At 39.7% G+C, this 72,089-nt stretch overlaps 2 protein-coding genes and 1 non-coding gene across 3 annotated transcripts; 2 read left to right on the top strand and 1 right to left on the bottom strand.

The window, feature by feature from the left end:
• Nucleotides 1-12,222: 12,222 nt before the first annotated feature.
• Nucleotides 12,223-12,293, bottom strand: trnag-ccc (transfer RNA glycine (anticodon CCC)). Its single transcript has one exon. It is a non-coding gene; the product is annotated as a tRNA-Gly (tRNA).
• A 2,557-nt stretch (nt 12,294-14,850) lies between these two features.
• Nucleotides 14,851-26,290, top strand: obi1 (ORC ubiquitin ligase 1). The gene is made up of 6 exons (XM_058630163.1): nt 14,851-15,025; nt 15,274-15,409; nt 20,420-20,511; nt 21,619-21,840; nt 23,169-23,257; nt 23,875-26,290. The coding sequence occupies exons 1-6, from the start codon at nt 14,954-14,956 to the stop codon at nt 25,268-25,270; spliced, it is 2,007 nt and encodes a 668-aa protein (XP_058486146.1). The 5' UTR covers nt 14,851-14,953; the 3' UTR covers nt 25,271-26,290.
• A 2,326-nt stretch (nt 26,291-28,616) lies between these two features.
• Nucleotides 28,617-31,416, top strand: pou4f1 (POU class 4 homeobox 1). The gene is made up of 2 exons (XM_058629634.1): nt 28,617-29,081; nt 29,425-31,416. The coding sequence occupies exons 1-2, from the start codon at nt 28,956-28,958 to the stop codon at nt 30,412-30,414; spliced, it is 1,116 nt and encodes a 371-aa protein (XP_058485617.1). The 5' UTR covers nt 28,617-28,955; the 3' UTR covers nt 30,415-31,416.
• Nucleotides 31,417-72,089: the final 40,673 nt, after the last annotated feature.

Below are 72,089 nucleotides of genomic sequence, written 5' to 3' on the forward strand. Positions count from 1 at the left end.
CTCTCACTATGTGGCCCCTCTTTCACTCTCATTGTATCCTTTCTACTCCTATGCCCCCCCCCCCCCCTCCTCCACCCTTCGCTCTCTCCCAGGGAACCAGCTGGGAAACTGGCCTTGGGATACAAGCTAGAAGGATACAACCATATGCTTGATATTTTCATGTAGCATGTGTGTGTGTGTGTGTGTGTGTGCAACACACAGAGGGAGGGGTTGGACTTTTTTTGTTGAAATCTACTAGTGTAAGAGCTAAGTAGGACATTTATCTGGCAGTGGTTTGTCTTCCCCTGTTGTGTTTGCGTGTGAGATCCTTCTCAATCCCACAGCTGAATGCCGTCAACGTGGAGACTTTCTGCTGCTTTCAAATGCACGCGCGCACGCACACACACACACACTGCAAACTGCACAGGCTGACTGCTGAGAGGGAGCAGCAGAAGACACAGACACAGCTTGCTCATTAGACAGCTTCTCCTTGGACTGAAGCCAAATATCTGCGGGTCATAAACTCACTGATGTAACAGGCAATGTAACTCACTGACACGGGGAAGTGTTTAAAAGCTGCACACATCTCTTTTTAGGACTGCCTCGTAACATCATTTACTATAATTGTGTCGCAATTTGACTATAATTATGAGAACATTTGTGAGCGGCCATGATGGAGCGATCGAAACAGAATCACCAGCATCGCTGTGGATGAGTAGACAGCTACACTATTTCTTCACCATTTTAACCCGCTAGAAGTGGTCAAATTGCACATTTTGAGGTTTCACACTGGTAGCTCATCGGAAAACTGCATTCAATTTTCACAGTCAACTCTTTGTGGACACGGAATGCCAAAAGTATTGAGGATGCAGTGTTGGGATGCCTTTGGATGTCCATACTGGGTCATTCAAATTTCATTCTTGTTTCCACTGAGTGGAACAGTTCAGTTTGGTACAGTATGGTCCATATTTTTTTTGCGTTTCCATAAGGAATAGTAACAAAATAACCAGCCCCCACTGTTCCATTTTTGGCATCCTTCCCTTGGGGTACGGTATGGTTCGCTAGAACTAGACGGGTTCCACCCTTGACAGTCAGCTGATTGGGCGACAGAAAAATGTAGCTCCCTTGTGACCGGTGTTTCATCAACGCCCGCAGTCTATTCAGACAAAACTTGACGTCTTGTTGAGACAAACAGCCAAAAAACGAGCCAGAAAAAAACAGCGCTGATGCTGCCATCAGGCACTGCCCACACCCATCGAAACGCAAGCCTGACCCAGGGCTTTACCGTTCCAAACCGCACCGCACCGTACAGTACCAAACCAAACTGTACCATAATGGAAACACAACACATGTACATATTATGGTACTGATGGACGTCCTTGCAAGCGTCCACCGCCCCTGTCAAAACAAGAGCGAGTCATCAGAGCTGTTTCTAGGGTCTGGCCTCATAGATATGCCATGTAGAATAGGCTCTTGACCTTCAGGTGGAATCCCAACGCCACGTAATTCACAACCGACCTTTGGAGTCGTTGCTGCGTGGCTGTATCTGTTGTCTATTGGGGGGCCCCCCTCGCAACTCGGGGCCCTAGGCAATTGCTTAGTTTGCCTACCCCGTTACAACGGCTCTGTGCATCCCCAACTGGACTGGTAAGTGTTGTGCAACAGGAAGCATGTGCAGCCTACACGGTCACACAATGTGGAGGTCCTCGGGTTCTCCTGCAAAAAGGTCCACGTATATGACCACGGATATGGACGGAGTGACATTTACACCGCGGGCGACGGTAGCTCAGTGGTGGGGCGCGTTGTCTTTCAACTGGAAGGTTGTGAGCTCCGCTAGCCTGTGACTCCCACGTTGCTCCTGTGCCTGTGACTGGGTATGAAAGATGTGTGATAGAAAACTGTGTGTGAGTGAATGACAAAACTGTAGCGTAAAGCACCTTTGAGTGGTGGTCAATACTAAAAAAGCGCTATATAAATACAGACTAAAGACGATGTGGAAAGTATGACACATGCCGTCACTTACAGTAGCATCGCTTACAGCTTAAAAAAGGCTGGCTGACACCTACTTCCTGTTTTAACTTTGGTTTTGTTTGAATTAAACAAACAAGAAAAAGCCTTAGAGGTGCTAGAACATGGATATTTTCTGGGTGTCCCCCCCCCCCCATTTGCACTAACCCTTGACATATATTAGCTCTATAGCCTTTAGCCTTATATTTAACTAATAATGCTTTCGGAAGTCATTTTTCTGGCATTTTAGGATGCGTGAATCATGAAGCCCACTCCACTCCAGCCCTTCACATATGCACACGTTTCTACCCCCTCAGGGTGAGAGCAAATGGACAGGCTCTGTCTCTCATTAACCTACTGGTTGGATAAATCAAAGTGCAGGCCAGAGAGGAGACCCTCAGCCGCGGCGGTTCAGATAAGAAGAGCACCAGCTCATAGCCTACAGCCCAGTGATATATGGATCTGCAGAGGCTAATAGCAAAGTATTGACAGGCAAATGGTGTGCTTATCCTGCTCCTGCATGCTGGGGAGAGGTCCCCAAAGCAGATGGGATACACTTTAGGGATAGAGAAGGAGGAGGAGGAGGGTAAAAGGATGAGGAAGAACCGTACTGGGACAAATTAGAGTCTTTATTGCTTTATTTCGCCTAATCTGTCTCTGAGTTTTTTTTAGTCCACAAGCAAAACAATAGGGTTCACTTTCAAACTACTGTTCTTTAGGCTATATTGAGCCTTTGCACTAACTTCTCCTTCTGAATTCAATGAGTTTTAGAGTGTAAGTTCATAAATATTATGTTCAAATAAGCCCAGCAGACAAAATGTGGACGGTTTTTAAAAATATCTTGTTTAAAAGTGACCTAAAAGTTGACTTAAAGGTCCAGTTTACAACATTTTGGAGTTTTTGTTTTGGCACAAGTAATCGGACTATGAATCACATTATCCAGGTATGTTAGTCCGACTAAGATGAACTCGATCTTAGTTCGACTAAGATCATACTTTTAACATGCATGTAAGCACACTGTGTGTGTGTGCCTGACAGTAACGTCACATTTGAAGCGTTATGAGACCAGAAGACCCTTTTAATCTCACTGCTAGTTTTCTAGTAATGTAGTTGTGAGCACATGTCTGCACTGACAAATACCAAAAATACAACACACAGGCTGCAGCCAGCAATACTGCTCTCTGACAGGTAACAATAGATCAAGACTTAGGCCATGCCTCCCATTGGTGGAGTCTTTAATGCTGGAGTCAGTAGGTTATCGCTGTGGGGCCTACACCTTGCTCTAAGTGTCAGCTTTATCAAGCACAACCAATTCTGCCTCCGATGCAGCTGCGGATGCAGGAGATGGGTCCTAATGGCAACACTTCATCAAGCTCAGAGAGGACGTAGAGAGAAACGGCAGTCTCTGATGTCAGATAAAGATGTTGATACTGTTCTCTTACTGGACCACCAGGCATAATCAGGGTAAAGCCTGCAGAGCTCCATTGCGTGGTTAGTATGAAGCATGCTACTGTTAGCTGACACTCCTTGATGCTAATAGCCAGTCTAACACCACATTATGACATTTTTCAGTCAATAAAATATACCAGAAGATAACTACAAACTGGGCTTATGTTACACATTTTACCAAATTCTACATTTAGATTAACCTTAACATTTCCAACAGTTATTTAAACTTCAAGAGTACCCTCTTTTGGCTCTTAAAGGCATTAGTGGGAGCATCTTTTTTCCTCTTGCAGCTTCCTGTGTGATTTCCAGTCTAAAGCCATGGCGTGCATTCATATTCCGTCCATTGGCATAACTGTGAACTATATTTGGATCAACATGCAGCACTGACAAGACAGGGCGGTGAGTCAGCTTCTCCGTAATCACCAGTGGTGCTGATGTTCTTTTCTTCTTCTTCTTCGTCTGACTCACACTGAGTTCACAGGTCACACAAGGGTGAAACAACCACTGGTAATGGGGAGTGGGGTTAATCACCTTTTCTTAAGCGGGTTCGCCCAGGTTAAAAAATCCTTGGTATATAACTACAAATATTAGGCTACCAGGGCAACAGTGAATGAATGAAATATCCACTCCAAAAAATGAAGAAACTCTCAGTACGTTTACCTACATTGTTAAGTAGCACAACTCAACTAGCCTTTTTTAATCTAACTACTGTTCTTGTTCCAAGATACAAGCATACCTTCTTTTGGCTTGTTAGTAGTAGGTATTCTTTGGTTGACCAAAGCTTTATCATGCACAGCACGTCTTGGCCAGTTTGGGTCCGGTTGAACATATACATACTGTACATGCAATAGTATTTCAACTGGGCCATACAGCAGAGTTGTGGCTAGCACTGTTGCGTTACAGCAAGAACGTCACCTGTTCAAATCCAGATTTGACCAGTGGCTTTTCTGTGTGGAGTTTGCCTGTTCTCCGGTTTCCCCCAACAGTCCAAAAACAGCACTTATTTGGGGCGGTGGTAGCTCAGTGGTAAAGTAAGTTGTCAACATGTTTCAATGTGAAGGTTGTGGGTTTGATTTCCGGCTACGCTAGTCTAAATGCTGATGAGTCCTAGGGCAAGAAGCCCCACGTTGCTCCTCATGGTTGTGTGAGCAGCGTATGAATGGGTATGATAGATAATGTGCTGTAGTATAAGGCAGCTTTTAGTGGTCATCAAGACTAGAAAAGTGCTATTTAAATACAGACCATTTATTCTCTCCGACGTCATGAGTCACTGTCAGTATCAAAGATCAAACACAGAGGGATGACTGCCTCTTCTACTTGTCATAACTTTGTTCCTGTAGTAGGGGGGAAAAAAATACCCACAGATGCTCCCAGCTCTATGAAATCTTGTCCTGAATTGAATCAGCATTTTTTTATATTCACAAGAGGATCCAGGAACACTGCTTACAAAATCTGATGCTGTCGTCAACTCTAGGAGTATAATGAGCGTGCATCTGCGTCAATGAGCACCAAGGGCAAAGACAATATACCACCGCGTCCATGCCAAACGCCTCTAAAGGAGACCACATACGACCGACTTTACATCTGGATGCCAAGCACTGTACTGGGGCCCGTCTATACCCACTTGACATCTTTATAGCTTGGTGGCAAGGCATCCTCTTCAGCAGAGCTGCAGCGAGAAGCGCAGAATGCCAAAGTGTCCCCACAGTGGTGGTGTGGGACATCAGAGTTTTGTGTCGAAATAATTAGCGTGCTTAGCTGCCATCTGGGCTCTGAGTGTGTGGCACGAGCCAGGTGTTTCATGGGTAATACCGAAGAGAGAGACACACAGCAGATGCTCATGTGTGGAGCCGAACCACCTTGGCATGGATCGGGAATCGGCTACACTAGTCTGGGGGTAAAACCTCAAGTGGGAATAGAGGCAGGACTGGTCTGAGGACCAGTAACTCATTTAAAGGGTTTGAAGCGATTATAGTAATTAGCAAAGACAAGTCTGCATGACACCGAAAAGTAAACTTTACGATACTGGTTCGAGAACAAGTCAGCAACTTTACAATCTAACCCGGCAGAAATCTATAAAACTGCATCCTGCTCATAATTGAATCTGTGATAACCCCCGGTTTCATTTGACATGAAACACAAGCCAAACAAAGCCGACAATCGACACTCTTATCTTTGAAAAGCAGGTGCCATTTAATTACCGCGCTGCCGGCGACGTATAGTTCAAAATCCGAGGTTTAAATATTGTTTTTGGGCAGTTCAGTCCACCGGTAACTTGATAAGGCCCCTGGATTTACTCGATGAGGTAGAAAGTTCCTGAGCAAGCAGCCGGCATGTGGTTGTTGTTCCCAGAGGGCTGGGAAACTGTATCTGCCCTGAAGGTGCATCCTCTTTGGTAAGCACTTCTTATCCAGGCCATCACTGCAGGCCGATAGCGGCCCGGGTAATATCCAGTAACTGCAGCTTTATGTGCGATCCAATACTTGGATCAATCCCTAGGACAGGAGGATTGCCATTAACCCCTGAGATCTCTCTTTCGCTCTCTTTCTCTCTTCCTTGTTCTCTGTCTTTGATACTGCAGCAAAAAAAAAGAAAATTATGAAACAATTTTCAAGAAAAAAAAAAATCCCATGGCTTTTTGTTCCGTTTTAAATTTCGCACAATCCTTTTTCACAACTGTGTTAGGTCAGTTAGTGCGTTGTCTGTGAATTCACGCATGAATTAAACATTTACTTCTGAGGGTCTTAAAAACAACACAGAGCTTGTTGAGGCGCGAACAGTGGACTTCCTTCTGTTTATATTGTGAGGTGAGACAGTGCAGCGGTTGATGTGTCTATTTTGTACAGTATAATCAAATGTGTGTGTGTGTGTATGCACAGGCTTGTTTGGAGTGTGTATGCGTAGCTACAGTGACAGGCATGAGCAGGGAAGAGATACAGTGGTGAGATACAGATTTTTTTTTTTGTTTGAAACTCCCAATACTTTGGGGAGCATCGCCCCATATATTGTCCCATGTGACTGAGAGGAAGAAACATAAAAACCTGAACATAAGATGAGTAGCTCTCGCATGACAGCATCTCCACTTCTCCCACAGAATATAAATGGAGGAAAAGGGAAAAAAAAAAAAAACAGTCACTGAAATAATTTTAAAATGCACTCCTGTTCCTGTATAAGAAAAAATTACAGGCTACAAAATGGCTGTTACTACCTGTTTATATTGTTCAGAAGTGACATTTTCACTCATCATATGACAAATGATCACAATAAAATGCTGCACTTTTTCATAATTTACTTTTTAAATCATGTTTCACTGGGTCATCGATATCAGATTGAAGTTTTACATTTAATAAAACCTCAAAATTATTCAGATTAATCTTAACTACAGGGAATAATTCACTTCATATCTGCCATGAAGTCCCATGCCAATTACCACAAGTTATCTAATAAATAACCTCACTAGAGAATCAGTTCATAATCACCATGACTTCTTTGTCATATTTTTTTGTTTTACATATTATTTGTTTTTCTCCTGAAGCAACAATAAATGTCTTTATTCTGTTAATTAAGGAACTAAAAGTCTTGATCCTGTGACCAAAATCAATTATTTATGCAGTTAAAAAATAGAAAAGATCACATGCAGCTGTTTCCAAACAGTAATTAGAAGTTTCACTTACCTTGAGTGTGTCATTTATTTTTTTTCAAACTTTGGTCAAGACCCCAAACTTGAAAGCAGGAAGGTTGAAAACATCTCTTTTCCACGCAAACGTCACGAGAGGCCACGAGGCAGCTTGCAGCTGCCGCTGCTCCCGCACCGGGGGCCACATCGCCGTGGAGGATACGGGGTTTTTGCCTGCGAGCCGTCCAGCCGGGCCGGCAGCCAGTGTGACGGAGGGTTGGTCACTCAGCTCGGCAGCAGAGACAAGGGGACACAGGCACACAGGGAGAAGAGCGGAGCCGGAGTGGGCTCTGCTGGAAGGCTTTTTCCGCCTTCCCTGAATGAAAGCAATCCCTGAGAGTGAATGGGTAATGAGAGACTGGCTCCTGAGATTTTAGCTTTCTTAATCATGTTCATAATTAATTCAAGAACATTGATAATTTCATTACATTCTTTTTGTCTTATCAATAAATGATGTGCCTGCACTTTTGGTCTTGTGTATACGGGAGAGAGGGAGTCGGAGAGGGAGAGAGGGGGACAAGAGAAGTAATACGGCACTAAAAGCACAGGAGATGGAAAATGATACAAACAGGGAAGTGGTAATTATAATCTTTGACCAAGCCACTGGTAGCACAATATGAAGTCAAGTGGCTACAAATAATTAATAAGGCCTCCTGGTGAGTGTGTGTGTGCAAGAGAGAGAGAGTATATGGTGTGTGTGAGGGGGGGGGAGTGAGTGCTGACAAATGTCTGTGTATTCCACCAGCCTCATTTTGGTTAAATATAAACACAACTGTGTTGTAACAACATGATAACATACCCCGGCTTCATCCTCACCTTTAAATGACATCTGTGGAGCATCCTTGTCTTAAAATGCCCTTCAGATCCAATAAGGACTCAGGTTTCAGGGACGTTAGTGCACTGAAGCAGTTTTCCAAAGACCACTCTCCTCCTTTCCTCCCTCCTCGCCTATTCACGTGCCCTCTGTCGGGTCAAGAGAGGAGAGGGGGGAAAAAAGGGTGAAATAAAAAGAAGAAAATCACTTTCTGTCTTGTGGCATATACGGTTTCCAGTTATTTGGCAGCAGGAATAATGAGATAATATGCATTTTTAATAGTTCATATTCAGAATATTCAATAACCTTCACCTCTGAGTGTGTGTGTGTGCCGTTATAGATTCTGTGCCTTATCAATCGAAACTTTCTGTTTAAAAACCGAGCTGGAAATAGACACAGGGCGGCGAAGGAGGGGGGGAAAAGGGAAAAAATAAGGACGTAATGGATATCGCTGTATCCTAAAAATACTGTGAGGATGAGGGAGGAGTGTGAGGAATCACAGCCTGAGCTCTGAAACGAGACAAGTGGACAGATTGACTTTGAGCCGCCTAATCTGACACTGAGTGACTGACTGCTCTGTCAGAGATCTAATCTGAAGCAGAAGAGTCAGACTCTCCTGATATACAATCATTCATCTGTTGCCAACCTGGTATATAAAGCAGCAGAGACAGGAATGTTATGGGAGTTTCTTACTGTTTTTTTTTTTTATCAATTACTATAAATGTGATATATATTATATATCATCTTGCATTTCATTTGTGTCTAAAAATAATCGGTTGGATTTCTTTTCTTTCTTTTTTGGTGCATGAAATCAGTGTAATTTAACTAAAAGAGTTTCACTATTGTGAGGCTATTTGATTTCTGTCACTTTCTAATGGATTTCCAGCTTGTGACACACTACAATATAGATTGGTAACGCTATATGAGGCATTAGAGATTCAAGTACTTTATGTCCTATTTATTCCTTATGTGCCATGGGCCTTCTGTCTTGAGCTATAACCAGCTCAACACAAGAAACCTTTAATAAAATAAAATAAGGGGGAAAAAAAGTAAAGAGGGGAAAATAGAGATTTACAGCTGGCCATTCTGACAGTAGACTTGATATAAGGTGTTCATAACAAGTTTTGCATTTTATTCCCGGTCCCCTCACACACATTTTAATCATATTTTATGTGATCTATGTATGCAGCACTCATCCTCGCTCTGTCACCCAACCTCTCCAAATGTGTCCCTCTTAAACAGATTGCTACAATACTTGTAATGATGGTCCTCCCCAGCTGTGCTGCAGGAGAGGGGAAGGGAGCAGCAGGCTATAGTATTACCATAATACCCACTCCCCTCCCTCCGCTGTCCCAAGGGCCCATGTGGGGCTGCATGGGGATGTGGGGTAACTCTGCTGTGGAAGGGGACTCAACTCGCTGCTGGTCCTGCAGGCTGCATGTGTGCGTGTGTGTGTGTGTGTGTGACAGGGCTGAACCTGCCTGTAGGCGATGTAATAAAAGCGCCACACACTGCTGGTAGCGATGGTGGCACCGCTGCTGTTGCAGCAGAGGAGAGGATAAATATAAACCAGGCCCCCGCATCAAGGAAACGGCCTCCAGTCAGAGCCTGACTTACATCCTAATAATTAGGCCTCTTTCCAATAAAACAGGGATTTGTGGCCATGCATCTATTTTGCCTTGTGTTTGCCACTGCGATGGGAGGGATGCATGAGCTGCTGGGTGAGGGTTAGACTGAGGATTTCATTTTCAGGAGATGTTGTGGTGGAGATCAGCCATTTACTTCTTGGTCTTCCAAAGTGTGAAGAAACATTTATTTATTCAACAGCATCTTGTGAATTTTAACAACCACCCAAGTCAATTTATAGTCTCCAATTAACCTCTGTATATTATTGAACGCTACACACAATGGCCCAAACTAGGATGCAAACTGGCAACCTTCTTGCTGCAAGGCAACAATACTAGCCACATGCTCCAACATGTGGCACAATTTCTATTAAAATATTATCAAATTTGTTCATTAAAGTTTGTCTGGGTCAGCAAACAACATATTTTAGTTAACAATTATGTCTATATGTTATTATATAACATGCATTTAATTTACCAACCACTTCTTGGAAATGTTTAATTATCTTTCCTTATTTCTATCTTTGAATTTCAAGTTTAAAACAGTGGTTCCCAAAGACTGGGTCAGGACCCAAAGATGGATCGTGGGAGATTTTGTTTGGGTTCCTAATTTTTTTGTTAAGATTTATGTTTTTTTAAGCAAAAGAAGTTCCTAACAAATAAAGTGGTTGGAACTGACTTGAAGTGAATTGAATTGGATATAAAGTCTGCAGATGTGATGTGTTTGACATGCACGGATGCTTAAGCACAAATAAACCTTCTTTTTTATAATAACTTGCCTTATCCTTTCAGCTGTTTTTTTTTTTTTAACTGATCGCTCACATTTTGTATTTGACCTGTAGTCCAAAAATCAAAAGTATTATAGTTCACTCCACAATCAGACTGGAGGACGTGGAGAAAATGAAATCAGTATTTTGTTTCCGTAAAAATCTAGATATTTTACATTGATCTCTCTCAGCTCCACATTCGTGCTTGTTTGAGAATCTGCAGAGGGTAAAGTGGAGAGAGAGGGAGACAGAAGAGGGAGCCAGGCGGGGGGTCAGCTCCAGCAGTGGATGGGGGGGGGGGTGTTGTGCGAAGGGTATCAGGCTAATTAAAGTAAGCATTTGTCAGAGATTAAGCCTTAAACAGAAAAGGTCATCTGAGCACCAGCGCACACTGTTCCACCGCTTGTGCTCTTAGGGCAGTCTAAACCTTTTCCAAGCGAAATGGTAAAGATGCTATTTGCCGTGATAGCGGGGGGTTTGGGGGGCAGGTGGATGGGTGTGTGTGTGTGTGTGTGGGGGGGGGGGGGTTGATCCAGATCCTAACCAGTGACAAGACTGACACTCGGGTCATTGCTTCTTCACTGTCCATTACACTGCGCTGGTCAAATCTGGCAATCGGTGTCATTTAGGGATGAAAAATAAGCACCGGGACAAGATCAATAGCTGCAGCCGTCTGTAGCAGCTGTGATTAATTGACTGTCACCAATTAATGACTGGTCGGTTGCAAAGCAATGCAATCCTGGAGGGACAACAGGAAAAAAAAAGAAAGAACATTTCTTTCATCTCAGTCAGTGGAATATAGTTATTTCAGAGAGAAAGTTTCCCGGTTACAAATTCACAAACCAATTCAGTTACAGTGTGAACGTTTACATGAAACAGAAAGTATCTGTGGCAACATCATTTTTGACTTGACACTGAGATCAATTTGGGCGGCAATGAAAACTTTGTGAGACGAGTGAGAACAAGTGGTGGCCCGTGGAACCACTTAACATTGTGTTGAAATCAAGTGGACAAATAGTGTTGGTGTTTTCAAATCAGTGTACAAGCTTATTTTGCAGTCAGTCAATTCTAATCCCATTATATTCCCAGGAAGATGTCTTGCTTTGAGACACGATGAAGAAAAGTGCATGTTGGTTTAGGAATGAGTAATGGCTTTGGAGGGCTAATCTGGGGGCGGAGATGTAATTTGAAATATTTGTAGTGGAAATTATGCTAATATTAACTCGCTCAGTATAGGTAGTTATAAATTAGATCTGCAAGTTTTTAAAGAATGAATGTGCTGTCAGTAATTTAGGTTTTTGATGGTATGTTTTTTTAATTTTTTTATTTGATATATAATAAACTAGAGAGAGCATAATTTTCTTAAAGGTTCTTGGACCATAACCTACTTCCCCAGAATATTTGAATTTATGTTGTTCATGAACAAACTTGGCCACAAACATAACCACATCAGTGGAGATGAAAATGGCCCTGAGGTTCCAATTTTGGGGAAACAGAACTCAAAACAATAGAAAGATTATAAATATGAGAAACCAAAACTAACTATGTTCATAAATTACTTTGTTAGTCATTCATTTGTGTTTGCAGAAGTGAGGACATTTACGAGATTCCTTGAATGCACCTTGAAGCTGTTCCTCTAAACTCAACAAGCTGTAGATCCTGCAGAAGCGATGCAATGTACCTGTGGTCTTTGAATGCATCTCGTTAGCTGCTGCAATGAACCCTGCATTAATGTCACAAGCTCTCATGTGCTGGAGTTCAGAATATTCAAATTGCATTGCAAATCCTTGCTCCTGATGGCTATGCAGGCAGTGTGTGCTGTGTTTTACATTTACATTTAAGCATTTAGCAGATGGTTTTATCCAAAGAGGAAGAAACTACATAGAAGTAGTCTTTTAAGTATCTTGCACCGCCCGGGAATCGAACCCGGGTCGCAAGAATGGGAATCTTGCATGATACCACTACACCAGCGGTGCATATGTGTGTCCATAGGAATGTCTGAGTCCAGAGCCGCAAGTAAGCAGTTGTTAAAGTGTGTGGAGATTTTTTTTTTTTTTTTTTTTTTTACAAAAATCTAGATATCTTTAGATATATTTGGATATTTAAACAGTGTTCAGTTAGAGTTATTTTGTTGTTTTGGACATTTAGTGCACATTTTCACATCTGCTCCAACCAAAGTCGTGAAACTTGTTGGTTTACTTGTTTAATTCAAAGTTCAGCATCGCCACAATTAGTGCTTCACTTTGAAGACAAATGTGCAAATGAATAAGAGACCACGTTTGGGATGTTACTGCCTTTAAACAAAAGACATTGGTTTGGTGTAAATAACACAACTTAAATTTATAATTAATGCAATTCATAGTGTCACATTTGTATCAAAAAGAGTTGAGCACTGGCTACTCTGAGGTGGGGGGGGGGGGGGCCTCACCAAATCCAATTCAGCTTAGGGCCCCATGAAAGCTTGGGCCAGCCCTGTGTGAGTGCATGGGTGTGAATGGGTGAATGACAGGCAGCTTTAATTGGTCATCAATATATAAAACCAGAACATTTACACATAAACCCAAACTGAATACACTTCTGTGGAAATATACAATGCATGTGCTTTACATTATGCATGCGCTTATGGTGCTGTATTTTTTGTAGTGTATATTTATACAATTTTATTGTACAGTTATTTACATTTTATCTATTGCTTTTTATTATTATTATTATTATTATTTTATGTTATATGCCTGCACTTGGAGAGTGAGTTGCGGCATACCTCTATTCAAATGTGCATTGGACTGGTGTAAAATATTGAATTACTATAAAAGTTGGTCTTCATATCTATCCTGGACTGATAATCCCTGCCGCTTTAATTTTAATTTATTTTTTTTACCAGAACTCCACTGTGTACGTAAATAACGCCAAGAAGTTAACTCAAGGAACAACTATATTTGTTTACATGCTAATTTTAACCCACACACACGGCAGCTTCTGTGTGCTGCGAGTGCAAAATGTATTCATTTATTTTTATTGCCCTTTGTAATTTCTTATAGGACTCTGTTTTTCCAGGTTGACTTTTTAATCCCTAAATCTTTGGCATGCAAATTATACCCCGGTTTCAACATTCCTGTGGATGCCTGGTATAGAGAGCTTTATAGATTTTTATGGCGGGAATGCAGCTGTTTTAAAGAGTAAAGTTTCTTTCTCAACCTGCATGGTTGGATGTGTATCGGGAGATATAATAAATTGAGAAAAGTCAACTCTGCTGTTAGTTATGAATTTGGTTGTTTAAAAACAGCAGCAGGTTATATGACTTAAATATCCAGAAAGGCTGGGATCTGAACCAGTGACCTTCTTGCTGTAAGGCAATAATGCTAACCTCTGCAACACTGTGTGTACATCACTGGCTGATTTCATACAACAGCTGCAACTTGCTGCAACCATTTTAATGACACTATCATGTACATGATATTTTCCTCTGAGATCACTCTGTGTAACATTACTTATTATGTTTTATACCTGCAGAGAATCATAAGATGATTCAGCAAGCAAAATGTGTGATTTTGTGCTGTAACCACCCCGGTTTCTGACTGCAGATTTAAACTCAAACGGCACTAAACAGCAAACAAATCACCAACAAGCCAGATAAGACAGTTGATCGATGCACACACAAAAGCACCAGATTCCCCAGGATTTGTTTGAGATGAAAACAGAGCTAAATTGAGATAGAATGATATTTCACATTTCACATTCATACCTGAAAAAGTTTTAAACATTCATTTTAATCCACTCAAAGGATTGTTGCCTAATTCCTAAAAAAAATGTTTCTCAACATAAAATATAATTACGTCAAACATTACACCTAAACTGTACTATCAATAAAGGGGAACATTTTATCTTCTAGCTGCTATTTTGAATGCAAGTTTCCACTGTTGCCAGATTTGACAGTTTGATTTGACCAATAATAGTGATACCTTTGAAAAGTTGCAATTTGTCCCTGCCCCCATTCAACTTCCCTTTACTGCACAAAACCTTTTTCCCATGAAGGTTCTAAGTTTATATTTGCTTGACTTTCATATTGAGTCATGGAAGATACAGTATCTGTGACCACAACCACCATAACATCATGGCTGTTGCTTCAGATGCCACTACACACTTGTTTTTCTGACATGCCAAAATGTCTTTGCTTGAGATAAGCACAACATTCTGAAATTTTAACCAGCTTTGTCTAGTTTTTGGCCTGTTCTTCCTCATTTCAATGAACATTACAGTCTGAAAGTGGCCAGTTTTGCAGGGTACTTTCAAGTATTCAAGCCAAGCAAAAATGCTTCGGCAGATTATATTCTTTCAATGAGAAAAAATAAAATCCATTTAAGAATATATGGCTGTTTTTGCAGTGAACTGCTACAATTGCACATACACAGACTGTCCGTTTAAAAATAAACTAACCAAAGTGTGAACTTCCCGACAGAAATTTCGAATAGATTTGGTGGCCTTCCTCCCAATCTGGCAACTTTGTTTAAAGCCGCCTTTTTGGCCTGAGGGGCTTACCGTAGTTGTAGCACTCGGCGCGCAGCGCAGCGGGACATGGTGGGACATTTGTACTTCCTAGGGACAACTGTGTTTTTTGTGCTGTCTGTTTCTTCAAACCATGGCTTTTAACTATCAGACGTCGACCCTTTCTATGACTTTGCCAATTTCGTGCCAGATATGTCTCGGAAAGGTAAGTTTCCGAGCTGTTTTTAGACCGTTTATGCGCGGCAGCCATTACACACACACACACACACACACACACAGAGATATGTTTACACCGGCTTTCACTGCCGAGTGACCTAAATGTTTTAGCCCGCGATAGTCAAGTACTGTTAATGCTGTGTTTCCACGCTTTGATAAACTTTATTACCAACCTTAAATAGTCTACACACGCCCCACTTTCTCTCACTCTGTTTGTGTGTGTGTGTGTGTGTGTAGGTCAGACAGCCAGTCATTTGTGCCAACCACCACGTGTTCTGTTCATCCTGCATGGAAATGTGGTTAAAGAAAGCGAGTCAGTGTCCCACCTGCAGAGTCCCCATCACAACAGAGAGCCCCTGCAGGCAAATCATTGGTGAGTAACTCCTTAGACACAAATAAGGTACAAAAACGAAGAAAGAAAACACACAAAGCACAAGATCATGCAGTGACAGTGTTGATGTGAGGCTTCCTCTGCCTGCAGCTTTTCACAGCTGAGTCATCATGTTAGTGAAGTAAATCCTGTTGTTAAAAGTTGCAGTCAAGTTTATCTCTGTATTATTACTACTCCTAGTTTGCAAAACAAAATCGAAGACAAAAAACAAGACACAAGCTAGTGTAGAAATAATAATAATATTAATTAATCTAAGCCCTTCTTTCCCAGGTATGAGCAGTTTAAATGACCATTAATACACAAATGTATAAGCTCAAAAACCAGTCAACCTAGGGTGGATGGAACCGACCCCAAAACATTGTAAATTCAAAGTAAGATATGTCTTCTGTAATCAGCTGTCTGTGCACCTTATAGCTTTGGAGCATATAAGACAACCTAACAAGTACAATAAAAACAACCTAAACAACCTAAACAGACACTTTAAGTAGAAAGTAACACTCAGTAAGTTTGCGTGACATGGAATTATTGTTAGCGGGACTAAGACTAAAAAATAGACTTACATTTCATTGAGTTAAAAGGGATGTCTAGCAGAAAACTATAAGACTAGTCAATGGTGGTATTTGTCAAATATTCTAATCCACCGTGCATGAGAGGTAGTAAAAGTTATTCAGTGTTCAGAGCATGTTGAGCTAACAAGAGCAGCTAAGGAGATGTGTTCAAGGAACCTCTTACATTTCATCAATTCTGCAAACACAGATGAGGTCCACTAACTAAATGATCGTTGCTGCAGAAAGATTAGTTTTGTATGTTTTTAATATATTACGAATATTCACCATAACTGATCAATGTTTCATAATCAAGTGAATAATGGAATACCCCTGCCTATTCCTAGTCTATAGTTGAATTGCTATCGCATATATACACATTCAACTGGACCCAAAATGCCACTGTTCAACAGTTCCCCACCTGCAAGCTTGACCTGGGTGTAATAGAGGAGGCCAGAAGAAAACAGTGAAAAGAAATACAATGACATTCAGTGCATATTTACACCGACGTAGTGACGGTTTATGCTGTTCTCATAATTGATTAATCTGTCAGTCAGTGAATATGTTCAAATAAATTTGAACATATTCACATTTAAGAAGGTGTACATTTATTAAAAGAAAACACTCAACCAATTCATCAACTATCAGAAGCATTGTGGTTGATTTAGTAAAGATTAATAATGATTAATCGTTTTTGTGTGTAGCCAACAACTGAATGCAAATCAAAGAAAGCACCCTGCAATAGTATTTTAACAATGTTTATTCTCAGTTATGTACTTGGAGGGATAAAAAGTAAGTACTGAAATAAAAATATTTCCTCCCATAAAATAAAATACCTACTAAGTTTTTTTAAGTCCTTGAAACAAGTGGTAATTTAAGAAAAAAAGGTGTAAATGAGTTGCTACTTTGTCAGTTCCCATTCACTTAACTGTTTCAAACAATTTTCTGACAATGTCAACATATTTTAGCAACTAAACATCGTTAACACCTGCTTTTCTCTTCCATTCTGTGTCTTTTCTATCCCACCCTGTTTTTTTGCTAGTAGGGATGAGCACAAATGCTAGTTGACAGTGCCTAGGTATTAGTCTGGCCTGGAATACACCAAAGAAAAGTAGGTGCTGGCTAAACTTGGTCAAGATGTACAGAGCTACTTCCTTCAGATCTTGGAAAGCGGTCTTAAACCAGAGAGCAGTAGGCTCACTCCAAAACACTCTTTCAGGGCCTAACGCCAACCCATCTGCTCAGAGCTTAATCTTTTACATCTGGAGACGGCCAATATTTTACCACTTAAAGTGATGTCTTTTGAGGAGCCCACTGACACCTGTGATGATGACTGGGTTCTGAATGAACAGGGTGAGCTGCTGTGAAGATTCAAGAAAGCTGCACTGTCCTCTCAGATGGACCAAAAGTGCACCAAACACTGCCTTTGCTCAGCCATTTTACATTTTTGTGCAGTAGAAGGTCATCTGGTCATCTGTGAGAGGCTGATAATACTCTGTGGAAGTTGATAATTTTTCATTATTGTGTTCATCTGGATTGGGTGGCATCTTGGTCTGGACTGCGGTCTGTTATTAGACAAACGAAACAACGAGGATGATAACCGAGGCCACCATTGCACAACAGATGCTGCAAACCATGGCGATCTCAGACTTGTTTTGGCAGTGGTAGTCCACCTCGTGACTTAGGTGCCTCTGAACATGCTCTTTCAAACCCCTGAGGATTGCAGCCTCCACACGAGGTGAAGTGGCAATCAGGTGTTTTGCTTTGTTGCCATAATGGCACTTCAGGTCCCAAAATAAACGATCCGCCACTATCCTTGCACTTTCAATTCTAGGGTAGAACCCCTCAGTGATGGTGAGTTCCTCCATGGCCCGGTTTGTCAAGTACTTTAGTCGGTTCACCCACCTTTTGCCGCTTTTGTCTGTAATATTGCACTCATTCAGAATTTCGAGCAGCACCACGGTGACAAAAATCCGTACCTGCTTTTGTGTCTCCGTCTGTGGGTGCAATGAATTGCTATATGCGTTGCGTTGCGTTGCATTGTCTTTTTTGGGATACCAATTGTAAGATTTGTGAAGTCGTTCATTTTCCTGCTGCTTCCTCTTCTTCCAATTTCCAGCAGGCTGTACCCTGAGACATGTGACGCTGCTCTCCACAGTTGAACGTTTCTTAATCTCACTTCGAAATTCTTTATTGCAGCTCGTAGTTCTCATCCCCTCATTTCGTCCTCTTTTCATCGCAGCTCAAAGCTCTTTATCGTAGTTAAAAAACTGCTTTGATGTCATTGCAGATTAAAGATCTTTTAACTGCTCTTTTTAAAGAACCTTGATCTGCGAAACTGCGTCAAGGAACTCTGAATATGGGTCAGCGGACTAAGAACTTTGTACTGTGATTGAGAACTTTAAACTGTGGAGGACAGTGTTGCACCTCTCCATGTACAGCCTGCTGGAAATTATTAGAAGAAGCAGCTTCTTATTTGGCGCCTAGACTTCCAAAGGCGTATTTGGTACATCAAGGCCAAACGTAGGCTATCAAAGCTATGTTATGATTAAAGCAAGATTCCATGTGTCCTTGAAATCCTTGAAAGTTATTGAAAATTGCCTCTTTCACCGTTGATGTGCCCTTGTTGTCTTACAACTCCTTGAATTTGAGGGAATTGGTCAAGGAGAGTCCTTTTTAAAAAAGTCCTGTATTTGATGTCAAGTGGCACTTTTCCACTACACAGTTCCAACTTGGAACGTTAGTGATAGTACACAGTACTTTTTATAGTATTTGCTCTGGCGAGGTTCCAAGCGAGCTGACCGAATACTATATTTGACGTCGACAGACTGATTGGCACTGGAAGAGTCATAAGCGTGACGTCTGACACAAGAATCAAACCGAACATTGCCAAACCTCGAAAAGCAACATTTAGCATAAAAATGTCTAAAATCCCTGCATTTAACAGAGAAGTCGGTTTTATTTAGCAACAGCACTGTCGAGAGTGGCGATAGCGAGCGGCGAGCCGCATCACAACCCCTTCCGCCATATTTCAACAAATCTTATTTATTAACTGGGTCTAATGATTCCGTACACCGAAAACAACTACTTTACAAGTCACTTTGTGTGTTTGTATCGTATAAAACAAAGTCAAGGCAGCTTCATGCAGTCGTGCTATGATGGTTCTTCCCATGTTGAGGAGATACTACAGTAATCAAGCCAAGGCGAGTCGTGCTGGAACTGTATTGTGGAAAAGTGTATGGAAGAGGAATGCTTTTAACTTTATTTAATTTTGTTTTTTATAAATGCCTCCAGTTTATAGAAATGCCTGGTACCCTGCAGTGATAGTGCTACCTAACTTAGTTTAACTGGACTTATTACTTAGGTTATTATTTCAGATTTTAGCATACACACTTCATGTTCCATATATTCTATGTTCCAAATATTCAAAAATAAAAGATTGTGTTCAATGGGGAGTTTTTTACCCAGATGTTTCGAAAAATAATTAAGCAAAACCATAATGCTTTTGCTGAATTTGAGCATACTGTCAGATTCTCATAACAGTCTGTGTTTAATGCTAGAGGAGTAGGGTTTTATGTGACGCTAATAATGCCACAACACCTAACAAGGACTTATTCTGCTGTCACCACTCTACCTTACACCTGAAGAAGCATACATAGAGTTTTCCCTGAGCAGTGCTCATCTCTAAACTAAGAATCGAGACACAAACCCTAACCACAGCAAACAAGACGCCCATATTTAGGCGTCAGAATGTGAAAATTAAAATATTAAATGCACTTTTATTGTATGCTGCTTTTGGACATGCACTGAAATACAGAAAAGGTGCATTTATAAACCACTATTACATTATTTATTCAAATGTTTTCAGATGTAAATAACAGACAGTGAAAATAAGGTGAACATTTAGCCTTAAATACTTGTACATCTTTTAAAGAATATTGACATGAAACTGAGACAAATTGTCCAATTGTTGAATTCTAACAGTTTTCCCATGGTTTACAGAAACCAAGCTCTGTTCTGCTTTGCCCTGGCTAACAGACTTGCTAGAAGATTTTCATGCAGAAAGTAGTGGGCTGTCTGTAGAAAAGAAATGCCAACAGAGCGTTTGTTTGATGGGGATAAAAAAGTCTTAAGAGAAGGAAAACAATGTGGACTTCAACAGTCCTTGTGCTGAAAAGGGACATTTGAGTGGCCACGTCCGCTCCTTCAGCCGTGGCCAAGACCACTGACAAGTATATTTCCCAAAAGGTTAAAATATCACTTAAAGCAAGGCCAAAAGGACGAAGATTTGAGACTTGTTCTTACATCAAATGGAAGACAATTTTCTGTACTTGAATTTGGGCTTTTCAGTTAACATTTACCTCCGTTTTAAAGGGCAGCACCCCATGTTACCAAACCTTTGTCCAGTGCGATTGTTCCATTCTGTGCTTGTGTATTTCTTGTACAGGAGGTACCAATGAAAGCGATCACGGCGAGGGCCCTTCCGTGAGGAAATGTCTCAGAAAAACCAGAGGAGAACTGCTTTTACGGGAGTACGAGGTATTATTTCATCGTTTATACAGTTTATGGTTGCAAAGCAATAACAAGTAGAGTTTTGTTCTCTAGCAGACATTGAATGTAGTTTACCACACCAAATCATGCATATACTTGTGCCAATGACGTCGATGCGTAGACACAACAGCTTTTCTGCCTGTCTAACAACCTAAATACTATCTTTTAGCTGGCTCATAAATGTGTGCATGTTCCAGGGACATCTGTGCACGCTCAATGCACATTTTCATCTGTAGGTAATGTAAATAAAAAGAGCCACACTTGACACAAGTCAGGTTGACAAACTTGTGTTTTTTTTTGGCATTTAATATCAGAAATTAAGTTGGGCTGCTTGCCTTGATGTAACATTATTACATTTTACTTAAAAGCTTCCTCATGTTTTAGGGAGTGTTTATTCCATCCTACTCTGAGTGCTGTATGTTTATAAATCCTCTTAACACTAACAGTTAATAAAGTAACAATTATTAAAATGAGAACTGATGTTATTATGTATTAGGGGTGGCGATATGCCTGTGACAATGATGATGATGGTCTCTGGGTATCTGGTTGAGCAGTTTATCATCGACAACTATTTTGATAATCGATTAATCGGTTTGAAGCTTTTTTTCATGATTAAAACAAGATTTACGATTGTTCAAGCTTCTTAAATGTGAGTATTTTCTTCATTTCGTTGCTCTGGATAAAAAAATAAATCATTAAAAGTTAATAATTTTGGTTTGTGGACAAAACGAGACATTTGAGAACATCATCATTTCCAGGTTTGACAAAACCTTTTTTAAGGTTAACTGATATTTTATGGACCAAGCGATTCATCGATTGATCTGGAAAATAATCGACAGATTAATCGATTATGAAAATAATTGTTAGTTGCAGCTCTAATCATTTCTATTTCATTTAACAAATATCGGAGCTGAAAGTGTTTATTGAAAATCTGCTTCAACTGGATATGTCAGATCAGATTATGTGAAAGAAAACATCCAGTGTCCATCTTTTAGGTTATCGCAATATAAAATCTGTATTTTATGTTACTGTAACTCAACAATATGTCGGAATGGAAGTAATGCTTTTTATTTTTACCCCATTTCTCTCTGACAGGGAGAAATTGACGGGCTCATCAGAGAAAATGAAGAACTGAAAATAAAAAATCAAAGTCTGGAGGCCCAGCTGAAGACTGCTTTGGATCCCTGCAGCATTACTACAGTGCAAACAGGTGACAAAAGGGTTGACCCCCAAGTCCTGGAAGAATGGACTAACAAGCTGCGCGCTGCCACAGATGTTTGTGATAAAGTGAAGCAGGATATGGATAAGCTAAAGGAGGTATGTAACCTATAATAATCAATACATTGCATAACGATATCGATCTTCAAAGGAGAAATGTGCCTTTTTCTGTGTTCACCCCAGAGAGCAAGTTCACTTTCAGTAACCTAATAATAGTCAAATATGTCTGTGTTTTTTCGCTCATTACATACCAATTTCTGAACATTTGTCAATGTCTCCACTTAAAAAAAAACTAAAGATATTCTTGCTATTGTCACCCATGCATGGCAGTGCTGCATTCAAATCACATACGTTTTATTGTTATGTTCCCTCTGCACACAGGTGCCTGCTTGCTTGTCGTGCTTGTAAGGCAGTAGGAAAATGACAGTGACGTGACGTGTGAGAGACACTGATACGTTTTTTTTCGTAGTACTCTGTCACGGTGTCATTTGAGCACTGGTTGCAACCAACGGTTATTTTAATAATTGATTAATCTGTTGTTTATTTTCTCGATTAGCCAATTAGCTGTTTGGTCCATAAGATGTTGAATTTCACAAACCAAAATTATTCAGTTCTCTTTGTCACATGGAGCAAAGAAACCACAAAATATTCACATGTAAGATGGTGAAATCATCAAAAAAGTTGTAAATAGTGGGTAAGTAGGTAAATAATGCAAGGTTTCAACAATTTATTGATTATTAATTATTGCAACCCTTCATTATTTACCCTGTAACTGCATGCAAAGACAGATGAATTAGTGCTGCAACTACTGGTTAATAATAAATGAATTTGTCAATTATTACATCTATCAGTAAGTTCTTTTAGCCATAAAATGCAGAAGGTTTTGTTCAGTGTTTCTCAAACCGGTTATTTGTTTTTTGACCACAAACCAAAGACATTAAGTTTACGTCGTAGAGCAGAAAAAGAAAACGGAACGTATTCAGATTTAAAAAGCTCAAATCAGAAATGTTTATTTCATTTAAGACAAACAAACAAAAGGAATGATCATTTGTTGGCAATTTATTTAGTAGTTGATTAGTAATCAATTAATTCTTGCAGTCCTGGTATGAACACATGTTTAGCTGTGTTAAGAAAAAACACATTTGTAATTTGCAATATGTAGCAGATCATTAAAGACATGTTTTGGCTCCTGAGTGAAACCAATTCATTTTGGTTTATACTTCTTTGTGGGCATAAATCTACTAACACAAGTCTAACATGAAACACTCGGAGCAGTTACTGTATGTTATGTAAGTGTATTTGTGTAATTAATTAATTAGCTATTGTACTGCTATTGAAGAAGATTCTGTTTCTATAATAACTATATTTGATTGATATTTGTGAAATAGGCCAAACCTTCCACATGTGTGTTACTCTGTCACCCCCAGGCCAATAAGACACTACGATCTCAAAACATCGACCTTGTCCAAGAGAACATGAGATTGAAAGCAGAGGTGGCGAGTAGATCTCCTCAGAAGTGAGTTTCTTTGTCTTGAATTAATGACGGTAAAGCTTTTGATCCTTTCTTTGATTTATCAATTAGTCTTATTTAGCATCTGGTTCAGACCTGGTATTAACATCCGTCCTCATTGATCCGATCACAGCAAGATTGTGCTAAGAATGTTCATACAGTATGTGGTATTAAACCCTTTATTCAAATGCATACAAATGTCATGACTGTTTGCAAGAGCAAAATTATGTTTTTAAGTCTGATAATACAGATGTGTCCTCTGTCAACACCTGTCTCTGTGAGTGATAGTGGATGACGACCATGAGAAAAGGAAATTATTTCATTCAGAGTTAATATTGTGGCGTCGCCTGCAAAGACTTGTACTTGGCAGGATCTGTGATTGGATCTCATGACAGATGCCAATACCAGGTCTGAACAGGGGTCTTAAGTCAGACACCGAGACAGATGAGGTACAATGAAGTAGCTTGGTTTCAGTTCAGGGTTTTCTTTGTGAAAATGGCTGATTGTCTGATTTCAAAATAAAAAGTTAAGATTTGATAGAATGTATTTCTTGGTTTTCCTTCACTTTCAAATCGTCATACCGAACCTCAGATATTTAAAGGCTCAAAATGATCTTTCCCTAGGTTTGGACGTTACACAGTGGCAGCACTGGAGGCTAAAATCCAGCAGTATGAGCGTGACGTGGACCACTTGAAGAAGGCCCTGGAGCGCAGTGATCAGTACATTGAGGACCTGGAGTCTCAGGTCGGAAAGTCTGAGAGTAGATGTTCTGAAGCGCATGAAGCCAGTGGGAGCAGCAAGTCCGGGTCGGACGCTCTCACGCAGCAACAAAAGATCAGCATGATGATGAGGAGCCTGAGTGACAACGAGCGGGCGTTGATCTGCAGCAATCCAGAGACCGAATCTCGAACATTTTCCAGAAACCCTGGTTTGATGTTCATGTCCTCTGCAGACCACAGAGTGCTGAATAAGAATCTGACAGCAGATAAGAAAAACGAGGACTTGGAAAGTGCTTCCTCTGACTTTTTGCCCACCACTCCATCCTCTGCTTTCCGTTCCCTGACTTTGAGAAGTCCCGGCATCCATGAGAAAAAGGTATCATTCAAACCTGTGTCTTATCTGAGGAAGCTAGATTTTGAAGATTTTCCTTGTATCGATAAGAATAACAGCCCCAAAGAGAACCAGTTCAGAAGCCTTGATAAATTCCCCAAAGCCGTGTCTCCAAATGCTGACATTGAACCCTCAAAGTCTGTCCTCTGGGGGGGTTGGCAGAGGTCAAACTCTGATAGTAATGACCAACCGTGTCCAGGTCCAAGTGAAGAAAGCTCTGTTAAAGCCTCACCATCTACCATTGAGGTAGATGTTAAAGCCTCAACATCTATTATCGAGGAAGATGATGAGCCTGATTGTTTCCACATGTCCAGCGAGGCCTCCATGGACGCAGCTTACCTGGATAAAATCTCAGAGTTAGACTCCATGATGCTGGATGGAGAGAGCTCCAGCAGCCGAGGGTCCCAGCCCTCCCTGGTCTCTTCTCCTGCCACAGATTTGAACAACACTCTGGTCCCAAAACCACAAACCTGCCCCAATGCTTTGTCAAACCATGTCGACACACTCGCGTTAAACCACCAACCATGCGATGACCCTGATGACGCATTGAGTGATGGAGATTCTCCAAAAGATGGAGCTTTTGCAGTAGTTGTGTCAGGTAAGGAGAGCCCGGCTCATGTTAGTGGCCATGCAGATGATGATGTGCCCTCTCAGACTGAAGAACTCTCTTTTGATTTGCTGTTTGATTCGCTGGAGGAGAATAAACCCAGTCCCTCTTGCTCTGCCACTCCAAGTAAAGATGCCGATCATGATCACTTCGATCATTCCTCCTCCTTCTCCAGCTGCAGTGGAAAGCCTGTAAACACACCAAGAGACAAACATGCTCTCATCATTAGTCAGCCAACAAAGAGGAAGTCTCACAGTCCATTTAACTCAAACAGTCCCACAAAACTTTCAAAGCTAATGTGAAAGTTCCAAAGTGCCGTCGACTCACAGCCACACATGGCAGGTAACTTTAACCCTAGGTTTCTTCATATATACATTTGTACATGTGAAGATCAGGTATAACTTATTGTCTCTTTTTGTAGGATAGTTTTTCTCTGTGTAGTCTACTTATAGGTCTGGTTAGCTGTTGAATAGCTTTTTAATGGGGTAGTTCAGGTATATTGTAGTGCGGTTGTATGGGTGATTGACATTGTCAACACTGGACGCCAGACACTCACGCTCACTGATACAAGAGACATAATTGAGGTCAGAAAATGTGTCCTTTTTAAAGTCACTTGATAAAAGACCCTCAATACTTAACCTGCATTTTCTTGCCTTTTTCTGTCTGGGAAACCACTTTTTAAACCGCTCACTCTCCCACACCAGAGTCCATGGAGAAAATTAGGGATTTTTATGTCATGGCACACAGACGGTGTTCATCCATCGCTGCCTCTGTCAGTAAATTCAACTGTTATCTTGTGACTTTGGTGTTTAAAGCCTTTGTTTGCCCAAGTGGCACAGACTTTCTGAAGGCGGCAGCAGTAGACCAGCAGCTTCTGTGTCCTGGTGGGCTAAAAACACTGGTTTTCTCTGTGGGGTTTGGTGCTGGACAGTTACAAATGTGTGTTTCCAGGTGGAAAAGGTGGTCACAGAGGAAGATGAAGCAACAAACATGTCTCCTTCTGTCCTTGAAGGCAGCTATGTGAGCGTGAGTGTCCAGTTGCCAGGCTAAAAGTAGGTGTGAAAACTGTGCTAGAAACTGAACTATCTCTTTAAGGCTGGTCTTGACAGTCTGACTGTTTTATTGTAGTGCATCACTTTTGTTGCTGAAATTGTTTCAGCCCACTTTGATGGCGTGTTAAGCTATTTAGCAAACATGGTCATCCTTTAGTGATGATATGCAATACTGGAGATGGACGAACAATGACTATTGTGCAAAATAATGACATTTTGAATTAAATATTGCTGTGTAGCACTGTAATAGGAAATAAAATATTAATGCAATGAAGCTTCACTCATTTTTTTTATACATTTTATTTCATCTCTTTGAGATTTTAAGACAACTTGAATCATTCCGCCATGTGACTGACCTAATATTTTGTGGTGAATTTTAATTTAACTGTATTTTATTGGTTTTCATTTGAAATGCATAGAGTTGAATATTTAGTGGACCAGCCAATGTTTTTTTTTTTTTTTTTTTATCATTTCACTTTCTTTTGTTCTACTTTTCCGGATTATTTGCATTACATTAAACTAACAATTATTAATCTGCTGCCATTAAAAAGTCGGGGAAAGCCATCGTCTAAAAGCTTTGCTGTAGCCTATAGCAACTCACATTAGAGACCGCACACACGCGCTCTTTAAACTCCATTGTCGGGAGGGCGAGGGAGCGCGCGCCTCATTTATTATGCAAATTTAACGATACCATGTATATTTCACATACCTCTCTAATCGCCGCATGAAAATTTAATTGCGTCACCGTTGTGGGTTGAACAAATGAAGTGTTAATTCATTGGGATTAATTAATTTAGGTGAGCACCGTGCGCGAGGTTACGCTGGTGTATTAAATCAATTTGTTTAGTGCTCATCGGGCGATGATGGCCTTTAATGACGAGGCCTCATTACTTCAGTGGCGAAGATGAGAGACGCTACAGTGAGACACTATTTAACAGCCTTTGCACACAAACGGTAACCTAAAAAAACGCAAGATACACTGTGGACAACTCATAACGCTGATAAAATAAATATATAAATGTCTTATCGACATTTGTGCGTCCATTTTTATGTTATTTAACTGAACCTGGAGGCTTTTGAACACACGTGTGTTTTATCACCTCTTTTTTTTTATCAATTTAGATTGATGATATTTGTTCACTTACGTCACGGGACTCAATTTTAAGCGTAAACCTGTTCATTCAAGAACCTACGTATCCCTCCGCTGACACGGAACAAACATGGGCGCACTGACCACTTAAAAGAAAGTAGTGCCTCTGAAACTTGTTGTAAATAATGGGATTATGATAATTATTTTAAGTGAACGATTTGAGGCCATTAACTCAAAGATCAGCGAAGATTTCAAAAGTTAATTCTGTTTATTAGTTAATTTATTCACAGCTTTAGATCATACGTATCACTCCGCTGACACGTCACTTAAACTTGTCGGCAGGTGCAGGCTGAGAGAAAGTAGTACCTCTTGAACGCTGTAAATAATAGAATGATGGATCTAAAGTAAACAATTTGAGGTAGTTAAGTGGAAGATCAGGCCTCAAGACATTGTGAGCAGCACATTTTTGAAAAGTTAATTGACTTTATGAATTACTTAACAGTAAATAATGTCTTGAGTCTTTACTGCTAATCCAAGACGTATCACTCCACTGACACATCACTTCATCTTTTGACAGGAATATTGACCACTGAACAAAAGGCGCAACCTCTATGTACCTGATCAAGTTAACTATAGGTTATAAGTTAGGTTTTGTCTAATTCAAAATCATTTTATTTATTGATGAAAGTGCCCTTATCATGATGCCTTTGTTCACGAGATATATTATCAAGAACATATGATATCATTTGTGATGTAATTTACTGTCAGTTTATGAAAAAGTAGTGCCTCTTTAACTATGTAAATAATAAACTCACACATGCTTTTGCCAGTAATATAATATAAAGTCAAGTTTCTAATTATTGTCAGGTTTTGTTCCTAGATAATAACTGTGGTCCATTTGTTAATTATGTCAAATATAATCTAATTCAAAATTCTAATATTCAGAATTAGGTGAAATAAGTGTTCACTTACAAAGCAGTAAATAATCATGACTTTGATGTCATGGTAATTAAATAACGTATATGCATCACTCATAAATACAGTATCACTTGTGATTTCAAAATGTAGTGCAATTAACAATGTAAATAAAAATAATAACATACAGTCAAGTCTAAAATGACACCAAAGCAAACAATTGGAGGTCAAAAAGTCACAGATTGGGCTCAGTTTTGTATCTGGATGGATGGAGATATGAATTAGGGTGAATATTGAGCACACCCCACCCCCTTTTTGGCACATTTTCATTATCAGTCATTGTGGGAAAACAATTTACTGTAATCAGATGTTTTAAAGTCAAGTAAAAACGGATAAAATAAACAATTCCAGCTGAATAAAGTCAAAGATCAGGCCTTAAGATGTTGTGACTGGATAGAGTGCGCCTTTAAAAAAAAAAAAAAAACCTCAAGCGTCTAGTCTCCAGATGTTACTGCCTGCCCTGTGAGCAGTTTTTTTTTTTGTTTTTTTTATTTGTCAGCCTGTTCACTGCTCTGGCAGCGCATGTCTCGCGAGAGCACTCGGGCAGGGGCTCGACGAGATCTGAGGCGCTCAGGTGTAAGAGCCTCTCTCATCCCCAGCAGTGGGAAACAGTAGACAGATAAGTGCGTCTGAGAGACTGCAGGCATCTCTGTGATCTCCGGGCTCGAGGCTGCACTATACACACACACACACATACACACACATACACTTTTACACACATACACACACACACTGGCTGCAACCGCATCGTTACTGGAGAGGCGAAAGGACCAGTGTGTTGCATCTATGACTGTTTTCCAGCTCTTGCCGCCTCTTCTTCTCCTTCTTCTTCTTCTTTCTCGTGCACTTTAATTGGAGACGCTCGCCAAGATGATGTCCATGAACAGCAAACAGCCGCACCACTTCGCCATGCATCCCTCGCTATCCGAACCCAAGTACACCACCCTGCACTCCAGCTCGGAAGCTATAAGGAGAGCCTGTCTACAAACTCCACAGGTAAATAATCCCAAACCATTCACAAAAAGTTCCATTCCGTGCTTTTTTCCCTTGCTTGTAGCGCTGAAAGGCTGCGCGTAAAATCAAGAGCTGCTCCAAGGCACATTCAGCCAAGACGCGCGCTTAATGTTTTTTTCATGCGATCACTCGGACGTGTGTGATCTCTCTCTGTTGTTGTTGTTGTTTTTTTTAACGCATGCTTTCTTTAATTTTTATGACTTGCTGCTTCTAAAGGAATATTCCAAATGTTTTTTTGTGTGCGTTGCCAAATGTCCAGACTGACATGTTTCCTCCTCCACCTTTATTTTCCTGCCCCCCTTTTTTAAAAACATCGCTGTTGCAGCTGCAGAACAACATATTCGCGAGCTTGGATGAGACGCTCCTGGCGCGGGCTGAGGCTCTGGCGGCCGTGGACATCGCAGTGTCCCAGGGCAAGACGCATCCGTTCAAGCCCGACGCCACCTACCACACGATGGCCACGGTGCCGTGCTCGTCCAACTCCACTGTCCCGCTGGCTCATCACCACCACCACCATCACCACCACCACCACCAGAACCTGGAGCCGCCGGACATCATGGACCATATCACCTCGCCGTCCCTCGCTCTCATGTCCAGTGCGCACGACGGGACCGGCGGCGGAGGAGGCGGCGGCGGAGGCGGTGGAGGCGGCGGCGGGCTCATCTCTACCCCTTCTGGCCACCCGCACTCTCACATGCACGGCCTCACTCACCTCTCACACCAGGCCATGGGCATGAACTCGCCTCTCACCCATCACGGCCTCTTACCGGGCCACCACGCGGGGAGTCAAGGCGGCCCAGGACTCACGAACATCGGAATGCCCTCAATCAATGACTCGGACACGGACCCAAGGGAGCTGGAGGCGTTCGCGGAGCGCTTCAAGCAGCGGAGGATCAAGCTCGGGGTGACGCAGGCGGACGTGGGAGGCGCGCTCGCGAGCCTGAAAATCCCCGGCGTTGGCTCACTGAGCCAAAGTACAATTTGCCGGTTCGAGTCGTTAACTCTGTCCCACAACAACATGATTGCGCTCAAGCCCATCCTGCAGGCCTGGCTGGAGGAGGCCGAGGGCGCGCAGAGGGAGAAAATGAGCAAACCGGACATTTTCAACGGCGGCGAGAAGAAGCGGAAGAGGACGTCGATTGCGGCGCCGGAGAAACGGTCTCTGGAGGCTTACTTCGCCGTGCAGCCGCGGCCCTCGTCCGAGAAAATCGCAGCCATAGCGGAAAAGTTGGACCTGAAAAAAAACGTGGTGCGCGTGTGGTTTTGCAACCAAAGACAGAAACAGAAGCGGTTGAAATTTTCCGCCGCCCACTGATGGAAAACACAGACAAACAAACACAAACTACAAAGTTGTGTGGCTGAATTTGGGGACCAAGGGACATTAATATGAATACTAATAATGACGATAAAGACACCACTTTCAGTCTTTTGTCTCCAGCGATTTTACACGTTGGTGCACAGTGGACTTCATGATGTTACCAAGGCTTCATACACTTATATCCTGTTTATTTTCACGTTATTGGTGAATGTGAAGTATGCAAAAAACAAAAAAACACACAAAAAAACAAAAAAACAACAGTTGTGACGAGTGGGGAGAAAAGTTTTGCCTTTTGAGAACACGCGTGGACAGACACAGAGGTAATTGGCGAGTTATTTTCTCCCTAATAGGCCTTTTTTTATTTTGAAGTATAGCCATTTACGAATTACCTCATTGATTGTTGAACTGTGTTTTTTTTTCCTTTCCTGTTTTTTTTTGTCGTTGTTGCTATAGAAATAATTCATGAATCTGTTCATTTATTCATCTATTTATTTATTTATTCTTCTTTGGAGGCTGCTATTCACTCAAATTATGTTGCATTTATGGCTATAACGAAAAAAAGGAAAGATACAGAGAGAGAGAGAGCATTAGGGCCTGCATGAAATCCTTAAATCACGGGCAGTAATTGGGCCTCTGTAGGCTGTCACATCTATAGATCTATTTATTTTGAATTTGCACAAAAGGACCCTTTAGGTTTCAAACGGTTTTTGTATGTACAGACTTCACTTTATCACTTATCAGAGGTGTTTTTGGAAAATACAACAAATGATTGGTTTTAGTTTCAAACTGAGCCAGAAGGTCTAGTCTTGTCTGCTTCATCAAAGAGAGGGATTACATTATTATTATTTTTATTATTATTATTGATAATAATAATAATAATAATAATGATAATACTACAAACTAAAGGAAAATCAATCGAGTTTGCAGTGCAAACACTATGCATTATCACTGCGTACACACTGACAGTCCTGGTTATTTTGTGGATGGTGTGAGTTACTGTTTAAAAAAAAATATATGCCTGTTTTCACATGAAGAATCAATCACCACGTTGTTTGTCGTGTTAATTGTTCTACGGGAAAACGTTGTGTAAGTATTTTGTTTTATTTTTTTACTTTGTTGCACACGAGTATGTTTACAAAAAAAGAAGAAGAAAAAAAACACACACACCCTGCAGCGACATGATGACGAGCATCATGGAGGAAAAAAAAAACAAAAACAAAAAAAGAGAGAGAGAGAAATGTCCCACTGTCTCCTTTCCCCCTCTGTCATACTAACTCTCCTGCTCCTCTGTTGTCCTCTTTACTTTCAGTGCTATCTGTTCATCATGTAAGCCAAAATCCACCAGGGAGGTGTGTTCCACTAACCTTCCAATACATTAAAAAAAATAACAATAATAATAAAAAAAAATTCAAATAACAAAAAATGATATGTTTTCTGGTCGTGATTGGCTTCCTGTTTGCTGAACGTCAGGGGATTTGTCACGAGCTCATGTTTACCCACGTCTTCATATCTGAATTGAAACGTTATTTGATTTTTGATGAATGTATCATGTTAAATTCATTTTTTTTTTTTTTGGAATTGGATCAAATTAAACGGCCTGCTGTCGACATATTTTTGGGATTTAAAAAGAAAAAAGAAAAAAGATTTTGAGCGATTGTCAGGATTTTAAACCTTTTCTTTTTCATTTCTTTCTCACTTTTAAAACCCTATACAAATACAAGTATAGTTGATTATAATGCATTTATAATTTATAGTAATTTGTGTCAGACCCAGGGGTTAATTTTCGTTGAATAATTTGTTTTGTTTTGTTTTAGATGCATTTAAATTTAATTTATGTGCTATATATATATATATATATATATACATATATATATATATATATATATGTATGTATGTATATGTATGTATATATATATATATATATATATATATATATATATATATATATATATATAGCACATACATAGCACATCAAAATGTTTTGGCAGGACATATAAGCTGTGACATAAACCCATGATTTATTTGTTTGTCTGGAATTCTTAATTAACTAAGATGAAGTTGTCTTTCTCTGTGTTGACACTGCAGACCTGACCATTAACATTTAATGGGAGAGAGGGAAGAGATCGAGAGAGAGAGAGAGAGGGGGAAGAGAGAGAGAGAGAGAGAGAGAGAGAGAGAGAGAGAGAGAGAGAGAGAGAGAGAGAGAGAGAGAGAGAGAGAGAGAGAGAGAGAGAGAGAGAGAGAGAGAGAGAGAGAGAGAGAGAGAGATTACAGAAACAAAAAGTTTATTTTTCATTGTTTTTCGTCTTATTTGAAGATGACCCGTCCAGTGGTCCAGTGCCAATTCTTCTCCAAATATTTCTGTGCATTTAACTTTTTTTACCCCCAGCAACTTCCGGCTGCTTTTATGAAATATAAATACATGTGTAAATGCAGGTGATGCAACATTAATCACGGTTTGCTGATGTATAAAGATAATATTGTCACAGAGGCATCAGAGGTTTGGACTGTGGTGGTCACGTGGACAGAAGAGCGTGTGCGTAAAGTCACGCCTGTGATGTTTGTGTCTTCGTCGCTCAGAGACAGACTCAGTGTTTTTCATGTGGACACACAGAGGGGTTTATATCTATGGCGAAGCAAAGCAATGTAATTAAAAGTTTCGCAGGAAAAACAAAGAAACGGGAAAATGTGTTTTCATGCTTAGCTGATATCTATCTATCTATCTATCTATATATCTATCTATCTATCAATTTATTTCTGTCTCTGTGTTGCTTTTACTTACCTATTAAGTTACTGTTGAATTTTTTTTTTTTTTTTTTTTTTAAATCAGCCAACAATAACAACACTCTGCACGCGCTCCATGCATCAGCATCAGCCCCAGCCCCAGCACCAGCACCCAGTGCGCGCGCCACCTCATATACAGTACAGGGCAGTCATTTCAGCACCATGAACAGCTCCGTTGGCGGATGGAGGTGAGGAGTGAGTGATGCATTATTGAAGGCTCTGGGCTGCTCTCTCTCTCTCTCCCCCTCTCTCTCTCTCTCTCTCTGTCTCTCTCTCTCCCTGTGTGTGTGTGTTATGGAGGCCGCTGCATCATGGCTGCAGTCAGGGACTGTCTGCCTGCTCAATAGCCTCTAATATGTTAATGGCCGCGGGGGAAGCCTGAGGTTCCGTCCCCAGCTGCTGCGCCTGCCATATGTCAGCCTCCGCTACAACACACTCCTCTATTAATCACAGCGAGATTTTCATCATCGGCAGCAACTTCACCGATATCGTAATCATAACCATAAGCCCCGAAGCAACATCGATACAGAGACTGCAGCGCCTGTATCGATATTGTATATCCCATTTGGAACCGTAACAATCTTAAATTTAAAGTTGATAACATAAAAACCTACATATAGTTTTATTATTATTATTATTATTATTATAATAACAGCGGTATTGAAAGGGAACCCTATAGTAGTATTTTTATATCACATAAAAGCATAAACATTTAAAAGACAAGGCCTTGGAGCTCCATCACACTTTCATACAGGCCTAATGGTATTATTAATAATATTGTTATTATTATTATGTAACAATGTTTTTTTTTTAACACTTTTATTTATTTCCGGTACTATCTCCTCTCCTCCTCGCATATCGGCCGTGATGGATGTGTTTATCGTGGAGCCTGCATGGCTGCATGCATATGTACCCAAACATCTCATAACTTTAATTCCTCCAGGCTACTTTGGTCCGGGGCGGTAATTAATCTGTACTGTGGATGTAAATAAAGGGAAATTGGATTCCTGACAGACGAGAAGACGAGAGAGTTTTTTTTTTTCTTTTTTCCATGAATGACGCAGCGTCGCCAAAAAAATAATGATTTCATCGCGTGTTGTGGTAACGCAGTAGATTTACGACAGTTTTTGTGTTAGTGTGTGTGTGTAACCGCAGCTGTGAACGGAAGGGAATGGGACCGTGAACGCAGCATTGCATTATTAATAATTACCAGCACATTATAAAGAGAAAAAAAGAGTGCGCGCATGTACTGCGTTGATTTATTTTAAGAATGGGCAAATACCCTTTTTATAAAAATAAAATAACAAATGCAGTGACTTAAATAAATAAATAGATAAATAAATAAATAAATGCGAGCTCCCAGCGAGGGCTCCGTTGATCTAACAATGCGCAGGGGAGGTTGGCCTTTGGACGGGAAATGTCAAACCGGGGGGATGTGGATGGTTAGATCCCCCAGATCTGCACTCATTTCCCACTCATATTTGCTCGGTAATCCGCGGTGGCAGCCCTCCATCGCCCGGGACCCGGTTTGAGAGGCGACGCTGTTGACACAGGGGTATATTTCAATCACAGAGGCTTCAGAGTCAGGCGGACAACTTATTTGTCTAATAAATCCGTCATTTAGTAAGAAAAATATTTGATCTTGAGGGGCCTGACCTCTTGTCATGTAGCCATACTGACAGGTGAAATGAATGGATATGGACGCCTGGATATGCAGGCTGTCATGCATATGAGCGCGCGCGCAGCAAACAGATCAAAGTCATCTTCTTTACTGCTGCATTTGTTTAGAGAAAAGAAGAAAAGTTGTTTTTGCAGTTTAGAGGAGAAATGGAGTTCAGATGTCCCTGCATTCAAGACAATATTTTTCTACGTTTTGGATTTTTATGGGTCAGATGATTAGGAAAAAGACAACATTTAAAGTATTGATTGTTGTGATTTTACATGAGTTTGAAGATGGAGGAGACTGAAATGAAACTGCAACTCAAATGAGATGATCAAACTTTAGTGTCACCCATGCAGATTTGTTGACCAGCTGACATCGTTAGAAGGCCAAATTGACAGTTGTAGGCGTAAATATTATATTGAAAGTCATTAAAAAATGTCCATTCTTGCATGGACTGTGGTTTATTTACACACAACCTCATCCAAATTCACCATCTGTTGCAGTTTGGAAATTTCTACCACAACTTTTTTTTGTCTCCTGGAGAGTCCACTCTGACTTTATTCAACTTTATGAACCCACACATGCCTTTTATATAAACAGCCTAAAATAAGCCTTGATTAACTGTATCTTAATGGGGCAGCAGTCATGTGACGTGATGTGCTGATGCCTGACCCAAACCTCTTCTGCAGATACACTGTGTCTGGGAAGTTGCTCTCATTTAATTTTTGTTTTTTCATAAGAAAAATACAATAAGAATTTAAAATTTATATATAAACGTCTGTCTTAACGGAGGCTTTAATAACCAGTAAGTGAGCAAAAACATTGGTTTGCAGGAAATTCCAACTGATTTGTGTGTTCACTACTGGTGTGTAAGTGTTAAATCCAGTAGTGAAATGAACAATCATAGATTGCTGAGTGTGCAAATCTAAGAAATCTAAGAAGTCACCTTAATCAAGGAGAGAAAACTCATTTTATGTGACAACTTTCTTAACTTTTATCAAGTTTTGTCAGGTTTTTGACCCGTTTTCCGTCGTTTTATGGCACATTAAAGTGCTAGATTTGCATTCGAGCTGAGCCGATTCATTTTCTTAAAACAAGAAAAAATAATAGTTGTCTTCTTTCTACTAGGGCTGTTTTTGCAGTGTATGATTTGTTGGTTTATTAGTCTCATCGAGCCTCAGGTCTGTACTGAAAGAGATCAACAGTCCATAATCGTTACATGTCATTACGTGTCTCTCAATCTAATCTTAATCCGTCCTTGCAGCTGCTGGACAAGGACAGAAACCCCCCCCCAAAAAACTTCCTCCCAACAAAGCCGTCACTTACTTTTTAACCTTCCAGTCTCGTGGCTCCCGTGCGCCATTTGACATTCACACTGATAAAGTGTAGAGCGTTAAAACATCAAAACACTTGTCAATGTCTGCCCCGGTTCTTTTGCGGGACGTGTTTCACCTCATTCAAAAAAAAATAATACGCCTCGCCAACTAAATGTCACTTCATGCAAAATGTGCCTTATTCCCTAAATGTCATTTATTTCCCAACTCCTGCCTCTTTAGAGCTGTCATGGCCCCGGGGCGGGCTGCTCATTGAACCATTGCATTGAACCCATTTCCCCTGTCATCATTACCTGCATGTGAGGCAGGCAGAGGGAGTGTGGTATATAGAGAGAGACGAGGGAGGGTGGGAGGGAGGAGAGGGCACAAGGCCGGAAATAAGAGGAATGACAGACACTATATGAGGAGATTGGGTGCTATATAGTGTCAGTTCAGACAAAGGGAGGCAGGATTTAAGTTTGTGCAGTCGACCGTAATTATGATCTTATGTTTTAAATAGTAACGTTTTCCCTCTATTTATGTTAAAAAATACCAATGCTACAAATTTAAAGTGCTCCCACACTTTGACTAGAAGAACTCCTTTATAAATCGGGAACGGTTTCGTTTTATGCAGAAAGGCTCTTATTCCAAAGCGGATTGTGAACCCGGGTCTTTTTGCTGCAAGCCAACAGCACTAACCACTACTCCCGCTGTGTAACCCTGTTTGTTGATGTTCCAATTGAGGCTGCAATTGACATAAAGGTGGGGTACAACCTGAACAGGTCACCAGCCAACATACAAAGAGCCATTCACTCTGCACACCTATTTATGTCCAATTAACCTCACAGTTGTGGATTTTCTCCCACATGTTCAAAAACATGCAGAGGTTAATTGAACACACTAAGTTACAGGTGTGACTGTGTTAGTGAATGGTGTTTTTTTTTCTTCCTGTTGTAATAATTATCATAAAATGAAAACTTAATTTTCACCCTAGATCAGCTGGGAGCAGCACCGCGACCCTTATGTGGAATATAAAGTGATGAAGTTCAAGTTGTGTTACATTCGTTTTTAATTAACAAGGTTAAGTTATTATTAGGGATTTTAGTCAGGATTTTAACTTTCAAAGCGAAGTTTTCATGTGGACGACTAAACTACAGAGAACATAACTTTTTTGTTTTTGTTTTGAGCCCTAATATTCCATCTAAATATATATAGTGAACAATTAGACTTCAACTTTAATGATAAAAAAAGTACACCTCATTAAGATAAACTTTTGAAAGATTATCAAATATTGTGTGTTGATGCACAAGAGCTAACATTATGACTCAAAACTTTAAATAATGTAAATTCGGCCATCTTGATAGAAATTCACAGTCTACTGTATATGCAGTACATTAACCCGACCATATTTGTTAAACGTCATAAATTAAACTTCTGAAAGATTATAAAACATGGTGTGGAGCATGTTAAGTGCCAGAGTGCTTGCTTTTAAGGGGCTGAATTAAAGATAAAAAAATTGCACTTTTATGATATACTTTATTGAATGTTGTAATATGGAGACATACACATTATTTAGAAAATGCTGCATATTTGGTCTAAATTACAACTACAATATAGGCCCACATTCCCTGTTATTGTATTTCTAATTATTTTTTTCCCCTCCACCACTTCTCCATTAATGGGATTTTCTTTTTTTTATAGCACCACTATAACATGTATAGTTTTTGTGTCCAGGACCTGTGAGGGCATTTCATATACGGCTGAGAAAGGCCAGTCCCCCATCGCTGTAGGTATTGAATATCTTCCTCTGTACACATGGACTTGGATAATGAGGAGAGTGTCGGCCACCGTTTGCCCGCCGCCACGCCATCAAATATTTATCAGTGTTGATTAAACAGCCGGCAGCTGTCGATCGGCCGGGTGTCAAATTTGTATCCCTCTGTATATCTGCACACACACGGCCAGTCTGAATAATGTCACTGAAATCAGCCGCAAATAATCATATAGAGGTGTGGCGAGGAAGAGTCCACACACATACACACACACATGTGTGTACATGAGGTTACAGGTTATAATTTGCACTCTTATAATCCAGCAGGTTTTAAGTCTTACATTGAAGTTTTCATCTATGACTATTACAGAGAGAACGAGAGAGAGAGACAGAGAGAGGTTACTGTGAGGCACGTTTAATATTTCATGAGTTGTTGGAGTAGAGAGGAAAGACTTCCCAGGAAGGTTGCTGAACACATTTGCTGAACTCGGGCTGACACACACACACACACACACACACACACACACACACACTTGTCTTCATATCTTAGTGAGCACGCATCATAGACATAATGCGTTCCCTAGCCCTGTCCCGTAACATTAACCATCACAACCAACCCTAACCCTTAACCTAAACCCAGTTTGGACCCTAACCCTAAAACCAAGTCTGAACCCCATAAAAGCCCTTTAAAGTTGTGGGGACCAGGCAAAATGTCCCCCCTTCCCAAAAATGTCCCCACTCACTATGGTTTATACTTGGTCCTCACAAGGGTACACATACACACACACAGGTTTGTACAGCCTGTCTTCTTACGACGCTACACTGAATTCCATTCATTTGGACAGCCTAAACAAAGTGTTATTTAACCACAGTTCACATGTTAGACCTCATCATTAGGACCCAGTTTTGGTCTCAATCAGGACTACTGGTCCTGACAAGGTCAGTGTTTATGCTAGAAAACGTGCTAAAGAGGTAACAAATATAAGTACACACACAATCTGGACTGTTGTCCTGTTGAATGTCAATCCAAAGCACTTGTGGCATGTTTTTGTATTTGTCATCTCTTTGTCACCCCCTCCCTCCCTCTCTCGCTCCCTCCCAAAAATGCACACTCCACTGGGTCGTGGCACTTCAAAGTCCCACGGCTCATTTAGCAAGACAACAGAAGTGTAATTGGATGATTGATGGATGTTTAATTTTTTTTTCTTCTCCCCTCCTATGGCTAAAAAAACCACCTTTTTCTTACTCCCTCATGCTTTTTTCATAACACATAAACAAATGGGTGTGTTTCTGTTCATAATCATATATATGATTTGCAAAGCTGTAATTCAATGGGTTTTCAAAATACAACATTAAATATTAAATTTCTAATGATATGGATATATATTACATATAAAATCCCCACTTTCATGGGACAACAAATGTTTGTCATTCATTTATTCATACATTTTCAAAAGCTTCATCCTCCACATGAGGGTCGTGGGGGGGCAGGAGTACATCGCAACCATTCTCTCTCACACTCACACCTATGGTCAATTTAGGGTGTCCAGCTAACCTATAAATGGGTTGGGGAACATGCAAATTCTACACAGAAAGGCCCATGGTCATACTGGTGACCTTCTTGCTGTGAGGCAACAATGCTAGCCACTGTGTCACCGTGTGACACCCAAATGTTTGCGTAAAATGAAACCGAAAACAATCAGTTGCTATGAAAATGGAAAGTTTCAGCTAATTGCCTCATCTCTAAATCCTAATTCCTCAGATTGGGCCTCAGCCTAATTTCAGTCCCTATAAAACCAACACCCATGTGACCAATGCCCAAAATTGAATATATCAACGCAAGGTAATCTCACAAAGTGCAGCAATTAATGCTCAGCTCCCCCATGCACCCATAACAGTGGTTCTATTTTTTTTTATGTGTTAGCAAAACTTAAACATTTGCAATATCTCCCCAAAGCTTCTACGGTGCATGGTGAGTTAAATGTATTGTTAGAGGTGTTTATGAGAAAACTGAATAATCAGCATGAAACAGTAACAGAAAACAAGAGAGAGCGAGAGCAGGAGACAAAAAAGAAGAGCTCAGCTTACTGTCCATTGATTGTCTCTGTGTTCATATTAGCCTCTCATTACCCAGACTGCAACATCATCCTCCAGATCCCCTTACTGAAATATCCGACCCATGACACAGCTGTTAAATCAGCACTTCAACCAGAGCGTGACAAACTGACAGGCCGGCAGACAACAACGATGACGAGTTTCTGTTAAAAACCCGTTCAAATTTAAAGGGTTACATGTAAGAAATGACCACGATATAGCATAGTAATTGAAATGTTAACATTCACAATTTGAACTTTCATTTGTCTGTTGCTCCACCCACCGCCACCCATCCAATCAAGCAGTTAGTAACATGAGAACACAAAGGTTAGTCAAACACAGCAAGATGCAGACATGCCAAAAGTTACCAAACCTACAGAAAGCCCAACAATGATATTTGATAGCACTTAAATAGCACCTTCCTAGTATTGATGACCACTCAAAGCTGCTTTGCACAACAGTTTTTGCCATTCATCCATGCACGCCGCTGGCACAGCCGTCGGGAGCGATGCGGGGTTAAGTATCTGGCCCAAGGACACATCGAAACGTAGACTAGCAGGGCTGGAAATCAAACCCAAAACCTTCAAGTTGAAAGCAAACTCGCTCTACCCCTGAGCTACCGTTGCCCACATCCTCCTCAAAAACATCTCAAAAGCAGAAAGAAATCATAACCATGGTTTCTTCAGATTTTCTTCTGGACAGGGAGGCAAAACAGAAAGCTTTAGCCAAGGTTAGCGAACGCTAACACTCCAATATACAGTGTCGGTGGATAGTTGAGCTATATAACGTTTTTCCATCCCCCTAAATATTATAACTGAACTACTGCTCTGAGCAGACATTCACTTTCACTTTCAATCTCTGCCTGTAGCTAACATGCGATAGCATCGGAGACCATTTACCATTTACTCCCAGTTCCAACTTCCAAGTTCCAATGTAAATGGAACACACCGTCAGAGCAGCTTCTTACTTCCATGTTTGGGAGGCTTTGGCAGCCACTCTCTACAATATTCTGAACTGGGATTGTAGAGACTGTTTTAAATGCTAAAGGTCCCTGTTGTACATGTTTTGCATATATACCCTTTAAAAGGATAAAAGCAAGTGATTTTTGCTCAAGGGCACGTCAGTAACCAAGACAGCGCGCATACAGTCAATGAAAGTCTCTGCTACAGTCAGCAGAGCCTGACTGCTGCTGCTGCTTCTGCTGCTGCTGCTTCATCTTTTCATCACACCGCTATACGTTGCTTTTTAATCACAGTCGGGCCCAAGAGACGCGCACTGAGTGCCTGCAGGATCACATGTGAGTTCCAGCCATTTCTGACACCTTTCATCAATATCCCATGTTCTGACATTGATTGTCGTGTCCTCAGTGTCCTGACTTCACACCTGGCAGGTCAACACAGTGCGGAATCGGCCCTGCACTTTATTACTCGGGGGGACAGCATCCGCTCCTCAGAAGACTGACAGCTCTGACAGCTGGCTCTGGAGTTGACCATGACAAAGTCCTGATTAGCCTGTCACTCTGAATGGAGGAAAGCTGCAAACTATGTAAAATTCATTCATTGACTCGCTGTGAGGTAGTGAGCTGAATGTGTTGGGTGCACAGAGACGACTGCTTACAAGAACTGGTGTAGCTTTGGTGTCATGATAGTAATTGCGCAGACGCTGATTGATTAATTGGAGGTAATTATCTAGTGACTTAACAGAGAGACACAACTTAACATTGTGAATTATAAATTTGTCCTCCAAACTTCCACCTTAGACAAAGCTGAAAACTGACTTGGACATGTTAGGTTGTGCCAGTAGCTGTTATTGTAGAAGTGTTTTTCTTTCGTTATGGTCCATACCTGGCATCCCATATTCATGGGCAAACACGTGATAACCCAAACCAGGAACTCATGATCTGTTGATGAACTGTTTACATGAACACAATTTGGTATTCAATGTCTTTCCAATTTGTTTTAAAGAATTATAGTGGCTAGGACTGTTGCCTCCCATTAAGAAGCTAGCTGGTTCAAATCCCGGTCCGACCAAGGGTCTTTCTGTGTGGAGTTAGCGTGATTTCCCCGTGTGTGTCTCTGGGTGCTTCATCCCATGGTTCTTAAACATCCAGATTAGGTTAATTGGACACTCTAAGATAACTCTAGGTGTGAATGTGAGCGTAAAAGTTTTGTGTTTGCCCTGCGACCTGTCCAGAGGGTACCCCGCCTACATTGATTACAGTCTAATGAAATCTTGTGAGTACCATTTTTAATTCAAATATTTCTCCTTGATGTATAAGTGTCTCCCTATTGCATTCAAGCCAAAGGAATAGTGGCCTCAGACTTTTAGATCCCCAATGAATGTACGTTCTGGAGCAGACACTTCACTTCATTTGGAAATGGGAAAACTACACAAATTGAACATCATTAAAAAGCTTTTCAGTAAAAAGGCACTTTCCACCATTTAATCAAACTTTTAAAGTACTTTTTTTTTTTTTTTAAATGCAAGTTAATGAACATACTGAAAAAGTCTGTCTCTAAGAATAGCACAAACTTCAATACACCCCTCACCTCAGGCCTCGGCGGCCCAGACCGCTGTTGATCGCTCCTCTAATTACCGCGATTGACTGTCGTGCAATATTATCTGTCTGCACCACCGCTCTCACATCCACACCCTACGAGTCACCCTGTCCCACACAGTCAGGATCCAAATATCACCCACTACTTATTGACCAGTGTGACAAATGGTATGTGGGGCGGCGGTGGTCGGGGTAGGGGGTTGGGGGGGTGGTTGAGGGGGAGGATGGTGAGGAAGTCCTGTGAGAAGGGAAGGTGAGAGGATGAAGTGTACCACTGAATAATTCAAAACGAAAACACAGGAGGGAATCGATCATGGGGTTCAAAATCTGATATTAACAGCAAGTTACTGCACGTTGTAGTGTTCAGTGGGAGGTGGTGCGTGTGTGTGTGTGAGTGTGTCTAATTTAGTATCTAACATGTGGACCAAACTCACTCGGCTGAACTCACTTTTTTTTTTTGTCTGCTACAGTGACTTTTCAAGATAAGCATCTGCACCGACGTGTAATGTTCCCGGTATTAGTCAGACACTTAAGAGTTGCTAAGTAATTAGCGCCACATTGGATTTATAATTGGCTATCATGGGCCTTTATTGGTCAATTACCCGCTCAAATCGAGTGACTCAGCCAAATGTAACAGTCTTATTATTACTCAATTAAAACAAATGCTCTCTGTGGTAGGGACTTTGAGAGAGACAGACACGTACGGGGGTGGGGGGTACAGGGCCTCCAGATCCTCAGTATATCATCAGGTAATTAATATTTTCATTAACTGGCTCTGTGTTGAGCTGTGACCCGCCTGATCATTTCATTTCCCCCTCCATGGGCTTGATACAGTAGTGGCTCCATAATTAGTTTGATTTATATCTATCGTGCCGGTAATGAAGGAGACCACTTGTGCTCCTTCCCTTCTCTTCTTTATGCCGAGCGCCACCATCGCTGCTGCTGCTCCACTCGCCACGGTGCTAATGTACCAATAAACACGCCCGGGTTGTGCTCCGTGGAAAGAACAGGCCTCTTGCGAAACTGAGGCGGCTCATGAGCGAGAAAACACACAGACACGGTTTATGAAAAATTCACACCCGGATCTTTGAGGGATGGTAGCGAGGGCTCGCGTGTATCACAGTGAGGAGACACGGCTTATTAAAGATTGAAGCACGTACACACACACATGATGCTCAGGACTGAGGTTGTGGAAAGCAAAGCAAAAAAACCTTAGGGATTTAAGAAGAAGTGAAGAGAAAGAAAAGACAGTGAAGGAGAGTTGGCTCAGGAGGATCTGAGCTCTGTTAATAGTTCATGATCGGCGCAAACAACAAGGCCACGGAGTGAGAGAAATCAAGATTTTAGCAGCTGGTAACACACACCTGTCATGATTTTTAGATAAACATAGATCTCAGGTTAGTGCACGTGGCTATGATATGTACACAGTATGATGTGATGCAATCCACTGTATGTGCTGCAGTTGCTTTAAACTCAGCAGGATACGTTGGGGGGGGGGGGGGCACGTGGATGATTTCAGCATTAATAATGCTCCATTGATTATTGTTCTGCTGTTTAAAGGTGAATGGCAAAGCTTTCGGAGCAGCAGGGGAGAGAGAGAGAGAGGGGGAGAGGGGGAGAGGGAGGCTTGTGTTTCTCTGGGAAGGCCTGATTTACATTTTGGAAAGTGCACCATATTCCTTGGGGGAGTTTGCCTATTGTTTCCAGTCAATACTGTCTCTGAACTTTCTTTGTTGTGAAAGACTCACCGGTCTTTTATATACAAGCCTGTGCTACGGCTGCTTAACACGTTTTCTTCATGACGTCTGTGTTAATGAAAAAAAAAAGACAACGCATCTAAATCTATTAATATGTTGAGTAAATCAGTCCCACAGAATGTTTTTTTCAGCCTTTTACTTAAGATTTATGAAATAACGTGCATAAAATGAAGTTGGGATTGGTTTATCAAACAGATAAATGGCAGAAATGATGCCCGCATTTGCTTTTATCGTGATTTATGTTCTAGGTGTTTGGTTTGTGATGTTTCATCCAATATGAGATATAGATACAAAACCACCCAGTTTTATAAATATGAGTTTGTATACCAAAGGTTTTTACAGATTGCAGCGAAACACGCTTGTAAAAGGACTCCAGTCTGATGATGTATCAGGTTTCAGGTTTCGTTTTCCCTCCCTATGGCTGACTCCAGTCTTTTCTGCTGATCATGTTATTCACAGGAATGATTGGACTGCGTGAGTGAGATCCGTGGCCTACATTTCAGAGGCGCGCTCTCTATCTGAGATACACAAAGAAACAAGCAACAGCTCTTGCCAGTAACTGCCCTCCCGCCAGCTCTGCTTTGAGGTTATCTCAGGCTCAGGATTTTATAACGTAATCGTCAGCATAAAATCCAAGTCAAAGTTAAAGCAAAAGGAGGCAACTTTTAGATTAAATGGAGTATTGTGCATACATCCACACTAAGCGTACAATAAGAGGAATGTGTAGCATAATGAGCGATTTAATAATTTTTTTCATATTGTGAGATATTGACTGTAACTCAAGTTTTATGAAATTATGAATGAGTCAAATACCATATTTCTACTGGTTGGAAAGACCCTGTTTAATCCTAGGTTTATAACAAGAGGGAATGTGATTAATCACACTTTTTTTTCTTCGTCTAGCCAACTTACACATACTTAAACACTCCCCATTCACTTTGAATGGTGCCTTGCCGTACCACATTTTTGGTTGTTCGTTCTCGTGCGTGCATTAGAAATTCTCAACTTTCCACGTGACTGTGTGAGTCAAATCAATCAAATCACATTTAGCTAAAAAAAAAAGCTCTCTGACAAGGCCCTTCTCCCCAATACAGATGTTTTTGTGCATCAAAGTAAAATAGCATTATTTTCATTGCAACATCACATCGCCATCACTTTAGCAAGTTGAGCAATTCTTGCTATATAATTTACCAGATTTTGCTCTGCTAATCTCAGATAGCTGCCTTCAGAACGAATCCACCATCAAGTGATGCATACGTATGAGCCAGTTGTAAAATCTGCATTTATAGCATGTAGCATGCCATTTGCAGCTGCTGGCATTGAGTTGTCTTTCAACTGGGAGGTTGTGGGTTTGATTCCTGACTCTGCTAGTCTAAATACCAATGTGCCCTTGGGCAATACATGTAACCCTGTGTTGCTGCTGACGGTTGTGCCGGCAGTGTGTGAATGGGTATGAAAGATGAGTTAGAAAATTGGCTGCACATAGACGTATGAAAGTGTGAGTGGTGGGTAACCGACGGGTTAGGATACAGGGTTAACTCTAACCCTAACCCTGGCTAATCTGTAGAGTAAAGAAGCTTTGAGGGGTCATCAAAACTAAAGGTGCTATATAAATACAGACCATTTATTATTTAGTTAGATCACCAACCTCGAGCCAGGATTCTAAGGTGGCTGCCACCGTACAAACACTGCTTCCGTTAGCGTTAATAGCACTTCTGCCGTGTTTCTTTCGCAGTAAAACGGTTAAAAACAGGGCTAGCTGTTTTTAACGTGGCCACTCAAGAGGTGACATAACTCCCAGCTCCGACTTCCAAATTCGGATGTAAATGGAAGCAGCGTTATCTTCTGGTTGTAGCATAGCTGTTAGCCATGAATGTTTTAGTGAACCTCTCTTTTTAACCTTCATTTTATCAGCACCTTGAAATCATTCACTTGCGAGTAAGTTCGATAGGCAGATGCTCCTGTGATTGGTGGCCGATGAGAAGATCCAGTGGGTTTAGGAGGTACTATGAAGTACCTCCTAAACACAGGAGGTACTTCATAGTACCTCCTTTGCATGGACTCTGCTCGGTACCCAAACCGAGCAGAGTAGTGCTAGAACTGCATAATAGAAAAGCACCAATTGCCACTGATCTCGATTGTGCTGTTGTTGTTTTATCCTTCCTCCAAATTCTCTTTGTCTCAGGTGTGTTTTTTTTCATTCTGTAGTGGTGAAAAAAAGACACCACAGGGCAGACCAACTACTGGCAAATGGAATGATGTAAACTGCCTTCTTTCAAGCAACTTCAAGCTTCAGCTTCAAGGCTAAATTCTCCCATTCATAGCCTGCAGGATGAGAAGTGGGTTTCATTCATGCTGTTGTGATGCTCTTTGGGATCGATTCGCACTACCACCAAAGCATCGTGATAAAAAGCAGTGACAGGAAATACTACGTGTTTGCTCAGGTTTCATAAGAGCCAAAGCTAAGCGGTGGAGGAAACATAAAGATAATCTTCAGTGCCACATAAAAAAGGAGCCAAATTAGCGAGCTAGCCAGACTGTCCATCTCAGCATCTCTCAGGCACATTTAGCAAGCAGTGAATGCAGCTCTTTCTACCATTTCCCCTTACTCAATTATTGATGGTAATTATCAGGCCGTGCTTAGTCTGCACCATAACAATATATTCTTAACAAGAGGCAAGTCAGTGGGCATTCTCTCAAATTATCTTTTATTTCTTATGGGACGCTCTTGGTGTTTTTCCTCTTGGCTGAAAACTCAGATACCGGTGATTCATCTCCGTGCGATAACTGATGTGGCTACAAATTTACTTCAACAGCTTAGAAGCACACACACACATATTTACTGGCCACGGAATTAGGTATACCTGCTTAACTGCTTGTTAATGCAAATCTCTAATCAGCCATTCACATGGAATCAAATATGGAAAGATGGTCATGCAGACCTGGTACTTAATAGGTGACAATAGCTAAATGTCTTCATTCCGAAATTAATTCGTTTGCATGGACGCATTTATAAATGATCCGATTGTGGCGTGCGTACACATGCACCAAGTGTTCCCTCAGAATGGACTATTGTGACTAGTAAATAGAACAATAATAAGTAGCAGCAGAAGAAGAAGAAGATTCTTTTCTGCTACTAACCAATTATTCATTCTTCTTCTTTTGGAATGGAAATGCAGCAGGAGAATACAGAATGGACGGTATCGGATTGGCATGTTCACAAAAATGTGTTTTTATTCCAATCTGGCTTTTATTCTGATTACTTATGTCCATGTAAACATAGCTCTTCTTCCCTGTGAGATCATTCTGATTTGGATTTGCTGCCAGGCAGTTAGATGCATGCAATGAAATGTATTTTCATTCAAACAAATGGTTTTATTGAAAATATTTACCTTAATCCCAACAGAATATTTTTTTTTTGTTGCTATTCAAAGCTTTGTGATATGTATGTGTATTTTTGATACACATATTGTGCATGTTGAGGTTGTGATGATGATACATTTTTGCTATATTGTGCAGCCTTATCACATAATACAAGAATCATTTGTCTGTCGTTTGTGTGTGTTCTTGTATTTGTCACCTCTTGAGGACCTTTTCTGGCATAAACACTGACCTTGACCGCTCAGTGCTGCAATATACTACAGTTTTGCCATTCACCCATTCACTCACACAGTCACACAGCACATTTTCTGTCATGCATTTTTCATAACCATTCACATGCTGCTCACAAGCAATGTGGGGTTTAGTGTCTTGCCCAAGGACACGTCGGCAAGTAGACTAGGAATCAAATCAACAACCTTCCAGTTGAAAGACGACTCACTCTACCACTGTGCCACCGATGCCCCTCATGGAGGCCAAAATCAGGCAGAACCTCATTTCTGAGGAACGAGTTATGTTTATGACTAAGATTTGAATGGTGGTTATGGTTAAGGTTAGTTATTAACTGGTTACGGTTAAGGTTAGGGGTAATGCTTTGTTCAGGCTGTCCAGATAAATGGAAGTCAATGTAAACACATGTTCCAGGTATTACTCATATTGTGGGGACCTTAATCTGTTTACACACACACATTGTGGTCTTCCTGAAGTCAAACCAGACAGTGTGTGTGTGTGTGTGTGTAAACAGCACATGTATCAAATTCCCATTAATTATTTATTTGATATAAATTCCTTAAAGCACTGATGATGGTTCACAAAAACAACAGGAAAAGAATTCCTCCCCATGCCATCCGTGCCTGTATACCAACAGACAATTGTTATGTGAAACATTACTGCCAATCTGGACAAAAAAAAAAAAAAGGACAAGAGAGTCCGCCAAAAACTGTCAAGGTGCAAAGCAAAAAATATGTCACCCACCAAGCAGCATGTCCCATGTATGTAAAATCACACTGTGTCACACGTGTAAAAGTGACAAAAACTAAACAGCTTCCTCTGTCCTGATTATGATCTCGGCCCTCTCTGTCCTCCATTTCCCCCTTCCATTTTGGTGGAAGGCCCTGGCTTGCCGTCTTCCAGCGCCGCAGGGCATGGAGCTAGCCGGCGGTGAGTTTCCATCAATTAGTGCACCCCCGCGGCCTCATGGCACAACCCACCTTTGACTGCAGAGAGATATTGATTAGTTCAGCTGCACTGTCAGGTCTGGAGTGAGCAGGCCCGGGTGATCCAAGGCCTTCACCGGAGACAACATCATGTCGAGTTTCTGACATGTGTAAGCACACACACACACACACACACATACACGCATGCACACACACACACCAGCACATCCACACGTGTACACACATACAAATGCAATGAAATGTTCTCTGTGCACAGATGACTGCAAGGTGAGAGAGAGGGAAGATAAGAGGAGAAGGGGAGAAGTCCACAAGAGTGGCTTGTCAGGAGAGTGACAGGTGAGAACTGACAAGTGCTTGTTAGTTTTTTCTCATCCTGGTGGAGTTCCTATGAAAACAACCAGCTGGATAGTCTCCAGACTCACAAAGGGCTGGAATCCTACAAGTAAAACTATAAAAAAAATACACAGTATGTCTGTATTTTATATAAATATACAGTATGAATAATTTTCAAGCAAAACAAAAATGCTGTTTGAAACAACTATTAGCAATTAGCAATTGCAAAAGCTGCAATTTAATAGGCCTATTAATTGATTGTTATATGTTCAATGTCTTTTTTTTTTTTTTAAATGTGATGCATATAAGTTGTCATCTTTGCGTTAGATCATGGGTTCCCACAGACTGGGTCGGGACCCACAGATGGGTCGCGGGAGAATTTCTTTGGGTCCCGAAAATCACATTTGCAGAATTTTTCTCAACCTTTTAGTTAAAATGTATGTGTATATGTTTTAATTAACATGCATATAAGGAAGTTGTCATATCAATTATTCATTTACCAAATATTTATTTTAAATAATATCAGTTTGGTTGCAGCATTATGCACGAATTTGCTCTTGTCAGGGTTCATATTGTGATTGGGTCATGATTTATATGGAAAGTTTGGGAAACACTACATTGGAGTATAATAGACTTTATTGTGTTACAAATCAAATTGCAATTGCAAAATCACAATTAGACATTTAGACTTAATGAAAAATATTCCTAGAATCTGGAATAAGTAAGTATGATAATAAATACAGGACAATACACACTGTATCATCTCCAATACAATGAAAGCAGTTGCATTTCAATAGTGGATTCACCTTTAAATCATTGCAAATGTTAATATTTTGTGCTCTTGTATAGATTAAATGATTCATAATGAGGCCTTTAACTGAAAATGAAGCACAGCACTAAACTACACCTTGTATCTTGTAAAACAGCAGCAGCAACACTACAACTCTATTGTTCCCCCCTTTTTAAAAGTGAGCTTCTCCTCATTTTCCCCCTCTTGTGTTTCTCTCCACCCACAGAAAACAAACATCATAATCCCCCCATCTTTGTAAACGCCCACTCTCCACCCGATCATATTCACGCCGTCTTCAAAGCCTTTCTGAAGTCTCTTTTGTTAATAAATTAGTTTGAATATAAACAAATGAAAACAATATTCGCGGATTTGGCGAAAGACATTTTCTGAGAATCCATCACAGTTAAGATTGTAGGACTTTGCAATAAGGGTACTATTATGTAACTTTACTGTTAGGTTAATGAAGGTTTTAATTCATTCATTATTCAAGTGTTTAACACTGTTAATGGGCGTACTGAATAAACAAAACTTAACTTTAACTAAGCATTTATTAACCATTAGTAATCTTTATTAATGCTCCTTGTGAGCCTTAAACAACCACATGTTTCCCACTTTACAATGGAGCATTAATACAGGGTAATAATGGTTAATAAATGCATAATTGTAGTTAAATGCTTATTCTCTACACCCATACATTTGTGAAGTCATAGTTAAGGGATGCCTGTTTAACACTTTACAATAAGGGTCACAATGAGCATTAAAAAAAGGGTAATAATAGTTCATAAATTCTTAATTATACTTAAGTGCTTATTCTGTACTTTTTGACGTTACAAAAAGGCTCACAGAATAATTAATACAGATTAGTAATGGTTAATAAATACTTAATTATAATGAATTATTCTGTACTTCAATACATTTACAAAGTTACAATAAGGGTCACAATGAGCATTAATAAAGGTAAATAATGCTTTAAATAGTAAAGATAATTTAGTGCTATTAAAAGGTTAATATGTATAAAATGTTAACTATAGAATGTCATTTACAGTTTAATGTAATGTTTAACTGTCAGTTAACAATCATTACTGACATGAACAGTAGCTCTATAGACCTTTGAATCATATTTGAATTAATAAATTGTCTGTTAAAACATCACTTGACTCAGTAAATGCTGAGAGTGTTGCTCTTACAGTAAGATGCTGTTCAGATATATGACCTATGCATATTGTATGCATACCATCCCGCTCTGTCTGGAGCAAAGGGGTGAACACACAAGACGGGAAGTCTTCTCTCCACTTTTAACCGAGCAGAACAAAGTTCCTGCTGGAGAACTGAACCCCCCTGCAGTTCCGTGCTTCTCTGTTGGTTAAATAAGCCATTTCACCTCCGTTTCATCCCCCTCGCTCTGCTCACACGAGCTGTCATCCTATTATAGATGTTGAGCGCCGGAGCTTCACATATTCAGGTTACTAGAGCTTATCTGAGGAGATCTCCTGGTGCTTTGTCATTCAAGTTGTCTGGGGGATATTTCCCATCATAGAGTGATCTTGTCTTATCATAAAGACTCCCGATGAAATCATTTTATTATTTTCATTATAAATAAATTTGGTGTCCTTTTGAGAGAACACTATGTATGTATGTTTGTATCACTGTATAAAGTATCTTTCAATTTCCATAGCCTTAGAATAAGCCCTTTTTATGCACTTTTACCAATCTATGACATGTTAGTGACTTTTAGGACAACATACTAGACTATAACGTTTTTGACTGAATTTGGACGACATGCTGAACTATGACGTTTTTGACCGATTTTGGACGACATACTATACTATGACGTTTTGGACCGATTTTGGACGACATGTTATACTATGACCTTTTTGACCGATTTTGGACGACATACTATACTATGACGTTCTTGACCGATTTTGGACCACATGCTATACTATGACGTTTTTGGGTGATTTTTGACCACATACTTTACTATGAGGTTTTGGACCGATTTTGGACGACATACTATATTATGACTTTTTTGGGTGATTCTGGACCACATACTATACTATGACCTTTTTGACCGATTTTGGACCACATACTATACTATGACGTTTTTGACCGATTTGGGACTACATGCTATACTATGACTTTTCTGAACGATTTTGGACCACATACTATATTATGACGTTTTTGACCAATTTTGAACATCATACTATATATACTATGACATTTTTGACCGATTTTGGACCACATACTATACTATGATGTTTTTGACCGATTTTGGACCACATACTATACTATGAGGTTTTTGACAGATTTTGGACCACATACTATACTATGACTTTTTTGACAGATTTTGGACCACATACTATACTATGACGTTTTTGATCGATTTTGGACGACATACTATACTATGACGTTTTTGACCGATTTTGGGCAACATACTATACTATGACATTTTGGACCGATTTTGGACGACATACTATACTATGACTTTTTTGGGTGATTCTGGACCACATACTATACTATGACTTTTTTGACAGATTTTGGACCACATACTATACTATGACGTTTTTGATCGATTTTGGACCACATACTATACTATGACGTTTTTGACAGATTTTGGACCACATACTATACTATGATGTTTTTGACCGATTTTGGACGACATACTATACTATGACTTTTTTGGGTGATTCTGGACCACATACTATACTATGACTTTTTTGACAGATTTTGGACCACATACTATACTATGACGTTTTTGATCGATTTTGGACCACATACTATACTATGATGTTTTTGACCGATTTTGGACGACATACTATACTATGACGTTTTTGACTGATGTTGGACCACATGCTATACTATGATGTTTTTGACCAATTTTGGACGACATACTAGACTATGACTTTTTTGGGTGATTCTGGACAACATACTATACTATGACTGTTTTGGGTGATTCTGGACGACATACTATACTATGACTGTTTTGGGTGATTCTGGACGACATACTATACTATGACGTTTTTGACCAATTTGGGACTACATGCTATATACTATGACCTTTTTGACCGATTTTGGACGACATACTATACTATGACGTTCTTGACCGATTTTGGACCACATGCTATACTATGACGTTTTTGGGTGATTTTTGACCACATACTATACTATGAGGTTTTGGACCGATTTTGGACGACATACTATATTATGACTTTTTTGGGTGATTCTGGACCACATACTATACTATGACCTTTTTGACCGATTTTGGACCACATACTATACTATGACGTTTTTGACCGATTTGGGACTACATGCTATACTATGACGTTTTTGACCGATTTTTGACCACATACAATACTATGACGTTTTTGAACGATTTTGGACCACATACTATACTGTGAGGTTTTGGACCGATTTTGAACCACATGCTTTACTATGACTTTTCTGAACGATTTTGGACCACATACTATATTATGACGTTTTTGACCAATTTTGAACATCATACTATATATACTATGACATTTTTGACCGATTTTGGACCACATACTATACTATGACGTTTTTGACCGATTTTGGACCACATACTATACTATGAGGTTTTTGACAGATTTTGGACCACATACTATACTATGACATTTTTGACCGATTTTGGACGACATACTATACTATGACGTTTTTGACCGATTTTGGACGACATACTAAACTATGACGTTTTTGACCGATTTTGGACGACATGCTATACTATGACGTTTTTGACCGATTTTTGACCACATACTATACTATGACGTTTTTGACCGACTTTGGACGACATACTATACTATGACTTTTTTGGGTGATTCTGGACCACATGCTATACTATGACGTTTTTGACCAATTTGGGACTACATGCTATATACTATGACGTTTTTGTCTGATTTTGGACTACATAATATACTATGACGTTTTTGACCGATTTTGGACGACATAGTATACTATGACGTTTTTGACCGATTTTTGACCACATACTATACTATGACATTTTTGACCGATTTTGGACGACATACTATACTATGACGTTTTTGACCGATTTTGGACGACATACTATACTATGACTTTTTTGGGTGATTCTGGACCACATGCTATACTATGACGTTTTTGACCAATTTGGGACCACATACTATACTATGACGTTTTTGATCGATTTTGGACCACATACTATACTATGACGTTTTTGACAGATTTTGGACCACATACTATACTATGATGTTTTTGACCGATTTTGGACGACATACTATACTATGACTTTTTTGGGTGATTCTGGACCACATACTATACTATGACTTTTTTGACAGATTTTGGACCACATACTATACTATGACGTTTTTGATCGATTTTGGACCACATACTATACTATGATGTTTTTGACCGATTTTGGACGACATACTATACTATGACGTTTTTGACTGATGTTGGACCACATGCTATACTATGATGTTTTTGACCAATTTTGGACGACATACTAGACTATGACTTTTTTGGGTGATTCTGGACAACATACTATACTATGACTGTTTTGGGTGATTCTGGACGACATACTATACTATGACTGTTTTGGGTGATTCTGGACGACATACTATACTATGACGTTTTTGACCAATTTGGGACTACATGCTATATACTATGACCTTTTTGACCGATTTTGGACGACATACTATACTATGACGTTCTTGACCGATTTTGGACCACATGCTATACTATGACGTTTTTGGGTGATTTTTGACCACATACTATACTATGAGGTTTTGGACCGATTTTGGACGACATACTATATTATGACTTTTTTGGGTGATTCTGGACCACATACTATACTATGACCTTTTTGACCGATTTTGGACCACATACTATACTATGACGTTTTTGACCGATTTGGGACTACATGCTATACTATGACGTTTTTGACCGATTTTTGACCACATACAATACTATGACGTTTTTGAACGATTTTGGACCACATACTATACTGTGAGGTTTTGGACCGATTTTGAACCACATGCTTTACTATGACTTTTCTGAACGATTTTGGACCACATACTATATTATGACGTTTTTGACCAATTTTGAACATCATACTATATATACTATGACATTTTTGACCGATTTTGGACCACATACTATACTATGACGTTTTTGACCGATTTTGGACCACATACTATACTATGAGGTTTTTGACAGATTTTGGACCACATACTATACTATGACATTTTTGACCGATTTTTGACCACATACAATACTATGACGTTTTTGAACGATTTTGGACCACATACTATACTGTGAGGTTTTGGACCGATTTTGAACCACATGCTTTACTATGACTTTTCTGAACGATTTTGGACCACATACTATATTATGACGTTTTTGACCAATTTTGAACATCATACTATATATACTATGACATTTTTGACCGATTTTGGACCACATACTATACTATGACGTTTTTGACCGATTTTGGACCACATACTATACTATGAGGTTTTTGACAGATTTTGGACCACATACTATACTATGACATTTTTGACCGATTTTGGACGACATACTATACTATGACGTTTTTGACCGATTTTGGACGACATACTAAACTATGACGTTTTTGACCGATTTTGGACGACATGCTATACTATGACGTTTTTGACCGATTTTTGACCACATACTATACTATGACGTTTTTGACCGACTTTGGACGACATACTATACTATGACTTTTTTGGGTGATTCTGGACCACATGCTATACTATGACGTTTTTGACCAATTTGGGACTACATGCTATATACTATGACGTTTTTGTCTGATTTTGGACTACATAATATACTATGACGTTTTTGACCGATTTTGGACGACATAGTATACTATGACGTTTTTGACCGATTTTTGACCACATACTATACTATGACTTTTTTGACCGATTTTGGACCACATACTATACTATGACGTTTTTGACTGATTTTGGACCACATACTATACTATGACTTTTTTGGGTGATTCTGGACCACATACTATACTATGACGTTTTTGACTGATTTTGGACCACATGCTATACTATGACGTTTTGACCAATTTGGGACTACATGCTATATACTATGACGTTTTTGTCTGATTTTGGACGACATAATATACTATGACGTTTTTGACCGATTTTGGACGACATACTATACTATGAGGTTTTTGACCGATTTTGGAAGACATGCTATACTATGACGTTTTTGACCGATTTTTGACCACATACTATACTATGACATTTTTGACCGATTTTGGACGACATACTATACTATGACGTTTTTGACCGATTTTGGACGACATACTATACTATGACTTTTTTGGGTGATTCTGGACCACATGCTATACTATGACGTTTTTGACCAATTTGGGACTACATGCTATATACTATGACGTTTTTGTCTGATTTTGGACTACATAATATACTATGACGTTTTTGACCGATTTTGGACGACATAGTATACTATGACGTTTTTGACCGATTTTTGACCACATACTACACTATGACTTTTTTGACCGATTTTGGACCACATACTATACTATGACGTTTTTGACTGATTTTGGACGACATACTATACTATGACTTTTTTGGTTGATTCTGGACCACATACTATACTATGACGTTTTTGACCGATTTTGGACCACATGCTATACTATGAGGTTTTGACCAATTTGGGACTACATGCTATATACTATGACGTTTTTGTCTGATTTTGGACGACATAATATACTATGACGTTTTTGACCGATTTTGGACGACATACTATACTATGAGGTGTTTGACCGATTTTGGAAGACATGCTATACTATGACGTTTTTGACCGATTTTTGACCACATACTATACTATGACTTTTTTGACCGATTTTGGACGACATGCTATACTATGACGTTTTGGACCGATTTTGGACCACATGCTATACTATGAGGTTTTTGACAGATTTTTGACCACATACTATACTATGACGTTTTTGACCGATTTTTGACCACATACTATACTATGACTTTTTTGACCGATTTTTGACCACATACTATACTATGACGTTTTTGACCAATTTGGGACTACATGCTATATACTATAACTTTTTTGGGTGATTCTGGACCACATACTATACTATGACTTTTTTGACCGATTTTGGACCACATACTTTACTATGACGTTTTTGACCGATTTTGGACGACATACTATACTATGACGTTTTTGACCAATTTTAGACGACATACTATACTATGACTTTTTTGGGTGATTCTGGACGACATACTATACTAGGACTTTTTTGACCGATTTTTGACCACATACTATACTATGACTTTTTTGACAGATTTTGGACCACATACTATACTATGACGTTTTTGACCAATTTTAGACGACATACTATACTATGACTTTTTTGGGTGATTCTGGACGACATACTATACTAGGACTTTTTTGACCGATTTTTGACCACATACTATACTATGATGTTTTTGACTGATTTTGGAAGACATGCTATACTATGACGTTTTTGACCGATTTTTGACCACATACTATACTATGACTTTTTTGACCGATTTTGGATGACATGCTATACTATGACGTTTTTGACCAATTTGGGACTACATGCTATATACTATAACTTTTTTGGGTGATTCTGGACCACATACTATACTATGACGTTTTGACCAATTTGGGACTACATGCTATATACTATGACGTTTTTATCTGATTTTGGACGACATAATATACTATGACGTTTTTGACCGATTTTGGACGACATACTATACTATGAGGTTTTTGACCGATTTTGGAAGACATGCTATACTATGACGTTTTTGACCGATTTTTGACCACATACTATACTATGACTTTTTTGACCGATTTTGGACGACATGTTATACTATGACGTTTCGGACCGATTTTGGGCCACATGCTATACTATGAGGTTTTTGACAGATTTTTGACCACATACTATACTATGACGTTTTTGAACGATTTTTGACCACATACTATACTATGACTTTTTTGACCGATTTTGGATGACATGCTATACTATGACGTTTTTGACCAATTTGGGACTACATGCTATATACTATAACTTTTTTGGGTGATTCTGGACCACATACTATACTATGACTTTTTTGACCGATTTTGGACCACATACTTTACTATGACGTTTTTGACCGATTTTGGACGACATACTATACTATGATTTTTTTGACCGATTTTTGACCACATACTATACTATGACTTTTTTGACAGATTTTGGACCACATACTATACTATGACGTTTTTGACCAATTTTAGACGACATACTATACTATGACTTTTTTGGGTGATTCTGGACGACATACTATACTAGGACTTTTTTGACCGATTTTTGACCACATACTATACTATGATGTTTTTGACTGATTTTGGAAGACATGCTATACTATGACTTTTTTGACCGATTTTGGATGACATGCTATACTATGACTTTTTTGACCGATTTTGGACGACATACTATACTATGACTTTTTTGGTTGATTCTGGACCACATACTATACTATGACGTTTTTGACCGATTTTGGACCACATGCTATACTATGACGTTTTGACCAATTTGGGACTACATGCTATATACTATGACGTTTTTGTCTGATTTTGGACGACATAATATACTATGACGTTTTTGACCGATTTTGGACGACATACTATACTATGAGGTGTTTGACCGATTTTGGAAGACATGCTATACTATGACGTTTTTGACCGATTTTTGACCACATACTATACTATGACTTTTTTGACCGATTTTGGACGACATGCTATACTATGACGTTTTGGACCGATTTTGGACCACATGCTATACTATGAGGTTTTTGACAGATTTTTGACCACATACTATACTATGAAGTTTTTGACCGATTTTTGACCACATACTATACTATGACGTTTTTGACCAATTTGGGACTACATGCTATATACTATAACTTTTTTGGGTGATTCTGGACCACATACTATACTATGACTTTTTTGACCGATTTTGGACCACATACTTTACTATGACGTTTTTGACCGATTTTGGACGACATACTATACTATGACGTTTTTGACCAATTTTAGACGACATACTATACTATGACTTTTTTGGGTGATTCTGGACGACATACTATACTAGGACTTTTTTGACCGATTTTTGACCACATACTATACTATGACTTTTTTGACAGATTTTGGACCACATACTATACTATGACGTTTTTGACCAATTTTAGACGACATACTATACTATGACTTTTTTGGGTGATTCTGGACGACATACTATACTAGGACTTTTTTGACCGATTTTTGACCACATACTATACTATGATGTTTTTGACTGATTTTGGAAGACATGCTATACTATGACGTTTTTGACCGATTTTTGACCACATACTATACTATGACTTTTTTGACCGATTTTGGATGACATGCTATACTATGACGTTTTTGACCAATTTGGGACTACATGCTATATACTATAACTTTTTTGGGTGATTCTGGACCACATACTATACTATGACGTTTTGACCAATTTGGGACTACATGCTATATACTATGACGTTTTTATCTGATTTTGGATGACATGCTATACTATGACGTTTTTGACCAATTTGGGACTACATGCTATATACTATAACTTTTTTGGGTGATTCTGGACCACATACTATACTATGACGTTTTGACCAATTTGGGACTACATGCTATATACTATGACGTTTTTATCTGATTTTGGACGACATAATATACTATGACGTTTTTGACCGATTTTGGACGACATACTATACTATGAGGTTTTTGACCGATTTTGGACGACATACTATACTATGACGTTTTTGACCAACTTTAGACGACATACTATACTATGACTTTTTTGACCGATTTTTGACCACATACCATACTATGACTTTTGTGACAGATTTTGGACCACATACTATACTATGACTTTTTTGACAGATTTTGGACCACATACTATACTATGACGTTTTTGACCGATTTTAGACGACATACTATACTATGACTTTTTTGGGTGATTCTGGACGACATACTATACTTTGACTTTTTTGACTGATTTTGGAAGACATGCTATACTATGACGTTTTTGACCGATTTTTGACCACATACTATACTATGACTTTTTTGACCGATTTTGGATGACATGCTATACTATGACGTTTTTGACCAATTTGGGACTACATGCTATATACTATAACTTTTTTGGGTGATTCTGGACCACATACTATACTATGACTTTTTTGACCGATTTTGGACCACATACTTTACTATGATGTTTTTGACCGATTTTGGACGACATACTATACTATGACGTTTTTGACCAATTTTAGACGACATACTATACTATGACTTTTTTGGGTGATTCTGGACGACATACTATACTAGGACTTTTTTGACCGATTTTTGACCACATACTATACTATGACTTTTTTGACAGATTTTGGACCACATACTATACTATGACGTTTTTGACCGATTTTAGACGACATACTATACTATGACTTTTTTGGGTGATTCTGGACGACATACTATACTAGGACTTTTTTGACCGATTTTTGACCACATACTATACTATGACTTTTTTGACAGATTTTGGACCACATACTATACTATGACGTTTTTGACCGATTTTGGGCAACATACTATACTATGAAATTTTGGACCGATTTTGGACCACATACTTTACTATGATGTTTTTGACCGATTTTGGACGACATACTATACTATGACGTTTTTGACCAATTTTAGACGACATACTATACTATGACTTTTTTGGGTGATTCTGGACGACATACTATACTAGGACTTTTTTGACCGATTTTTGACCACATACTATACTATGACTTTTTTGACAGATTTTGGACCACATACTATACTATGACGTTTTTGACCGATTTTAGACGACATACTATACTATGACTTTTTTGGGTGATTCTGGACGACATACTATACTAGGACTTTTTTGACCGATTTTTGACCACATACTATACTATGACTTTTTTGACAGATTTTGGACCACATACTATACTATGACGTTTTTGACCGATTTTGGGCAACATACTATACTATGAAATTTTGGACCGATTTTGGAAGACATAGTCAAGCATCATGAAATGATAAGATTAAGGACAGCAAGTGTGGTGTAGTGGTTAGTACTCAGTCTTTCATGCAGAAGATCAGGGTTCAAGCCCTGTTTGGAACAAAGAGACTCTGTAATCCTCATACATGGGGGTTCAATTTGGACGATGCTATACTATGACGTTTTTGTCTGATTTTGGACGACATACTATACTATGATGTTTTTGTCTGATTTTGGACGACATACTATACTAGGATGTTTTTCACCGATTTTGGACGACATACTACACTATGACTTTTTTGGGTGATTCTGGACGACAAACTATACTATGACGATTTTGGACGACATACTATACTATGACGTTTTTGACCGATTTTGGACCACATGCTATACTATGACGTTTTTGACCAATTTGGGACTACATGCTATATACTATGAGGTTTATGTCTGATTTTGGACCACATACTATACTAGGATGTTTTTCACGGATTTTGGACGACATACTATACTATGACTTTTTTGGGTGATTCTGGACGACATACTATAGTATGACGATTTTGGACGACATACTATACTATGACGTTTTTGATTGATTTTGGACCACATGCTATACTATGACGTTTTTGACCGATTTTGGACGACATACTATACTATGACGTTTTTGACCGATTTTGGATGACATGCTATACTATGACGTTTTTGACTGATGTTGGACCACATGCTATACTATGACGTTTTTGACCGATTTTGGACGACATACTATACTATGACTTTTTTGACTGATTTTGGACCACATACTATACTATGACTTTTTTGACTGATTTTGGACCACATACTATACTATGACGTTTTGGACCGATTTTGGACGACATGCTATACTCTGACGTTTTGGACCGATTTTGGACCACATGCTATACTATGAGGTTTTTGACCGATTTTGGACCACATACTTTACTATGACTTTTTTGACTGATTTTGGACGACATACTATACTATGACGTTTTTGACCGATTTTGGAAGAAATAGTAAACGATCATGAAATGATAAGTTTAAGGACAGCAAGGGTGGTGTAGTGGTTAGTACTCAGTCTTTCATGCAGAAGATCAGGGTTCAAGCCCTGTTTGGAACAAAGAGACTCATCCTCAGACATGGGGGTTTAATTTGGACGACATCCGGCTTTTTTGCGTGATTCTGGACGACATACTATACTATGACATTTTGAAACGATTTTGGACGACATACTATACTTTGACGTTTTTGAACGATTCTGGACGACATGTTATACTATGACGTTTTTGAACGATTTTGGACCACATACAATACTATGACATTTTTGAACGATTTTGGACCACATACTATATAATGAGGTTTTGGACCGATTTTGGACGACATACTATACTATGACAATTTTGACTGATGTTGGACCACATACTATACTATGACTTTTTTGACAGATTCTGGACGACATGCTATACTATGACGTTTTTGACTGATGTTGGACCACATGCTTTACTATGACGTTTTTGACCGATTTTGGACGACATACTATACTATGATGTTTTTGACCAATTTTGGACGACATACTATACTATGACTTTTTTGATCGATTTTTGACCACATACTATACTATGACTTTTTTGACAGATTCTGGACAACATGTTATACTATGACGTTTTTGAACGATTTTGGACCACATACAATACTATGACATTTTTGAACGATTTTGGACCACATACTATACTATGAGGTTTTGGACCGATTTTGGACCACATGCTATACTATGATGTTTTGGACCGATTCTGGACGACATACTATACGATGACGTTTTTGAACGATTTTGGACCACACACAATACTATGACATTTTTGACAGATTCTGGACTACATGCTATACTATGACTTTTTTGAACGATTTTGGACCACATACAATACTATGACATTTTTGAACGATTTTGGACCACATACTATACTATGAGGTTTTGGACCGATTTTGGACCACATGCTATACTATGATGTTTTGGACCGATTCTGGACGACATACTATACTATGACGTTTTGGACCGATTTTGGACCACATGCTATACTATGAGGTTTTGGGCCGATTTTGGACGACATGCTATACTATGACGTTTTTGACTGATGTTGGACCACATGCTATACTATGACGTTTTTGTCTGATTTTGGACGACATACTATACTATGATGTTTTTGAACGATTTTGGACGACATGCTATACTATGACTTTTTTGATCGATTTTTGACCACATACTATACTATGACTTTTTTGACAGATTCTGGACTACATGCTATACTATGACTTTTTTGAATGATTTTGGACCACATACTATACTATGAGGTTTTGGACCGATTTTGGACCACATGCTATACTATGATGTTTTGGACCGATTCTGGACGACATACTATACTATGACGTTTTTGAACGATTTTGGACCACATACAATACTATGACATTTTTGAACGATTTTGGACCACATACTATACAATGAGGTTTTGGACCGATTTTGGACGACACACTATACTATGACAATTTTGACTGATTTTGGACGACATGCTATACTATGACGTTTTGGGCCGATTTTGAACGACATATTATACCCCGAACATCTTCACATTATGAAATCCGACCCTCTTTAAAAAAAAGTTCCCTGGTCTGAAAGCTTCAAGTTTTAAAGTTTCAATCCACCCAAAATCGGCAGCAAGAAACAGGCACGATCAAAATCACGCCACAGAATTTTCGAGTTTTTTTTCTTGTTCCATGAGTCCAAATCGTTCAACCAATTCCTCCTCGTGCTGCTCTACTTTTTAATACTTTCTTTACAAATACTATTATTTGTATCTTTTTTTATTATCAGTACTTATTTTATAATTACTCCCATTTTTATTATTTATCCAGTGACATTAAGGCAATTGTGATTTTGGTCCTAAAATTACCGGTTAACCACATAAAACGGGATCTGAAGGCACCTTGTGTTTTTACATATTTATGGAAACACTCAGTGGTAGAGCATCGTCAACTGCGACGCTAAAACTCAAAAAGATTGGAACATTCTCTTAAAAATGGCTTCAAGTTTCTTGTGGCAACTCACTCCAACAGGGCTGGGATTATCTGCGTTGCCCCGCATCACCTGCCCCCCAAAAGAATGTGTACAGCCCCCCCCACCGCCTAAATTGATTGTGTTGCCTCATTGCCTCTGAGGCCAACAGGCCAAAGGAATGGTCATAATTGAGAGGAGAATTAGCAAAATCCTTAAATATATGGCAGGCGATATATCATTACCCATAGACTTGACCTTGCCTGACCCCACCTCCCCCTGCTCCCATGGGGGGGCTGGTGCTCAGCCCGGTGTGTGGCAGACGGCGGCGGGTGGCCTGCTGCCTCTTGAGCGGCTAAATCAACAGCGTCTCGCCGCAGCTCGTGTCGGAGCGTTTTGCTTGAACGGTCTCATGAAAAACTAATCATCTGTTCATCATGGAGATCAAACATACGCCGGGCGTGCAATGATTAGGAAAAGCAATCTGATAAACCTTGAAGAGTCAGTAGTCCAGATATAATAATTTTCAGATTAAGTCCCCCCCCTTCTTACCCTCCTCCTCGTCCTCCTCCTCCACATCATCCTCAGTCCTCCTCTCGGCTCTTGTGCTCTCCTCAAAAGTTCAAGCGCGGAAGCAAAATTGTTATCACGCTCGTAATTGCTGCTCCATTGGCAGGCAGAGTCTCTGGGTTTCTGAACATTTTGTCAAAGAGAGATTACCCAACCTTATCAAGACTAATTTCCATTCCGTAGCCCCCTGAAAAGGCCCCACTCAAAACAGTAGAGTTTTCCAATTATTCTTATTCAATTTCATCAAACTCTTTCATACCAGACATGAAATTTACTTGATACCTTTAAAAAAAAAAAAAGAGCTGTCATTGATTATATAGAACAAAGCACACACCGTTACTCGAGGAATGGCTATTAAAATATCTAATATCCATATGCTGTCTTTAATCTTGTATAATACAATTTTCCTGCTTCACATGAAGAACACATCCAGTAATTAGACGGGACCTCGTCGACAGACAGGCCACTCACTTATCTATTCCCCACTCTTGAACCAAACATGTGAAGTAAGACGGGGGTCAAAGCAATCTCGCCGATTCTTTAATAACCTGCTACGACAAAAGGTAAAAAATAAAAATGATAGGAGGCAGGAGAAAGTTTTATAAAGAGACTGGAGAGAAGTGGAGTTGTTCCAGGGAAACCATTTAAAGTTAGTCAGTTGGTGTCGTAACATTCCCGGGAGATCAGACGGGAAAAAGATGATTTATTATGTACAGAGATTCTCTCAAGCCTAAAACAATTACCTGTAGATGCCCCTGTGTTACTTAAGCAAATAACGTGAAAATAAATAGTGGCCATGTAATGTTTCATACACCCGCTGAACATAATAACATTTTGCCGTTTCCACAAAGTGGACTCGAATGAAATTAGAGGTCCCTGTAGCCTGTAATGAAATGCGGTGGCCGCCGACTCTAATGCATTTTGTCATCATGAGGACATTAATACGCTTCTCTAACTTTGTCTTGATTGATGCAGCCGATGGAAATAGAGACAAGCAAAAATATTAACATAAAGAGGCTCGGGCTGCTCAATTTTATTTATGTTTTGAAATATGATGTGAACAGCTCAAATTAAATTTGTAAGATGCATATTAACCTAATATTTTTTTCTTATTGGATATAATGTAGGCCTCTAAAATGGACTTTCATTTTAGTATTTCCCCCGTGAATTGCCCTATTCAGAACTTTATGAAGCAGAACTTGACATTTTTAACACACTAACCGAACGATTTATGTCTTCTTTTTTTTTGCTTCTCATCACATTGAAAGTAATACATTTTGCTCCTATTACCAATTCAATTCAATTTTATTTGTATCGCTGGTGGACCGGCGAACTGTCCATGGTGTACCCCGCCTTTCCTCCTATGTCAGCTGGGATTGGCACCAGAGCTCCCCGCGACCCTCATGTGGAGGATAAAGCGGTAGAAAATGAATAAATGAAATGAATCCACCAATTCCTAACATACATTATCTCAAGAAACTTAACATAGTAAGGGCAAGACCCAACAGTTCGCACAATGAGCATGGTAATCTGACAGAACCAATGCTGGACTACAAAAAATGAAGTTATATAATGAAGCATAGACGGGGAAAAGTATTTTTATATTATACATATTCTAAATGTTATATAACTTTACTGTGTTGAATGTACTGATGGTCAGTGCAAACATTTATAGTGTGTTTTTTGCTGTGCAGTATTGACAACTTGATTGAAATACAAATAGTTACATATAGTGACTAATACAGGGCCCATTGAGATGATGTTACACTGAAGGACACACATGCAAGTTTGCTAATGTGGGCAAGTCCCAAACTTGCACTTTTGAGGAATTTGATTGATGGAACAATTTTTGTAGCCCAGTCTTTGACCCCACTGCGATACCTTCAAGCCCCAGCGACTCAATAGGACGGTCACTTTTTATCCAAAACAACTGGGGTTGGGTGGGGAAGTTCAAATTAAAACCTTAAACAGTAACTAATCCCCCAATCCCTGTTTTTGAAAAATACAACGAAGTGGGCTGAGAGTTGAGTGAGGGTGAGTGGAGAGTAGTGCAGGGGGCGTGATCTGATAGTGAAATCTGACACTCATGCCAATTGCTCATGCCGTGTTTCAACTGGTGGAGAGAAAGACGACAAAGTGACAGCTCCAGTGTTTATAAAAGGGGGAGGAGTTCGGGACAATGAGCCTTGTGCTGGTTGGACAAGAGGGTGATGAAAGTTTGTACCAGTGGCAAAACTTGAATGCAGTTGCTGCTGTTTGACCAGAGAGGCAGTAGATACACAGTAGATTGGGAACTTTGCTCATAGGTACCTGTCTGGATTCGAACTGGCAACCTTCCCTTTTTACTAAGCCATGGGCTGCCCCTGATGTTCAGTAATAAATATCTTGTAGTCACATCATATTAATTCTTTCCACATTTTTGGAAAAATTGACAACCATAGGAGTCATTCACTCACTCATGGACATTCAGATCTGTCTGTTGCTGTCCACCTACAAATGTGCATTTTAAAATCTGTACACAAACAAAGTTAGCATGTTTAGATGTGGGAGAATTATCCTCCTCAGCACCAAAACGGAAACACATTATTTCTCCAAATCCAGACAACATTAACAAAGCAACTGCTGCTAATTTAACATTTTCTTTGTGCCCTGTCACGGTCATAATCTACCAGAGAGCAATATGGCCCTTATTGTCCATGGACGCAGCTGACGAATTCTCTCCTCTCACTAGAGAGGCTGTTCAAATGGACCACTGGACATCCCAGTGGGACCAGGAAACATGAAATACAGTGGTGCCACAATGGAGCCCACAAAATACAAATCCCCAAGGCTGCAGTATCACTAGACCCTCTATTGCATTACCACTCATTACAAAACCCACCTCAGGGCAAAACCAGCAAATGCACATTGTAAACTTTGTCTGAGGCTACATTATTTGCATTAAGGTGTCTTTTTTGGTGGTAACAGGTTTATTTATTGTCATATAAGATGGGGGAAAAAACCCAAATAAAGTCTAGTGTGTCTAATTTTACTGTCACCCTCTAGAAGCAGGATTAAGAATAGAAAGGGAGGTCATTATCGGGTGACAGGGAAGCGTTGGTTAATCTGTAAATAATGTCATGAATGGGGGAGGAGGAGAGAAGTGTGAGGGCGGGGTATTTTGGTGGAGGGCTGCATAGACTGCGTCGTCTGGCAGCTCATCTATATTTTATGTTGCCACTCAGACAAATGAAACAGGAGCCACCCGGAACAAGGGGGGAACCCTCTGACACTTCAAAGGAAAGTCCTATGGGTGGTTTCTTATTGAAGCTCGGCCTGTACCAAACCCCAACCCATAGACATGACCCCCCCCCCCCCCCCCCCCCCCCAGCCCATGCTGAGAAGCTGCTGGGGCCTCATTAACCCTTAAACAGGCTTGTGAGGGGGCACCACGTATGGGAGACTAATTACCCCGACAACACATTAGAAGACATGCTCCTGCTCTGACACTCATGCTACAGCCACACTCCTCCATTTTTGTTTAAAAATTTATAAATTCAGAGGAGAAAATCAACTTCCTGTTTACAGTGGCAGGTGCATGCCCAGTGGTCACCTGGTATACATTTTTAGCATAGACTAAATGGATGTAGTCTATTGATATTCATGAATTGAACATCGCTTTGTCAGTTTTTGCAAATGTAAGTTCTCAGATGTCACCTGCTACCAGGTTCCTATTGGACGATACAAGCTGTCAATCACGATGGTATGCTAAGAATTGTATATTTACCTGGGAACAAAATCAGAATCATGTTGTCCTGGAGAAGATCTGAAACGAGCTATTGATACCAAGTGACAGTAAAAATCAAGTGAGAAGTAGAAGCTAATATTCTCATATGCTTCATTTTAAACAAAGTTACTTTTGCAACCAGCAGAGTTGCCCCTTCTTCTTCCATCCTACTCTCCTGGCTTCACTTTTCAAATGACCATTTGTGCACATGTGAACACATTTTTTTAAATGAAACCATAGTAGCATGCGTGTAGCCACAAACACACACCATGATAATGATAATGGTGCAGGACATGTTGCAGCATGTGCCCTAATTGAAAATCCAGATCTTCAGTTTTTTTCCCCTCATGATTAGGAGTTTCAGAGCCACCCTCTTCCTTCCTGCCACATCTTTGCTGTCACACAATAGCAGTATTTCACGATTAGCGAAATCTGACAGTGATAATGAGGAGAAAGGAAAGATGAAAGGGGGGGAAATGAGAGGGGACACCAGATGAGAGGAGTGGAGGCAGATATCAAAGAGGGGTCTAATTGAGGTAACACAGCCAGCCAAATCCACAGCCCCATTAGCATAAAAAAGTGCGTCTTCATTTGGCCATCTCTAACAACGCTAATGTCTTAACAAATTAATTTTGCTAATTAGGCACGCCCAGTGGAGCTCACCAGCAGATTAAGTAGATTAAACAAACAGATGCTGATTACCCATGGGCGGGCTGAGAGGTGTATTTCAGTGGGTTTGTTCGCCATGTTGCCTCATGTCTTCAGCAGCAGCAGTGCCACACACTGCTGTATCGTCTCACACTGTCACGCACGTGACAAAGCAACTCTTTTTTTAGTTGAAGAGAAAACGTTGAGACCAAACTCTCGGCGCGAACTGACAGGCACTGCACATCTGTCAAAGTGTGAGACTGTCTGACTCGATCCCAAAGAATTTACAGTTTGTTCACAAGTGCAGCAAACTCATGTTGTATGAAAATGACAGAATCCATACGAGTCCTCCTGTGGTGCGTCATAAGTGCAGTTTGGATTTTTTTTTTTTTTTTTACAGTACAATGTTATAAAGGCATTTTTTCCTTTCTTTTCAGATTCTCAATCTCTAGGGGTCGCCACAGTGGTTGATCCACTTATGTTTTATGCCGGATGCCCTTCCTGATTCAACCCTCCCATTCATCCATGCTTGAGACCGGCACTAGGAGTACACTGGAGTCAGTTTGGATTGTCTCAAACCGCCAACCCTATAGTTACGAACCCAATTCTCATCTAGTGCCCGTATGATATGAAAGTCAAATATCCGATTGTTAATGATCTCTTTCATTTACCAGGGGCCACAGGGCTGTCCACACAAAAAACAAGTCTAGGATGTGGATGAAGACATTTCCTCAAACAATGCCATGTTTAGGGAAAACTTTTTCGAAACGACAAAGAAACAGACTGTGTATGTTTTGTTCTGTTTCTGTGTGATTACGGCCGAGTTGTAAGTTATGTATTGTGTCAAGTCACAAGAATAAAATGTGTTAAATCCAGTATTTCCTGGTTACAGAGTCTAGTGCCACTGCTTGTAACCAAGTAATATGCCATCTAAATTAACCACACATGTTAATGTATTAAATGAATGTATTGTATGTATTGTAAATGTACAGTATGTATGTAAAATAGTTTGTTTTTAGGTTTTATCTGTCCAGGGACCACAGATGAAATTATGGCACATTTACAGAATTGTTTATCAAAATTGTACATATATTCTCAATAAACCACATAAATTGTGGTGCTGAAGTTTATAAGTTAGAATGTCAGCCACTGTTATCAAGTACTGCTTAAAGAGACCACAGGGCACTTAAAACAGTTACCTTGCGACCTTACCTTATATTCCTTTAAAACAGAAAATGTAAAATGTAATTACTATAAAAATGTGCTTTATGTGCTGCTATTTTAAAAGACGACGTGCATCATTACTTCTCTCCAGTTTAATTTTTTAGAAAGTCATTAATTCTCACCCTCTTACCACATTTAAATATCAGAATGAGCTGTATTTAATTGAGCAGTTGTGACATTACCAGATAATAAAGTGACTGCAGCCTGCGCTCAAATTTGATCAAATCCTTTTACAGCTCAGTTTCATCTTATTTACTGAGTAAACTGTAAGCAAATCTGCGAGAACATACCCAGTAATCAAGAAAATGTTTTATTACCACCCTAGAGGAAAACTATTCCCGTGGAAGTTGTTAACAGGTAAGTTACAGTACAATTCTTCAAATTAAATAAAAATAATTGCATAGTGTTGAAGGACTTGGTTGCTTTGTATTTCCGTGGTAGTTTTCCTGAATTTACCCACTTATTTATCAGTCAGACATATGAAATAAGTATGCAGCATAAAAATATGGTCTTAATCCAGAAAAAGCCCTTTAAAGTTGCAAGGCCCAAAAAAGTGTCCCCACAAGGTCAAAATGTCCTCACAAATATAGGTTTTTACATTTTTGGATCTCACGAAGATATAAATACACTTACACACAGAGAGAGAGAGGGATAGATATGTACTGTATAGTATAGTATAGTATGTGTTTTTTAACGTGACTTATCCACACTACATTCAGGAAGCTTGGAGCCGCATGGTGCTGGAACAGCAGCAGCTGTGATTTGCACATGTAGGCAAGTAATAAGGTAGTTGTTAAGGGGAGTGCTTGATTTTCAATATAGGTCGATCAAGCTTGTGAGAAGCAAAATCGGGAAAATAATTAAAATGCAATGGTAACATCTTACTAAACGCTAGGTTTATTTTAAGCAGTAGAATTCACTCCAAAGACTTTTTGTGGGTACTGTTCTCAGTCGAAAAACACAAGCCTGACCCAGGGCTTTACCATTCCAAACCGTACCATGTTGTACCAAACCTAACCGTACCATGATGGAAACACGGCATATGCAGTCATGTGGTGCTTTTTGTTTACATTTAAAAGTTACGCGCTACAGCTTGACATTTTAAAAAGGCATATTTAAAAATACAACAAAATATCTGTCGAAGTAAATACAATTTTCTCATCTAACTATGGATATATACATTATGAACAGCATTGGTTTTGGTAGTATTTCGTACATGCCATGTTGTTTACAGCATGTAGAATCAAAAAAGCAGCTACAGACTGCTATGTACAGCACTCACTCAAGGACAAGGCCTGAAACTGTAAAGATAAATGACAGCAACAGAACCTTGCAGGGTGCAAATATGAAATACTGAGTTATCAATTCTCAACAATCTCACTGTGTTAACTTCAAGTGTATGTTTGCCCTTTTGCCTCTAACAGCCAAATCACATTTCTGCTCAGGAGCAGCCTGAGTGCAGTGAAGACAGTGAAGTGCAAGCCTGTGCTGCAAAAAATACTAAATAAAAACATCTCAATCACATCAATCAATCTTTTTTTTCCCCCAGATTTGGAGCAATGTTCATGTTCAGCATGAAAATTCTGTAGTGGCAGAATTTCAGACAGGCAGTGACTGTTATCACTGCCGTCGTCGAGCCATCAGTCTTCCCTCCAAGTTTAAATCCCCTCACAAT

The sequence above is a fragment of the Solea solea genome, chromosome 5 (genome assembly GCF_958295425.1).
Source record: "Solea solea chromosome 5, fSolSol10.1, whole genome shotgun sequence".
Taxonomy (NCBI): domain Eukaryota; kingdom Metazoa; phylum Chordata; class Actinopteri; order Pleuronectiformes; family Soleidae; genus Solea; species Solea solea.

Coding starts and splice junctions, on each gene's coding strand:
- pou4f1 (XM_058629634.1), top strand. CDS start 28,956: ATGATGTCCATGAACAGCAAACAGCCGCACCACTTCGCCATGCATCCC. Junction 29,082..29,424: donor CCTGTCTACAAACTCCACAG/GTAAATAATCCC, acceptor TCGCTGTTGCAG/CTGCAGAACAACATATTCGC.
- obi1 (XM_058630163.1), top strand. CDS start 14,954: ATGGCTTTTAACTATCAGACGTCGACCCTTTCTATGACTTTGCCAATT. Junction 15,026..15,273: donor GCCAGATATGTCTCGGAAAG/GTAAGTTTCCGA, acceptor GTGTGTGTGTAG/GTCAGACAGCCAGTCATTTG. Junction 20,512..21,618: donor TGCTTTTACGGGAGTACGAG/GTATTATTTCAT, acceptor TCTCTCTGACAG/GGAGAAATTGACGGGCTCAT.